General features: G+C 40.3%; 1 protein-coding gene across 3 annotated transcripts; it reads left to right on the plus strand.

Annotated features, from left to right (window-relative positions):
- The first annotated feature begins 833 nt into the window (after positions 1 to 833).
- zmym2 (zinc finger, MYM-type 2) lies at positions 834 to 41,372 on the plus strand. 3 transcript variants are annotated; one of them, XM_085435259.1, is made up of 25 exons: positions 834 to 913; positions 16,322 to 17,011; positions 17,450 to 17,618; positions 18,947 to 19,101; positions 19,430 to 19,578; positions 19,821 to 19,983; positions 21,025 to 21,237; positions 28,353 to 28,503; positions 28,951 to 29,066; positions 29,665 to 29,790; positions 30,216 to 30,366; positions 30,565 to 30,737; positions 30,832 to 30,997; positions 31,202 to 31,230; positions 31,690 to 31,831; positions 32,840 to 32,961; positions 33,126 to 33,276; positions 33,454 to 33,585; positions 34,464 to 34,642; positions 34,724 to 34,916; positions 35,085 to 35,227; positions 36,149 to 36,263; positions 37,076 to 37,318; positions 37,708 to 37,849; positions 38,208 to 41,372. In XM_085435259.1, the coding sequence occupies exons 2-25, from the start codon at positions 16,337 to 16,339 to the stop codon at positions 38,440 to 38,442; spliced, it is 4,233 nt and encodes a 1,410-aa protein (XP_085291385.1). In that variant the 5' UTR covers positions 834 to 913; positions 16,322 to 16,336; the 3' UTR covers positions 38,443 to 41,372. The 3 variants fall into 3 exon arrangements, with proteins under 3 accessions (XP_085291385.1, XP_085291386.1, XP_085291384.1); XM_085435260.1 differs by lacking the exon at positions 834 to 913 and adding an exon at positions 1,588 to 1,923; XM_085435258.1 differs by lacking the exon at positions 834 to 913 and adding an exon at positions 8,455 to 8,546.
- Positions 41,373 to 57,605: the final 16,233 nt, after the last annotated feature.

Genomic DNA, 57,605 nt, shown 5'->3' on the forward strand with positions numbered 1-57,605 from the left:
GCAGGCGCAAGAGGAAAAGAAAAGAGGGTGAATCGTAGAGGAGCTCTCACTCCGTAGTTACTTCCGGTTACAATAAAAATAAGAGGAAGTAGTTGTTTTGTTTTGTTTTTTAGGAAATTTGAGCTCCTCGTGGTGTATCATTTTTATTTCAGTCGTTAATTTCTATCAGCTGTGTTTTAGATATCGGAGAGTAACCTCAATATAAAACGTAATAACTGTTAATAATGAAAATTACAGATTCAGACCGATTGAATATAAAATTTATAATTACATAAACGGCTAGCTGTGAAGGTTAGCAGCGGGGCAAAAACTAAGGGGTGATTTGCGCGGGACAAATTATGCAATTTGTACTCTTATTTGAGGTTTTACCAGCAACTGTTTACCTGTAGTTTCAGTTTATGTCCATTTTCAGTGTTGAAAATGTGCCAAACAAAAAAATCGTTTGGCCTTTTTAAAATGTATGTTAACATTACATTTCAGAGCAGCTTACATATTCTGTCCAAAATTGAAGGATGCCCCAACAACCTACTTGCTACATCACAATGGACTATGATGGAAGGACATTGTGTAATAAAGTACAAAAAACAAAAATCAACAGCATTATAATAGACAACATTCGGCCTCCCTCACATTTATCATGAGTCCACAGAGTAACAATTACTGACTTAATAAAATCACTCCTCCGAATCCCGTCTCACTGAGAACTGTGAATAGATATGTTGCAGGTAAACACAAACCATAAATGAGTTCTCAGAAATTCATATCTGTTTTTGTACGCGAGTGAACGTGCTGTTGACGCGTAGTGAGTGCTCTGCTCAGTAGATGATCTTGGATATAAACTTGTGCGCACGCGCTTCCGCGGATTAATGTCAAGGCACAAAAGTGGCGCTACACCGTTTTGAGCTCTACTCCGGTAAGCGAATTTCACAGACGTTTTTCGTATTCTACTTTTACGCCTAATTGGCCAAAGTTTGGGGAACTTGTGCGGGGGGGTTAGCCGGATGCCCGGAGAGTTTCACAGTACTCACACTGGGGCGTGAAGACTCATTAAGGGATGAATAAACAGTTAATTTTAACAGATTTGGTCCTCTCCGTCTCTGCGTGCTGTAGCTACTGCCGCCTCTAGTCTTCAGTATTGTTCAGTTGGCTAATGGCGGACGGCAGGCAGTGCTGTTTTCCGCTGGGGGAGGAGGGAGGTGTGTGGTGGGGGGGTGGGGACAAAATTACTCTGGTTGTTATAGTAATGGGTTCATACCTAGTTACAGTTTAGGTAACTCACAGGATGCTCACGTAAAACACGATAAGAGAATTTCTCCGGGTCTTGTTTACCACCGCATGACACAAATGAAGCCAGTTCATGTGATATATGAGAGTAGGGCGCCCCTTGCGGTTGCCGAGTATATTTTGCCAGTGATTGCGCCAGGGTGGACTCCGCGTAGGGTAACTTTCCAATTAAAACCCCCATCGTCACAGGTATCGCAGAAATCGGGCTTTTTATTCGAAACCCGGGTCTGTTTCGCTGGCACCGGCATGTGTGCGCCTATAGAGCAGATAATCTGGACAAGAACAGGGGTTGTGGAAGGGGGGAAACACGTTTTCTTTTTCCTTTTTTTAGGTGTTGGGGACTGTGCTTGTCAGTGGCACACTGCATTAGCCCATCTTGATAAACATTTGCTTCTATTTTAATCTGTTATATGCGAGCAAGTTGCAATGATTTTTGTTGGTATTTTAACAATGGCGCAGTCTGTGTCTGCTCTCCTCCCCTCGATCTGCCGCTAATCCAATGGCTGTTTGCGGCAGGAAGGGGCAGGGGAGGGAGCGGAACGGAACACCCTGAACCACGTTTCTCCTGGACCCCAACTTGGAAGCCAGTCTAGCCTCTCCTTTTTCCCAGGTTATTTATGGAAGAGCTGCGCAGCTCAGGTAGTGCTGGTTCCGTTTATTCTCACTGATCAAAGTTTTGGATCTGCTTTTTATTGCCAAGTTTGTTAAATATAAATGCCGGGGAAGAGAAATGGAAGCTATTTCGGGGTCGAGTGATAGTCGCCGCTGTAGCCGGGGGCACGGGCCGGATTTTGTGCTGTGGTGGTCCTTCCAAGCGGTGTTGATAATCAAGGGCACGACCAGTGGGACTCCGGCGGCCCCCGAAGGCTTCGTACAGCCTGTCCTTCATTGGGTGTTTTCTAATAATTCACAGGAGGTCTCTACAGCTGTGTATAGCAGGGTTTAGTTTTGCATTCAGGTAAACGGAATGGACCATTTGATTTTGTGTTGTGTATTTTTTTTAGCCCATCAGCTGGCTTGGGGATGCTCTGATGGCTGCGCATTACGCATCACTTCTCAGTGACATAAGTCTTATATAATAATCCCAGGCGTTTAATTTGAATATTTTATTAATCGGCTGTTGTCTGCGCAAATACTGGCGCAAACAGCTATCACATCTCCACCTTGTGACCTGCTTGGGGGGAGAGACGGGGAAAAATGTCAACTTCTGTGGCTTCATGCGCAAACTGATGCAGTTGGAAAGGTAGACGAGCACCTCTGTGGGGTGGTGATGTGGCGCAGGCGTTGCTTTAAACTGCTAGTCTTGTTGAGGTGTGTGTGTGTTGCATGGAGGCAGGCTCGGCCACAGCGCCATCCCACCTCTCCGTTCACCTGGTGTTGACGTTGGGAGTCAAGGTTGCATGTCAGAGCTCATTAATGCTGGGTCCTCGTTTTCATCTCATCCACGTGAATGCAGGCTGTCTCGTAGCTCTGCATTGCAGTCTGAACTGAGTCTAGACCAGGCTATCCCCCCCCCCTATTGAGTTGCTTTGCACATAGATTTCTCTGTTGGTGGAATATCAGGCCAGAAAAGCATGAAGCATCTATCTGCAGCTCAGCTTTGCTTTGCTTTTGGGAGGTCTTGCAAATGGGGGAGTGGGTTCCTTTGGGTCTCCTGGCTAGTATTTGGACTCCAGTTAACACCATGGTTACGGACATGTTATTGCCTTAGCGCAGGTTGTGTTTATATACATTAGCTTGGGTTGTCGCTTCTAAAGGAAGAACCTAATTATAGTAAGTCAGTGACTTGGAATTCAATCCTTCTTTTGAACAGTCAAGCATATTGTATTGATCTTGAATGTCATTCTGTTTTGCCTTGTACTTCCTGTCACATGGTCACAGCAAGTAAGTGTTCCTTATTCGGCACTAGTGCTCTACAGTGGAGCAGCTCTTTATTAGCAGCAAACATATACACCTCTGATATAATGACTGCTGAGTTTGCAGCCGTGGCATTTAACAATGTGAACTCCTATATTTCTCTACCAAGCATACAGTTATCAGAGAGTCTTTGTACTTTGATAAAAAGTATAGGACAGATATGCAGCCCATTTTTGCATATTGAAATTTTTCTTCGTCTTCTCTCTGCTTGGAAAATACCTGCAATGAAGAAGTACAGTTTAAATAAGCATGAAATCGCTTTAGTCATTTGTAACGCAAAATAGCAGTCTGGCTGGAAAAAAACGGGTATTTGAAAGCATCAGAGCAGACTGAGAATTTGTAGCGGGAATGTTTTAACTTTTTTTATTATTCATTTTGTCACTTTTTAGTTATGAAGAAATTTGGCAAAAGAAAATGATTTTTTGTTTTTTGTTTTTTTGCTAGTAATCTGCTTAAAAATCTTGGGAAGACATGGGATGGGGTCAGTCTTTGTTAATTATCCTGCAGCCGATTTCCTGACTTAGTTGGAAACTTGACGTGAGCGCACTGCTTGACTCCACATCACGACCATGTGTCTCACGTGCTGGATATGGTGCTAAGAGAATTGAAAACGATAGTTAAATTAACTTTATTTGAAAATCAGGTCAAACATTTTTTTTAATTTCAGCACCAATATACTGTTGAGGCCCTTAATATTTGACCAAATTTAATAATTCAACTTTCATAGAGATGTGTTGTCAATGTAAAATGTGGTAGAGGCAGGATATTCTATGAGCATGCATGGCTCCCAGTAGCAATGGATGACTAGTCTTTCCTTACAATGTGACAGAAGCCCAACACATTTTCTCTGGCTCAAATGTAAGTGGAAAATTAAAGGAAACCCCGGCTATTAAGACATGTTTGCACTAAAATATGTACTGTGCTTTCAATAAAACATATGTGGTATTAAAATACACCAAATGTTTTCCTTTTAAGCACATTTTATATAAAACCGATTTACCAGTAGGTTGCCATTGTTATTTATTTCTCAATGCACTCTGGGTAGTGAGGTCATACGGTTGCACCGCATCCAGTTCACAGTTAGCAGCGCACTGGAAATGGCTTCTGTTCAGCCTTTCCAGTTTGAACCAGAGCAAACCGAGAGAGAGCATGAAAATAGTCAACCACCACTTAGTTTAGGTGAAGATGAAAACAATCCGTCAGACGAGGACGAGAGAGTGAGGGAAAACTACTGGTGTCTATGTGGCTACTGCTTGCCAATGGCAACGGCGACTGAGAGCGTTTGTTGTAAAGTACCAAAACCTTTTGAAGCCGTATGTCTTAATCCAGATGTTCTTTGGGCAGCACTTGTCAGCCTCCATGACCGGTATCCGGTCTTTAAGTGATAACATTGTGAATCCTGCTTGCGGGCCCAAAGTAGTCTGCATTTAATAAGACTGTGTTTTTAACATGTTTTAATGCCTTGTTGAGATTAAATCGAACAAGATACAATCTCCTAAAAACAGTCAGTGATCACTGCCGGCTTCTCACGGTTTTTATTACTGCTAATCATTTTAAAGCTCAGTTTTTAAACCCTTACGATGTAACTAGCCCAGCCCTTATATTGTGGATGGATTATCTCAGTGGTTCTCCTGACTGACGTTTGGTCCATTTACAGGATCTTGCCATTTACCCCTAACCATTGGGAACCCTCATATTAACTTTTATCGAGTGGAAAAAAGTCTTCCATTCGTTAGCGTTCGTCCTCCAGCTTTACTGTTTATGTTATGCTAACATAGCTTGTCGTGCTAGCGATCACGTAGCACATCATTATATACAAGCTAGCCCAACTTCAGTAACTCTACAAACGTCACTGCTGTTTACTTTCCTGTCATTATTTATGTTGGAAGTGATAGCAGAGCTGTACGTTTTAATTTGATAAAAAAATCTCTCAGTCAGAACATGGTAAATTATATTTAGATGGAAGCTAGCAAGCTAACTCCCTGCTAGCTTCTAACTCAGTTAAATGTCATAAATCCCATTTTCATGGATGCCACGTAATTGTTACACCTGGCAGAGCAGCCACACTGATCATTTTATTACAGATGAACAAATTTAGACAGTTTTTCAACTCTTAGTAATGCTGCAGTGATCCTTTGACTTTTGCAGCGGAGTTTGGGCTCAGATATGGCTAATAACGCCAGACCAAAAGACCGGATAGTGCTGGTCTACCAAGTCGTAACCAGGTCACTAATAGGCAAGTTAATTAATACGGTTGCTACACTTTAAAAACCAAAACAGGTTAGCTGAACGAAAGCACCTATACTACCGACAACCAATACACGTCATCGTCCCAGAATGCATTGTGTGCGAAAAAACATGGCTACTCCCATGGCTCCAAAATAGTTTTAAACACCAAAGATTTAATGAATAACAAAAATAATTTGTAACATATTTAGAGTAACTTGTCATAATAGTCGGGGTTCCCTTTAAACATAACCCCACAGATGGGTTTCATGTTTGATACTTTGAGTATCCTTTGCAGAGAGAAACCACCTGAATTCTGGAGCCATCACCAAACAAGAAGTTTCCTCCTCCTCTATCGTGGCCTTTGCTGCAGCTGTCTTCAGTTCCTGTTTGTTCGTAGAGCTTTCCACCTTTAGTTTTGTCTACAGCAAGTTGAAGTACAGCTTGCTTGGGTTGACATCAGGTGAATGAATTGGTTATTACAGAATATTCCACATCCATAACTCCAGCTTTCTTAGTATGTCTTGGGTCATTGGAGAGTGTTACTGTGAAGCACTATCCATCAACTTTACTGAATTTGGCTGAATCTGAGCAGCACTGTATCCCAGTAAACGTCATCTGGCTGCTTCTGTGTTCTGTCACATCTTCAGGGAAGACTGGTCACACATTGCTACTGAAAGCCGTGCATGCTCTTACATTACACTGCCTCCACCATTTTTCACTTCAGATTGTCATCTGTTCCGTGGCTTCTCACTACTTTTATCTGCCATCATTCTAGTACAGGTTGATCTTAATTTCATCGATGTGTTCTTGAGTCTGGTCACTGGTTTGGTGACCCTTGTGATATGTCCCTGATCAGAAATCACATTGTGTCTTCCAGCCAATGCTACCCTTGCATTTGTGCATCTATTAGTGGGCTTCTTATTGATAAGAAGCTTTTCTGGGCCTAAACTACAACCACCTTCAGTAGCTTCTGTTATTTTGGCCTTCCTCAAATAATTTTCATCTTCAGTATGTTAACAGCCGGCTGAGATGGGTAAAGGTCAGAGGACTAACTCATTTGAGAAAATTTTACATCTTTGTCTTATGCAGCTTTTGGATCCTTCTTGTATATTTTGTGTCATCGTACTTCTTTATCGTGATTCTTTGTCCAATCAGTTTTGGAGCATTTGATCAATTGTTTAACTCAATGACACGTCTGCTAATTGGGCCTCTTGAAGCAGCAGCCAATTTTTGGGGGAGGGGGGCTTCTGGTGTAGCCAGCTAATACCCAGTACCAGGGGTTCCTACGTTCACTACAAATGGATATCAGAAAGCTTCAAACACCCAGTAGTCCTCTTCCCTTTTCCTACTTTTTCTGCACATGAATTCAACCAAATGCAAATCTTATTACAGAGATTAGCATTTGGTTGAAACGGAGCAGGCTTATAGCATTGTACACTGTTACTTCTATCAGTAGTCACATCATCAGTAAGAACTGGTGACCCGGTTCCATTCGTGACATGCATGCCCAAACGCTATAATTGGAATTCTACAAATTTACACTGCTGAACAGCCTCTTGTGCAACGCCAGCTAACCAGATAGCAAGTAGGCCTGCAGTGATTTGTCGGCATAATTGCTGACTTTTATTGTCAACCCGTCGTATACTAATACCACGTAAATGCGTTTTTGTAACTGCAGTCAACTACAGGAACATATGGGGGCAGTAACGCCTCTATTGTCTGTCGAGACTGGAGTCAGAACTAATGGAGAAGAAGAACGTAGTGCGACCCACAAAACGGGAGGATGGAAGAAAATGGAAACTGATTTTATTAAAAAATGTGAAAGCATTTCAAAGAAAACAAAGTTGAATGCAGACTGTGGAAAGCAGAGCATTCCTTCCACGACAGCATTAATGCAACGCAAAAGCATTTAAAACGCCGGCACCCTAGAGCTGTGACGTCAGCTCTGGATGGGTCAGTTTTAGAGAGTTAAGTCAGGGCGCGCATTGATACCATGTTTATGATAATGTCTGAATAGTAATATTTATGTTTGTAAAGTAATTTTTATGTTAGCTTGCCTGTTGAAAACCTCTCAGGATGATACTTGCTAAGCAAACACCTTTTTAGTTTTGTTAACTAATGAGTCAAATGCAATATCAAACCATTAATCAGGAGTAGCTACACTGCCTCCTAGTTTTTATATATTTCTATATAAAATATAAAACCAAATTTGTGATTAGTAACTGTCTTTTCTCATTCTGTTTTGTTCTGTTTTACTAGTATTAAGCACAGGTGTATAGATGAGTTTGTCCTGTAAAGAGGCAAATGCACCTTTCAAATGGCTAAAGTCATGACAGAGTCATCTTTAGCATGGTTATCAGCAGCTGGGAACATCATCTCAAGGATAAGAGAAAGCCTTACTCCAGAGGATGTTCACTGCAATCATGAATTCATGAACTGAATCATCTGTAAACTTTGGAAACTTGTTATTTTGGAATGGAAAATAAAATATTTTTGATTTCATTTGAAGCTTTACTTCAACTTATGGACAGAAGCCTTTTTTAGTTTCCTATTTGAAATTTTCTTTATTTTAAGTACTACTAACACTTGTGTGACTTAATATTTCTTATTTATTTAATTTTTATTCTGATGGTTTGAGTATTATTAAACAGACATTTGATTATTTTCAAATTCATGTTTCCTGGGTCATTATTTTAATTTCCTATGGGATGAGACTACATGGTGATATTCACAGGTGGGCAGACTTGAGCAGATGTGGCACTGGAGCCTAGAATAGGAGGTTTGCCCACAGGAAGCAGAGAGGAGTTATTGAAGTAGTTATTGACTAATGGAGGAAAAATTGGCAGAGTAGTTACCTACCAAAATAATCTTTAGTTGCAGCCAACAACAGCCTTTTAATGGCTGGGATAAGCTCATCACTGCAATAGATATATGAACAAATAAAGCACCAGAAGCACTTTTGCCAACCAGAAGTCTGCAGTTTGGAAGTTGTTTAGTTTTGCTTTTGTCTGTCTCTTGGGCAGGACATAACTGCAGCCACAAACTTTGGAAGATATGTCCAAATGGAGTGCTTTACTTCACAGCTGTCCTGTGGGAACATTAAAGCCAAGGAGCTGGTATGTTGACTGAAAAACTGTGTGAAAAGTGACACAACCTGAAAACATAACATGTTAAAGTGTTAATGACTCCACCGCTGTGCCAAACACTTATTTAAAAGGTGTTTTTTCTTAACAAGGCCACAGAGTTTGAGTTTTGTTGTTTTATTTATCTAATTATATTTTTTCTTCCTAATGTTCTGTCCACTTCCGAACATACACACATGTTTTCTGCGGTGGCCTCTTAGGTCTCAGGTCTTCGCTTAAGTGTCTTACTGTTTGTAAGAATGAACCATGCCTTTTGTTGAATCTACACCTGTTGCTATCCAAGTTGAGAGCACCCGTGAATCGTTGTTAAAAACTAATTCAACATTTGCGGTATATTTATGACCTTTTGTCACCTTAAGCTGACATCAAATAACAAGGAAAAAAGCCACACATTGCAGTGAAAGAGTTTTCAGTGCCAATATTTAAAAATTGGATATTGGTGATTTATCAATACATCTGTACTGGTATTTATAACTGTGGATAAAACCACTCTTTAACCATGTCATGAGTGTTCATGTTGCATAGTTTGTCCATCAGAGAGGTATACAATGAAGCAAGTTTAACTCTCATAACAAATGTTTATGTTTCATGTGTCTGAAAGAAAACTCTTGACTGATAAATCAGATTTTAAAATCTGTATTGGTGTTGGTGTTAAAAGGCCTATATTGATCTGGATCCATTCAAACAGTTAAAGCGGTAATTATGAGCACGTTTTCTATACAAAGCTGTGAGATGTCACTGGTTTTTAGGTGCATGTTTGGAGGTCAGGGTGACCTTGACACACAGCTAAGCACCTTTGCTATTTCTGATACTGGGCTTAAAATCTGGAAAACCAGGGTAAATATATATGGGCCGAATCTGCTCATGCTGAAGTCTTGCTAAACCAGTTTGTTCATTAAGCTAACGAGGCAACAGCTAAAGTTCTCTTCATATGTACTGTAATAACCCAGTCATTTACCTGCATCCTTAAAGATGCTTGTGTACTGCTGCGAGTTTTATTTGATGCGCCCCACAATGCTGAGACCAAAATGGCCACCACAGTGATGTCTGGCTTCCTCTGTAGCTCTTTTACAACTCAGATCGTGTGTTCAGGTGCTTTCAGGCGCTTTCAGGCGCTTCCTCTTCTGGGCAACTGTTGGCGTAATTAGCAGAGCTACAAAGATCATTGTCACCATAGAAGTGTGTCTATGAGCGAGCATCTGTTAGTGTCGTGTGTGTGTGTGTGTGCTGCAGCTGTCAGCAGTGATGTGATATGTGGCTTACAGCCACCCTCACTGCTGTGTTACATGAAAAGGAGATTTTGACAGAGAGGGATCAACAGACTGCTGACTTCCCCAAAAGTGCCTTGAATATTATTTGATTCAGAATGTGGCACTCATTCAGATCACTCCATTTTCTGTCCTATTTCTTCTCTTTTGGATCGGGTAAGATGGTTAACAAATTAACTTGTTTGTATGTTTTTACACTACGTGCACGTACATCACTGCCGTTTAGTTTACGAGACACACACATGAACCGCACAACCATTTAAACGTTGTGTTGGTCAACTCAAGAGCACCCAGATGTAGTGCACAAAACAAGTCCCTGTGGTGGTGGTGGGCTTTACCATCACCACGGCAACCAAGGTGTAGCTTCGCTGGTTGCCAAGGACAACAAGAGAGTAGCTGTGTTGAGTGATACACAGGCGTAAGAAGCAGGGAGGGCGGAAGAGACGTTGATTTTGATTTGATTTATTGATTAGCATTCAAATTCAAATCTCAGTGAAAACAGTGAAAAAACAAACAAACAAACAGTGAAAACAGAACAAAAATCTACCATAAAGAAAGAAAGCATGAGACAAGGCTAATCAAAAGGTATTGGCTGAAGCATTTGCTTATTACGCCAACCCTTTTCACAAAATATCTTTTTGTATGCAGCTCCTGTACACAGGGCTTGAAGAAAATAATAAAACAAAGCAAAAACCAAACAAACAAACAAACAAACAAAAAAAAAACAAAGAAAAAAAAAACTTTCCACCTTAGATAAGTAACTACATCAAAGCAAAAGAATCAAGAGGTTGTTTTTTTTTTTTTCTTTCTCCTTTTTGCTCTTTTCATTCTTGATTTATATATTTTTCTAATACTCTATTTTTAAACATATTTTTAAACAAGGAAAATGAACTACACCTTTTTAAATCACTGTCATAACTATTCCACAGGTTAACTCCTCTAACAGAAACACATCTCTGCTTTATATTTGTCCTTATCTTGTTTTTTTTAAAGAAATCTGTTCCCCTTAAGTCATATTGACTCTCTCTGACTTTGAACAGCTTCTGAGTACTGGGGCAAAGCAAGTTATTTTGTGCTTTATACATTATCTGTGCCATTTTATATTCAACTAAATCATAAAATTTCAGGGTATTCAGATTAATAAACAAAATGTTAGTTGGTTCTATATAGTTTGATTGGTTTATAATTCTTATAGCTCTTTTTTGTAACTTGAAAATAGGAAGAGTGTTCGTTTTATATGCATTACCCCATATCTCCAGACAGTAAGTCATATATGGAAGCAACAGAGTACAATAAAGTGTGTATAATGTTTTTTTGTTCAGGACATGCTTTGTTTTATAGAGAATAGCAATGGTTTTTGACATTTTTGTTTTCACGTGGTTTATATGAGACTTCCAACTCAGCTTATCATCAATTATCACTCCAAGAAATTTATTTTCGTACACTCTTTCAATTTCAATTCCATTAACCCTTATTTTAGATACATTTTTCATTGGTCTAGTGCCAAAAATAATCAATTTTGTTTTCTTTATATTTAATGATAACTTATTTACATCAAACCAGTTTTTTAATATATTTAACTCCTTTTCCGCTGTAGTCAGAAGCTGTTCTAAGTTTTTACCTGAGCAGTACAGAGTGGTATCATCAGCAAACAATACACATTTTAACAGTTTGGAAACACTACATATATCATTTATATATAATATAAATAATTTAGGGCCCAGCACAGAGCCCTGAGGAACACCACAAGTTACCTTCAACTGCTTAGATTTTACATTATTGAATTCGACATATTGATATCTTTCATCCAGGTAACTTTTCATCCACTTGTATGCTATCCCTCTTATGCCATATCTCTCTAGTTTATTCATTAATATAGAATGATCAATTGTATCAAACGCCTTTTTTAAGTCTATAAAAACACCAACAGTATATTCCTTATTATCTATAGCATTAGATATCCCTTCAACAAGTTCCATCACTGCCATTGAAGTGGACCTTTTCACTCTAAAGCCATATTGGTTATCACTTAGGAGATTATGCTTCTCAATATATTTATCAAGTCTATTAACAAATAACTTTTCTAAAATTTTTGAGAACTGTGGGAGTAGTGATATTGGCCTATAATTGGTAAACTGACATCTCTCTCCGTTTTTATGGATTGGAATAACTTTTGCTATTTTCATTTGTGAGGGAAACACACCAGTTTGAAAGGACAGATTACAAATGTATGCGAAAGGTTGCACTATATATTCTATAATACTTTTAACTAATATCATGTCAATACCAAAACAGTCAGTGGACTTTTTATTTTTAAATGTCTTCACAATGTTAATTATTTCTCTATGAGTTACAGCACCAATAAACATGGAGGACACATTCTGAGTAATATGTTTATTTAGGTCGTTATTATTTCTTGACTCTGGAATTTCTTTTGCTAAATTAAAGCCAACATTTACAAAGAAATCATTAAATTCATTTGCAATGTCTTTAGTTTTATCAAGCACAATATCTTTATCTTTTTTAAAATAATCTGGATAATTCTTATTTTTTGAGCCCTTTTTGATTATACTGTTTAATATCCTCCATGTTTCTTGTGTGTTACTTCTACTTTGCTCCAATAATTTGTGGTAATATTCTTTCTTACTTGTTCTTATAATATTTACTAATCTATTTTTATATAACTTGTACTTTATTTCAGCATCTTTTGTCCTCTGTTTTATGAATCTCTTATATAGATTATTTTTCTTTTTACATGCATCTTCTATCCCCTTTGTGATCCATGGCTTATTTGATCTGTGATGCTTTCTAGTGATTTTCATTAAAGGACAATGTTTTTCATATAGTGAAATTACAGTTGATAAGAATGCATCATACGCACTATTTGAATCTTCATTTGCAAAAACCTCATTCCAATTGTGTTCCTTTAAGTCCACCTGGAGGGCAGCAATGGCTCTTGTTGTTCTATGTCGTATCATATCAAATGTTTGATTCTTTTGTTTAGTTTTAATCCCAAAATAATTTTGAAAAATTGCAAAAACAGGAAGATGATCGCTTATATCAGTTATAAGAAGTCCACCTACTATTTCATGGTCAATTTTATTTGTGAATATATTATCTATCAATGTAGCTGTATCAATTGTTATTCTACTTGGTTTTATAATTACAGGGAAAAGGGAGTTACTATACATTGTATCTATGAAATCTGTTGTTTTCTGATGTCCATTTGGGTTTAGCAAATCTATATTAAAATCACCACAAATTATTTGCACTTTTTTATCATTTAGGTTGCTAAACATAGCAGCAAGTTTTTCATTGAATATCTCAAGGCATGAACCTGGTGTCCTATAGATGCAACTTATAATTATATTGTTAGCTTTTTCAACATGAATTTCAATAGTGACACATTCCAATATGTTATCTATGGTGCTTGACATGCATTCAATCAGACTACATTTCAAAACTTTATCTACATATAAAGCAACACCGCCTCCTTTTTTATTCACCCTGTTCATTGTAAATAATTCGTATCCTTCCAGTCCCATTTCACTAACTTTCTCATTATCGAGCCATGTTTCTGATATTGCAATTATGTTAAACTTTTTTAACTTACTTAAGCATTCTGTAATTTTAGAAAAATTTTTATACAGGCTTCTACTATTGAAATGTATGACCGACAATGCATTTGCCATTTTAATATTCACATTGAATTGGTCATCTGTATAGTACTCACAAGTATTATTGGTGTTATTGTAGAAGTGGGTATCTGGGTCAATGTTACTTTCAGGGTCATTCATGTTGTGCTCTGCATAGTTAAACATTTTGAAGTTCGTTTTCTCAGCGTGTGTGGCAAAATAACCACCTTGACAGTCCTTTTCATAATCAAAGTCTTCCTCTTCAATATCTCCGAATGGAAACCTATAATCTGTGTCCAAACTTGTCATTTATGTGTTTTTGTTGTTGTTGTTTCCATTGTTTTTGAGCCGTAAGGCCAGAAACACTTTCCATACCCATTGTTCATTATCCAATCGTCACTTTTCCAATAGATTCCATAGCAGATTCCTGATTATTTATATTGCTCTAAGTCTTTGAGTTCTCTTATCATCACAACTTTCGCTTCTTCGGGATTGCCATTTAGTCTTATCATTACTTTGCAGTTCCTCGTCCATGTCGCTTGTATCTTATTTTGTTTTCTCAGGCTGCGTGCCTGTCTTGCAATTTCAGCAGTCTTTTTCGTTAAATGTTCATTTAAATACACACCAGTCCCTTTTAGCTTCTTACCCTGTTTCAGTAACTCAATCTTTGTTTTGCGACTCACAAACCGAAGAATGATTGCTGGCTTTGTTTTACTGTCTTTTCTGGGAAGCGTGTGGCATGCTGCAATATGATGGCTCTGAATACTTACATTCTTCGTTTGAAGGAATTTTATCACTTGCTGTTCAAGCGTTTGCAGCTCCTCTACCGGGGCATCTTCACCGTCTTTACCTCCGCCAGCTGTTACTCTGGCGTAGGTTCGGTGTTGCGTCTCCAGACCACTTATGACTAAATCATCCATTCTTGTGTATTGTTCAAGGTCCTCGATTCGCCGTTCCAAGTCGTCTATTTTCTTGTCCTTGTCCTTTATGAGGTTTTTTAGTTGTTTTATTTCATCCATTAGGTCATGTAGCATACCTTGTTGTTTAGCCACTTTGCTCAGTTCATCAGACATGAAATTAAGCGATTTCCTAATCTCCTCCAACTCCTCTTCAACTCCTGGGTTAGCTTTTTTAGGTGGCATTTTGAAAATGGTGAGATTAGTATTTCCTTGTGATGGCCCGTTGAAGTCACTGTTGATTTACTTGTTGGTGCCTTGCTAGAGGAGCCTGGGCCCAGTGGCTGCTGGAGGATCCTGGGCCTGGTGGAGCAGGAGGATCCTGGGCCTAGTGACTGCTGGAAGAGCCTGGGCCTGGTGGCTGCTGGAGGAGCCTGGGCCTGGTGGCTGCTGGAAGAGCCTGGGCCTGGTGGCTGCTGGAAGAGCCTGGGCCTGGTGGCTGCTGGAGGATCCTGGGCCTGGTGGCTGCTGGAAGAGCCTGGGCCTGGTGGCTGCTGGAGGATCCTGGGCCTGGTGGCTGCTGGAAGAGCCTGGGCCTGGTGGCTGCTGGAGGATCCTGGGCCTGGTGGCTGCTGGAAGAGCCTGGGCCTGGTGGCTGCTGCAGGATCCTGGGCCTGGTGGCTGCTGCAGGATCCTGGGCCTGGTGGCTGCTGGAAGAGCCTGGGCCTGGTGGCTGCTGGATGAGCCTGGGCCTGGTGGCTGCTGGAAGAGCCTGGAGGAGAACACCGTGAAAGGCAGCAGGTGAAAACGAGGAGTAGAGTTGCCTGTAGTTGGGTAAGGAGCTTAAGGGAACGGGAAGAGAGAAGAAGAGGATGAAAGGAAGAGGCGTGATGGTGAGGAGGAGGGGCCCCCGTTGCTGGGCAGGCACATATGCTCACCCATGGAGACGTCACCTCTGCCGTTGCATGTGTTGAACATTAGATTCCCGCTTTCTTGTGGTAAATGCAACCAGAGAGGTTTATCTGTAGAGAACAAAGCCCTTCACCGGCCTACATCCCTATCATTTAAATACTCTTCTGACAGTATTAGAATCATTAGGAAAAAATGTAGTAGATTAAGACCAAGAAAGACTGCTCTGTTTACATGCTTTGTTAAACTATGAACAGATTTTTAATGAATCTGAGTGGAGAGAAAAGTCATGGGAGTTATCATATTGTTAGACTGATCGATAAATTTGAACCTCTGTGTTTAGTACAGCTGAAGAGCTCTGAAATGAACTCCTTGACCTGTTCTTTCAGGAGCAATGTGAGTCATTGTTGAGGAAAACCCAGTTAACGGAAAGTCTTAACCAGGTCCATTATTGATTGAAATGTTTTTGTCATTAATTTTTGTGTTCTTGCAGTTATTTTATTCTATTTTATGTTTTCTTGGAGTAGCAGTTTTTCCATCTTGATGGCAAATGTGCTCACAGACATTCTTGACCTAAATGAAGTAACACAGCGGAAACATTCACATCACTGCCCCAGCATCAGCAAGGCATCCAATTTTGCTGTGGATGTAAGCAGAGCATCAAAGTTATGGCTGTATTTGTGAAATGAAGGCCTCACATCTGGAAGTGGTTGACATTTAGGCGGGCATTTCAAAGAGTGAGCTCACCTAAAATGCCCCACAGAAGGGAAAATCTGGTCGGACTTTTTTCTTTTTATTAGATGATGTGAATGGTGAAGTAGCCATTAAATATAACTGCCAAAAGCAAGCCAGTAAAGACAGGCAGGGTGGTGATTGTAACAATGACTATTACAGCTGTAGGGCATCAGTTGGCTGTGTGGGGGAAGCTTGCGTCTAGGGACACCTGAACTACCTGTAATGCTGTCAGACGTCATTAAACTAATTAGTAACGCCAACTTTGCATAGCTGTTTCCTAACTGGCTTTTTGTGTGCATTGTCAGGTGGTTGCCTTTGTGATGGACGGGGAGTCGGAACCAAACCCTGTCGTGGCAGAAGATGTAGGGGAGCGGGTGGAGCCCATGGATGCCACTCCCTCTCCCCAGCAAAACCCCACGCCTCCTTCCGAAGAGTCTAGTGAGGCAGTTTCCATGGTAACGGAAGATGGAGCCACAAAGGAGGGTGGCACAGAGGACAATGATGATGATGTGGTTCTTGTAGGGGAGGAAGCTCCCCAGCCTTCTGCCACAACCCTCTCCCAAGACACGCCCAGCACAGACTGCCCAGAGCTGGCAGCTGCTGTGGCAACTGTAGACACGTCCACAGCAGCAAAGACCCCCGGCTCTCCTGCATCTTCCAACGCATCTACAGCAGCAGCACCGCCGAAGCCTCCAACCACAACAACCGAGCCTATTGTCATTGACGACGAGGAGGACTCTGAACAGAGAGACACATCCTCGTCCACTCCGGTGCCTCCTGAAGGCACATCTGCATCCCACTCCCCAGGTGCACTCAGTAGCACTGAGCCAGATTCTGAGATCAGGATAGCCAGTGTCACTACATTAGGGTCTGCTAGCCAGAAAGGAGGCTCCACAGTAAATTCCCCTCCACATCCAGAGGATGCTCAGCCAGACATGAACCTGATGATAACCTCTGTGACATCACTGCAAGGAGGAGCAGCAGCTGTCGCAGCAGTAAGAACACCCACAACTTTTTTTTTTTTTTTTGTTGCTGTCGAAGTTTTCATTATGTTTTCATGTTTTGTTTTTTAAATATTTAGTATAATTCAGTTTTATTTATTTTTTTGCTTCCACCTAATTTTTAGTGCCGACTTTTTATGATGTCTACTAGTAAATGTTGGTGAAGGCAGGTGTTTGTTTTTTTTCCTTTTTGGCACAGCGGTTTTATTCTTGGCAAAGAAAATAATGATTTCTTTGTAATGACACCTGAGCGAGCTGCTATGCCAGTATCTACTTATCAGATGCATCAGCAGTTACTCTAGTTGATGTAGTTGGATTCAGTTTTGGTTTTGTGTATCGCAGTGAATATGACACCCGCGTGTGTTAAGTTTTCCCTCCTCATCACCTTGTTTCTAATATTTTGACACTAACATAACTAACTTGTGTTTTTAGGCAGGTGAGGGCCAGGTGGAAGAAAATGGCCTACAGATCCACAATACGTTCAGCCTGAATCCTGACACCCCATCTGGTCGACCAACTGCCTCCTTTAACCCTGGGCGGGGCTCAGGTCCCATGGGCCAACTGGTACAGAATGGGGACATGGGCACACACAATAGAGCAGGTAGGAACATAACATTTTTCTCATGTTAAAATGCTGAAATTGGCATAAAAGGAATGTGATGTTTGGATTTGGTTACGACATGGTGTGTGTGTGTGTGTGTGTGTGTGTGGGTGTGGGTGGTTTGGAGAAGTTGTTGTGTTTCAATACTTTGCCTTGAAATCGCTCTTTAGCTCTGTTCTTAATGACCAACTCATTTTGAATGGAGGGTTGCTCATACTAATTCAAATAAAAAAAGAAAATGGGTGCTGGATGTCTCGTTGACAATTAATATAATCACAATCCTAGAGTCAGTCAGGTGCAGATTAATATCTTTGGCCAGAAACTTTAGACAACTTTTGTGTTCAGGTGGATTTTATTCAGATTGGTGATGCTGTTTTCTGTTTCTGTAGTCATTTTAACTCCTAACTTAAGAGATCGTCGATCTCTTAACTAATGATGGAATTAAATAATACATAGGTGGGAGAAAAATGTCCTTATCTGTTTAGACGGGTCACAGGATAATGTCAGGTCAACAGCCACAACGAATCTTTCTAATTAAATGGTTCCATGAATGTCATGGTGTGGATTTTGTGTTTAAGTTTTGCAGACACCAGCACATGCGGCAGACAGTAGTCATACCCATACAACAGCTTGATAACCTGGATAACAGTGTCCATGTGAACACACTCACTGTGTTTTCATATGTAAACCTTATGTAAATTAGCATCAAACCTTTCTCAGTTGGAATTACCAGAAAGACAGTTAGATTGTTGGTCAGCCTGCATTTCTTTATGTATTGTCTAATATGATTTCCTCAAACTCAGATCCGTCTGACTGAAAGTTTAACACAGCTCGACTTCTGTAACAGCACAGTGTGTCATTCAGCAAAGCATTGATTTGACCAATCAAAAGCATGCTTTTGATGGAATCTTTGTTTAGGCTGTGATTGTAAGAATTGATTAAATTAGTTTTAAAATCCTTGACTAACAGCTCCCCCTCCACTCTTTTACTTTTTGAAAAATTTGGTGCTTAAACAAAATGTGCGATATTGCAGATCTACAGGAAGTTTGGTGTTTGCTCATCATACACTTTCTGGACTTGAGTTTATATGCCAGCCTTTTGGCAGTTCCTGTCAACCTCCATGTAGACTCTAGATGGTGCTGTTGTCAGGAGCTAGTCCTCTAAATATGACTTCTGGAGGTTTATTTCTTTATTTACTTAAAATTATTGTTGTCATTGTTTCATGTCTGTATAGCAGATCAATGTTTAGTGCAGACATAGCATTATATATATTTATATACAATTTTAAAAAACATTCCAGGTAACTTTCTTTCCATCTTTCCCTGCAGATTCTTGGATTTCTCAGTCAGCTTCAGTCCCCCGCAACCAAAAACAGACAGGGGTGGACTCTCCATCACCAGCCACTTCGCTGCCCAAACCTCCAGGCCAGTCTTCCTCAACTACTTCCTCCTCAGGCTCCCAGCCACAGCCCAGGACAGTCAAGGTGATCCACTGTGGTCATTCAAGTCCTGTGTAATTGCGTTAGTTATAGTGCAAACGATCTGGAAAATTTTACATTTCAGAATTTAAATCCAGGGTTGAAGCAGAGTGTTTACTTTTTGTGTCTACCCTTTTTATATTTTTAGTAAAAGTATGATTTAAGTATAAACATATTTAAGTATGTTAATCTAATCTGCTACCCACTTCCTACTACATGCTGTACATAATTTATGCAAACAGTGCACTGAAACTTTCTTTAGAAATTTTTAAGACCCTTTCCCTGTATTCATTACTTCCTGCAGCTCAATCATTACTATGTTTGCTCGTTCCAGGTGACCTGTGCAAACTGTAAAAAGCCTCTGAAAAAAGGCCAAACAGCCTACCAGCGTAAAGGCTCCACACACCTTTTCTGCTCCACCACCTGTCTGTCTGCCTTCTCACACAAACCTGCCCCCAAGAAGAGCTGCACCATGTGCAAAAAGTAAGTCTGACGTTGAAGGAGATATTTTATATTTAGGATTTACGATTATACAGTGCATTTGGAGTTCATTAAAAAAGAGTAAAGTTGCAACAACAGAGTTTATTGAAAGCGAAGGTTTAAAAAAAAAAAAAAATCTTATTTCCAGTTGTCATAAACATGAATGAGCACAGCTTTTATTATGCTATCTAATCCACATTCTCTGGAGATGTTTTCCTCACAAAGCCTCTGTGTTTGTTTTCCAGGGACATCACAAACATGAAGGGTACCATTGTGGCCCAGGTCGACTCCAGCGAGTCTTTCCAGGAGTTCTGCAGCACTGGCTGCTTAGGCGCATATGAGAACAAGCAAAATCCTCCCAAATCAAACCTCAAAACCAAATGCACCGTCTGCGGCAAGCACACGGAGGTCAGTCTGTCTAACTTTCTTAGCACTGGGTTCTGATGACAACAATGGAATAAATAATTCAGTGGCAATGAGTAAAACCAAAGTAACACTGGGGTTAAACACATGAATTTTACACTGACTCAGCAGTGTTAGGTACACCTGCACAGTGGAAAGGTTCAGGTCTGTGTGTGTGTTTTGTAGTATCCATGGTCTGTAAATTTCATCATCATTTACCTAAATAGATGATGGACTCTCAACTCCACAAGCAAGCTCCTGCAGCATGCAAAAGGGGAAAAAAAGCATCAGAAAACCAAACGCCTTTGACCGTAATGTGGTGCTAACACACACACGGAGCCTCAGGGCTCGGCTCTTGTTGTGCTGGGCTTCAACATCCCTTCATTATTTACATCCTTGGCTTGGGTGTTTGTTTTGAATAAATAAATATTTCATGCTTGAATCCTGTTGCACTTTATCAGCCCCCCCTCTTCCTCGACTCTTAATAAACATAGTCAGAAATGGTGGTATGACAATTTCGCTCTCCCTCGTTATCTGATTTATTATGTTTCTCCTAACCACACTTTCATTAAGTATTTTTCTCTTGCCTGGCTTCGCTGTTTGTGAGCTTAGCCTTTCACATCTTGCTTTCTTTTCTGCACCCCTCTCTTAGTCTCGTAACGATCACATCCAAAAAACAAACTTTTCGGTTAAAAATATTTTTAAAAATGTCTTTCTGGATTGTTTTTGAACGCTCTACCATCATTGTCTGTTCTTAGTTTAACAGTAGTCCACTAGATTTTATAGTCTGCATTCAGGATTTATCATATCTTTTTGTTGATTATTTCAACAACACAAGTTGGAGATCTTAGTTGTGTATTTTTTTTAAATTTTATTTATTTTATTTTTATTTTATTTTATTTATTTTTTTACTGTTGGATGTTTTCAGCAAAGCTAGAACTCCATTAGAATTAGTTGAAACAAAGTATGACCCACACCAACCAGGAGAAATGTCATTTAAAATGTGAACATCTCTTCTTGATCCTTCTGATGTTTTGCTGTCTGCAGATCCGGCATGAGGTTAGCTTTAAGACTGTGACCCATAAGATCTGCAGCGACGCATGTTTCAACGTTTACCGCAGGGCCAATGGTCTGATCATGAACTGCTGTGAGCAATGTGGTGACTACCTTCCCAGCCGGGCATCAGCCAATCACTCGCTTCTGGTCGACGGTCAGCAGAAACGCTTCTGCTGCCAGAACTGCATCAGGGAGTACAAGCAGGTGAGCCAGTGGGAAAGCTGTGATCCTTTTATTTTATTCAGTGGATTTTAGGACATCATGGTGCTGCTTTGATGGCCAGAACTTTGAGGAATTTTAATTTATCTGTGGTGAAACTCTTACTTGTACAACACACACATGCACACAGATAAACAGGAAGCTGTTCTCTTTTTGAGTTGATCCATTCTCTTCTTGGAGATTTTAAAAAATGGCACCAAGAGAAGTATAACTGTAAATGTAAAAATGGCAGAGAATACTTTGAGTCATTGCAGGCTGATTCAGTGTGCTGTATGTGTGCTACATTTCTAGGATGGTGCACGTAAAGTCACGGTGTTGGGTTTCAGAAGCGTTTTCAGTCATGACGTACATCTGTCGCAGATTCCATGTAAAAGTATAAATCCTGCATTACTCATCCACCTTTTTTAAAGAAGAAGTTGGTATTTAAGTAACACTGCTGTGCTGTCAGCAATACATATTCAAGTGAGGCACAAAATGAATGAAAGCTGGAGTGAGTCAGTCCTACAAATTTTGTACAGAAAGCAAAATGGCTGCTTGAATGATCAAATGTTTCACATATGGCTTGAAGGAGGAGTGCAGACAGAAGCAACGCTGGTGCTTTTAGTTTGTCTTACACCACCAGCCCTTTTAGAGATTTCTGAATTTTATGAAGTCATGTCACAATTATTTCTAGAGTACATTTCAAAAGTTCTACTATATTTATTTTACATACTTAGGAGGATATTTTTTGAGTTTCTGTCTTTGTGTTGTTTTGTAGAGTTAGAAAATTCAGCTGTCATTGTTTGCCTGTCACCCGTTAACCAAATGGCAGGTCAGAGATGTAGGTCTGTCCTTCTTGCAGTTGTGTTGTATGTTAGTATCCAAGCAGAGCATGCCAGTGCTCGGCCCACCTGTTTTTTTTCTCCTCAAGCTTTCAAAATTATTAATACATTTTTCCTGAACATTGTACAGCTGAATTATGTTGGAGAGAAATGTTTGTGAAAAATTGCAGGTTGAAATTTAATTTGTTGCTTGGCAACGGCAACCTATTGGACGTTCCTCTAGTAATTGCAGGAAACCACTTGGACACTGTCAGTGTTAGAAAGCATGCAGATAACAGGCCTGTGTGTCCAATTCTGGGCTGTACTGTTTCTTTATCAGACAGATTGTGAATTTTCTTATGCAACTAAGAAGTCTGTTTTAGAGTAAGAATTGAAGTCCATATTTTCAGTTCTTTGAAACTGTGGAATATAATCCACTAAAGCTTTGTTTACACATGCAGGTAGGGATGGGTATTGATAAGATTTTCACGATTCCGATTCAATTTTCGATTCTGTTTAACGATTCGATTCTTTATCGATTCTTTTTAAAAAAAGGAGAACACTAAGGTCGATTAGCTTAGAACTTTGTTTTATCTTCTCTTTGAACAAGATAGAAATTTAGGAGTAACATGGCCTTACAAACCCAACAGTGAGATCTTAAGAGATCCAGCCTACGGCTCTTCAATGGGGTGTCACAGGGTCCCCAGGGAAAAAAATTGTAAATGTAAAATAATAAAATCAATATTCTTCTGTAGCAATAACAAAGTGTAATATAAAATATTCTATAGCAATGACACAAGAATATCCAGTAATGTCCCTGCCTACAATTAAACACATTCACTTACTGAAAATCATCTGCTGTGGCAAATGGGTGCAAGCCTTTTACCACAAACTTAGGCAAGGCAAGTTTATTTGTATAGCACAATTCAACAACAAGGTGATTCAAAGTGCTTTACAGAGACATTAGAAACAAAAACAAATAAAAAGCATGATTTAAAATTGATTAAAGCAAACAAACAAACTAACTAACTAATAAACAAACAAACAAAACAGTATATAAAATCAGTAGTTAAATGCAAGTTTTGAAATTTAAGCTTAAGTGTGGATTTGAATAGAATAGAATTCAACTTTATTGTCATTGCACATGTCACAGGGCAACGAAATGCAGTTTGCATCCATCCAGAAGTGCTTTAGTGATATAGATATATTACAATATATATTAGCAATAATATAGATATGTGAGTATATTACAGAAATGGGTCTATTATGGTATGTTATAATGTACACGGTATGAAGTATGTTGTGAATATTCTATAACTATAGGTATGTACAGGCTGTAGTCAGTACAAGCTATGTACAGGCTATGAACAGGATATAAATATGAAAAACTATACAGAATATGAAATAAATAACTTTACAGAATCTGAGATATACAGTTATACAGAAATATGAACTATGCAAGTTATAAACAGTTGTAGAATTAAAATTATCGTATTGTACAGAATGATTATTTATACAGAACTATACAGTAGTGCAGGTAAGATAAGTGAGATGTGTGGATAATTTCTACAGAGGCTATATAAAGTGCTAGTGGTTGTGAGTGGTGGTTCAGTCCATGTTATTGTGTGTTTGAGGGTACAGTTGTCCATTGTGGGTGTGTGTATGTTCAGTCCATGAGTTTAACGTGGGTCAGATGTCAGGAGGCAGAGTTCAGGAGTCTGACAGCTGTGGGGAAGAAGCTGTTCCGGTACCTGGTGGTCTTAGTCCGGAGGCTCCTGTAGCGCCTCCCAGAGGGCAGGAGGGTGAAGAGTCCATGTGATGGGTGACTGGGGTCTTTGATGATTTTCCCAGCCCTTTTCAGACACCGCTTCCTGTAGATGTCTTTTATGGCAGGAAGTGGTGCTCCGGCGATGCGCTGGGCAGTTTTCACGACCCTCTGCAACGCCTTCCGGTCCGAGGCAGAGCAGTTCCCGTACCAGACTGTTATACAGTTGGTCAGGATGCTCTCGATGGTGCAGCGATAGAAGTTCACCAGGATGTCTGAGGACAGGTGGTTCTTCCTCAGAGTCCTCAAGAAGAAGAGGCGCTGGTGAGCCTTCTTGACCAGCTTGGAGCAGTTGGTCGTCCAGATGAGATCCTCGGAGATGTGGACTCCCAGGAACTTGAAGCTGCTCACACGCTCCACAGCCGTCCCCTTAATGTGGATGAGTGGATGTGGGTCAGCATTCCTCCTGTAGTCCACGATGAGCTCCTTGGTCTTCTCGGTGTTAAGCAGCAGGTTGCTTGTGTCGCACCACTCAGCCAGACGATCCACCTCCTCCCTGTAGGCGGCCTCATCGTTGTCACTGATGAGGCCAATCACCGTGGTGTCATCTGCAAACTTAATGATGGTGTTGGAACCATCAGCAGGTCTGCAGTCGTGGGTAGGGCTGAACGATATATCGCATTTGCGATAATATCGCGACATGATCAAGTGCAATTTTCTAACCGCAAAGGCTGCGATTATACTCTGGACATGTCCAAATTCATGGGCTGCATCCTCCTGAGGCCGCATTTGTAGACCGATTACGTCACAGCGACGCGCCGAAGGCTGTCCAAATTACTACCATATCCCAGAATTCATAGCGCGGCCCAGCCAAACTCCAGTTTCCAGCAATGGCGGCCGCTACTAAGTTTTAAAATTACTCATACTAATCTTTCTGGGTCACAAAATAAACTTTTAACATATTTTCAGGCGAGAAAGTAGTTGTGTAAACATCAAATATCTGCTCGGTTTATCAAGATATCCCATATTTGCAAAAGTGCTTCGACGTTTTCAGAGGCGTCTGCTACCCACCAGCTCGACAGCTAGCCGGGAGCTCGAGGGTTACTGATGCGGCCGAGAACGGCACAACTCCCGGCACATCATTTTCAGATCACCGCGGAGTTTCGCTGCTCGGGTTAAACGTAATATATAAGTCACTTAGACAACCTAAAAATGTTATTGTTGGGCTTTTTTCAGTGTTTTGTTTGTTCGTGAGTAAATCGGTTTGGCTGAGATTAAAGTTATTAGATTAGATAAAATAAAACTTTATTAATCCCCCGGGTGGGTTCCTCCTTGGTTTTCACACAGCTGACTAAACGTCAAACAGAAAACTTATTAAACAGAAGTATGAGACAGTCGAGAATTTACACCAGTGTCTGGTTATATTTTAGATAGCAAGAAGCAGACGGCCGAGTTTATTAAACTCCACCGAGACAGCGGTGACGCTAATCAGAACTAGACCGTCCAATTTCACGCCTTTAAACTTTAAAGGCGTGTTTGTGTGTGTGTTTATACAATTGCTATTATGTTTGCACTTTATGTGTAATGTTACTGACTGCAGAGATCAGTAAGATGTGTGTATTTTTTATTTATTAGTTTTATTTATTTAATATTATTTTTTAATTGAATGACTGTCTAGTAGTTCACAGATGTCGAAAAACTGAGTGTGGTAAAGCCACTGATTTTGTTTTTTATGTATATTTCTGCAATCTGCACATTGTACTGACTTTCATTTTAATGTTTACACCAGGGTTCCTTGTCAGCACTTTATGCTCAGATGTTTGTAAGCTAAAAATAAACTATTGTGTATGTTCAAATATACTGTTGTGATTGAAGAAGTTAAATAAAAATGTCAGTCATCAATTCATGCATCACCTCATGTCATCATAACAGAGGTCTGTCTTCCAGGAAAGAACAGTTTAAAATTAATGTAATATAGTATTGGCCCTACTATATGATGTATTGCTTGTCTTTGTTTAATAATACAGAAGACAAAGACCTTAAAAAATAATCGCATATCGCATCGCAATCGCAATATTGGGGCAAAAAATCGCAATTAGATTATTTTCCATAATCGTTCAGCCCTAGTCGTGGGTGAAGAGGGAGTAGAGGAAAGGGCTCATCACACAGCCTTGTGGTACACCGGTGTTCATCGTGATTGTAGATGAACAGTGGTTTGGTGCTTTATTCAAATGCAGCTGAGAATAGGTGAGTCTTCAACCTGGATTTAAATAAACTGAGTGTTTCAGCTGATCTGAGGCTTTCTGGGAGTTTGTTCCAGATATAAGGAGCATAAAAGCTGAATGCAGCTTCTCCGTGTCTGGTTCTGACTCTGGGAACTGATAAAAGACCGGATCCAGATGACCTGAGGGATCTGGAAGGTTCATACTGGGTCAGGAGGTCACTGATGTATTTTGGTCCTAAACCATTCAGAGCTTTATAGACCAGCATCAGAACTTTAAAGTCTATCCTCTGACGGACAGGCAGCCAGTGTAAAGACCTCAGAGCTGGACTGATGTGGTCCACTTTTTTTGGTCTTAGTGAGGACTCGAGCAGCAGAGTTCTGAATGAGCTGTAGTTGTCTGACTAATTTTTTAGGTAGACCTGTAAAGATGCTGTTACAGTAATCACTAAAGATGAATGCATGGACTAGTTTTTTCCAGGTCCTGTTGAGACATCAGATCTTTTATCCTTGAAATATTCTTGAGGTGATTAGTCACTGATCGGTGACTTTCGTCTATCCTGGCCTGAAAGGAGACGCTACCAGTAGACTGCAGCAAGAACTGCCAGCATGTGAGCCAGACTCTGTCTCTCTCATCATGGTCACCTAAACGCACAGTAATGGCAGGTTTTGTAATAAGGCAGATCGCGCTAACATAATATGCACTGTTAGTTGATTATTTACCTGCCGAGTTAACGGGAGAGGACGTACAAACGTTACCGCTGCTGCTGGGTTGAGATTCACGAACCCGGAGCGGAATTAAAAACACGACATTCATTTAAGGTCATCGTGTGTTTTGTGAGCAAATGCTTTTGCATATTCGTAGTGTTTCCTCCCTTAAATGAAATATCTACTTTGCAAGTATTGCAAGTTGTCCTGTTGTTATCCGTTCTCGTAAAGTATAACCAAACTTTTGAGTGTTTGAGCCGCTTAGGTACCATGTTTCCTGCCAGGTAAATGACGCTCCGCAACGTGGTGACGTCATTTGGGGCGACTGGAATCGATAAGGGAATAGTTTGCAAAAATGGCAAACAATTCCAAGGAATTGAAACAGTGGGAACCCATCCCTACATGCAGGGGATTCCTGAACCAGCTGAGCTGTGTATATAGCAAATATTTAAACAGATTTTAATTTTCCAACTCCTTAATACAAAGTGTGTGATGTCCAGTTAATCTTGCAGAAGATTTGTGCGTCCTGCCTCCTACATGCCTTTACTCAGGCAGCATCCCCACCTGAGGCCTGATTTAGACTCCTTTGGGGAATCTTTGTGAGTCTATGATTTAACCCACGTAAGTGGTGGACGTTTATTTATGCTTGTGCTGGTGCATTATGTGTTAATTACCATATGATTGTGTCCCAGTGTTTTTACATGCGGTGCCACACAATAGAAACAAATAAAATGCCCGGTCTTCTTTCCCCCCTGGATCCTTGCTCCTTGTTTTCCATCATTTTTTTGGGTCCTAAAGTTTTTTGGGTTTTTTTTCACTTCTTTTTTCCCTCATGTTCATTCTGAGTTTCTGATTTTGTTGACATTTGTGAGTGTATATTAATGCTATGATTAGCATGAGATGATTGTGATATTCTCTTATTGATAAAATCAAAAACTGTGGCAAAAAAGTAGCTGGAAAAGCACCCAAGGACTCAACAGTACTGAACCAACCAGTCACAATCGTTGCAGGCTGCGTCAACGCCGTGCGTAGTTATTGTTCTAGGGAGGTGCAAGTCAGATTACACTATAGATTACATTGTAGGGGTTCAGTGTTGGTGTCCCACTGAAGGATAAATCCACAACAAATGAGTGAATGAGAATGACCCTGAGATCTGCCAAACCTTACTATTCTGCCATTGTGTTAATGTTTGTTTTTGTTTGTTTTTTCAAAAAATGTCAAACTTTTCTTACAAATGAATAACAAGGCAAATGGCATAGTCTCAAGTATTCAGTTCCATTTTCACAACATTTGTGAACATATTGTTCTTTTTGTCTTTCAAAGGTTAAACATTCATTTTATTAAGAAAACCAGTGAGTAGTTTTACAGCCTGAGGTCATCACTGCAAGTTTCAGTAATAGTTCTAATCTCTGGGCCAAACGGTGGGAAATGGATCTCAAAACAAACATGTGGACTGTTGAAAGCGTTCATCAGAAGTCTAAGATGCTAGCTTCCCAGAAGGTTTACAAACATTCAAAACATTTTGTTGTTGCCACATTTTGTATCTGTTAGCATGATCAGTTAGCGATGTCTTGTTAAGTTGTGGTGCTTTCCCTGTCTCTCTCAGGCTCACAGTAAACTTGAGAGCTGCCTGTCTTGCAAAACACTGATTAAGACGGGAGAGGTACTCCATAGCGTCGGGGCAGGTGGCACCATGGTCTCCTACTGCTCTGTTAATTGTATGAACAAGGGCAAGCTGACAACAACATCCATCATCAGTGAGTAACCACAATACACAAGCAGCAACTTTGAAACAGCTCTCTCATAATTTAGCTTTCACTTTCAGCCTTTTTTTAGTCCAGAGACTTAACCTAGAGATCCATATTTCTGCACAGGTACCATAAGATGTTGAGCTGGCATTAGGATAATTAACACTGCAAGTGGGGAGCAACATAATAGGCATTTAGTTTGAAAAGTGCTGGGTTGCTTATTGTTTGTGTTCACAATCAAATGATCTCCCTGTGTGAGTGCATTTAGGTTGACTGGTTTGCCGGAAGCAGAAAATGGCTCCTTTGAACTAGTATATCCACACCTGCTCATTAGTTTTTAGAAAACCGAATCACTTTACCAACAAAATGAATTGAGTATGAGAGTTACTTAGAAAGACCTGCGTTTCAGATTTGCTTTTATTTCTGTGTTTTAATGCCTAACACCTGTGTGTGCAGGCACAGAGCCCACCTGTCATTTCTGTAAGAGGAATTCTTTACCACAGTATCAGGCCACGCTACCAGAGGGAAATGTCCTTAACTTCTGCAGCTCACAGTGTGTAACCAAGTTCCAGGTGAGACTCATTTCAAACAAATCTGGGCTCTTTAAAAGACATGTTGGCACAGTAGCTGTTTGATGTATCTGAATGAAACCCCTTATTGTTATGTGTTTGATGATGAAGCAGGATGCTGCTGAAATGAGGTAAACGGGTATATTAATACCATTCTGTAAATATTTCAATAACCTGATTAAATTCTGCTCTGATGCCTGTGATACTTATGCCTGTGTTCATACTTATCTATAGGAAGATTGAATACATGTGGGATCTTAATCATAACAGTGGAGATGAGAATCATCAAAGTTGCAGAAAATAAAACCAAGATTATTTTTTCATTGAGCTCAGCAGCTCAAATACTGCAGGTTTCCTCTGTGGCGTCTATGGCCTGATTAGTTTTTAAGACTCATGTTGCATTCATTTACATATCAACGAGGAAACAGATTTTGTAAAAACTACTGTGACTTCATGTATTTTTATAATATAAAATTTTCTGTAATACCAAACACGTGTAGAGATGAGCTTGTGGATCTAGCTGAAGCTGGTGATGTGTTTGGATATACCATCAGGATGTTTGTGAAAGCATGCATGTTTAAAACTTTTTGTTTTTAAACAGAATGCTACTCTTCAGACAGCCACCAATGGACAGGCACCTTTGTCCACCACAAACAGCACAGTCAAGCTGAAATGTAACTACTGTCGAGGAGTGTTCAGCTTAAAGCCTGAAATACTGGAGTGGGAGGTGAGACCATCCTTGAAGTGAACCAACGTTCATAAAGATGGAACACGGAGTGCCTCTTGTTTTCTACAAATATCACTCTAAAGCAGTGTAAACTATTTTAAAATCTGCTAAGCTTGTCTGAGAACTGAACTTTTCTTTGCCTGTTGTGCTGCACAATTCCTTTTAAAGGTCTGCACAAGAGGAATGTACGGTTTACGTTAAATTTTGTGCAAATTCACGTCTATATTTTGCATTAGAAAGCATGATGTAGAAAGATAAGTTCCTAATACTGCCTCCTGTGATACAGTGAGTGATGTCATGTGCAGTGAAAAAAGATGGAGAGGTGCAGAAGCCATGGGAGCATTTCTACTGTGTGAAGATGTAATTTTGATGTATCTTAAAACAGAATGGCTGCAGTACGTTTCTCTGAATGTGTGTGCCTTCAGGATAAGGTCTACCAGTTCTGTAGCAAAACGTGTTGTGAAGACTACAAGAAGCTTCACTGTATTGTGACATTTTGCGAGTACTGCCAAGAGGAGAAGACACTACATGAGATGGTCAAGTTCTCGGGGGTCAAGAGACCATTCTGCAGCGAAGGTACTCATCGCCTGTCCTCTTCTCTGCTTGAAGTAGAATTGGCAATTTGATGTCATCCCATGCTGGCTGTTGGCCCATTTAGACATTCATAGTTGTCATTTGAACCCTGTCTCATTTATCTGAAGTCATATATATCCTGTTTGTAAGCTTTAATTCATTTTCTGTTTGTTTTGTTTGTTTGTTTTCTTCCCTCCTTAGGTTGCAAGTTGTTATTCAAGCAGGATTTTATTAAGCGTTTGGGTCTGAAATGTGTGAGCTGTAACCACTGCAACCAACTCTGTAAGAGAGGTGTAACCCGACCGCTCGGAGGTATGACCCGGGACTTCTGCAGCGAGGCGTGTGCCAAGAAGTTCAACGACTGGTACTATAAGGTCTGCTGACACGCACTCCATGAAATACATGTTTTTTCTATGTGGAAAAACAGTGCGAGAACATTAACGAGAGCTATGTCGTCATGTCCACTAGGCGGCGAGGTGTGACTGTTGTAAGGTGCAGGGTAACCTGACAGAGTCTGTGATGTGGAGGTCAGAGGTGAAGCAGTTCTGTGATCAAGAGTGCCTGTTAAGGTTCTACTGCCAGCAGAATGAGCCCATCATGGTCACACAGAAGGGCCCTGAGAATACGACCCTAGGTAAAAACTGTGTGTGTGTCTCTTTGTGTCCCTGAAAGAACCAGGTTTTTGCTTCAAAGTGTCGCTCTTGGACATATCTACATCCTTGTAACAGAAGTTGGTTTTGTCAAATATCAGGAAATGTTATCCAGTGCCAAAAAATGGAAATAAAGTCATGCTTATATGTGAATGTTAGTTGACATATATTCCATTTCTGTCTTACAGGGATTGATGTGCCAGGGGCCAAACTTGGGGTAAGTAAGAATATTTAAAAGGTGACTTGATCAAAGCACTTGTTTTTAAATCATGTAGCACTAGTTGCCTTTTGAAAGCGTTTTTAGCTCATGTAGCAAAAAGGACCTGTGAGTTTTTGTCATGGCGAGATATCCATCTGTCCACGACAACTGATACTCCTCCTAGGGTATTGGTCAAAGTTTAATCAAACCTATACTCACTGACCACCTATTAGGTCTTAACCCAAACTGTGGTCAAGCTCATGTTTGCTGCTTTATGGGCAATAACCTGCGAAATGGGATGAATTGTAAGCTTGATGAGCAGCTACGTTATTAATGTTCTGGCTCATGTATTTACTACCTAATAGTTTTGAAATGTAGCCTGTGGAACTGATTTACTTCCTGGAAAAACACAGATCTTATTAGTTCATCTAAAATCAATTATTCTTCTGTTGATTTATTTTGTCTTCTATGTTGCAGCTGGTAAACCAGAGCACTGCGGCATACACTGGCGGAGGTTTGGTGAGAGATGTAAAGAACAAGGCGGTGCTCTGCAAACCACTCACACTGACCAAGGCTACCTACTGCAAGCCACACATGCAGAGCAAACTCTTACAGACAGGTAAAAACACAATCGTTAACAAATTCCTGGCACTCATAATTTTAAAATCATTTCTTTGTGTCCCATTAATACAGTCGACCCCATGAAATTTGCAGGGTTTACGATTCTAGAGCATTCAAAAAATGAATATAAATGCCTGTTGTTATAATATAATAAATATGCATTTGGGTGGCACCCTTAGGGCTTTAAGAAGAACAAAACAGGAGAGACAAGAACACTCAGCAAAGCATGCCGGGAATGCAGAAAGGAGAGACGAATAATGTTCTTGGATTGGCTACTTTCAAACCTCCTACCTCTCGGTACAGGGATATTTTGCCATCCCAAGCCGTGGTTTCCTCTTTGAAACAATTGGAGGATATTTGTGCTTTATGCAAAATTGTGGTGGAACAAATATTTGTTAGATTTTAAGGAAAATACGTGAACGACCGAGGACGTGAACTGTGAAACGCAACTTCAGAGGTACGCTGTACGAGTTTGCTTATGGCAGATATGTATAGCTCATTTTAGTTCTAAGATCTTATACAGTCCAGTTTGATCTCAGGCTGATAATAAAAACATTGGATTCAATTGAATTTTGTCTTCCAATAATTTTTACCCCTCCGTCATAAAAGGCTGATGGGATTTTGTAGTCACGCCACCAGGATGGTGGGTGGCGCAGACACCCAAGTTTGTAAATGTGATAATTGAAAAACGTGGTGACGTAGGATGTTCAGGTTGATAACACTGCTGCATCTACTAAAAAAATCCGATTAGTGTGAATGCCGGTGTCCTTGACCTTAAGGTCAGACAGAGCAAGTTGTTTTGTGGTTTTGTTTTGTTTTTAAATCTTGTGAATGCAATAACTTGAGAACAAGGTGATTTAGGATTTTGGAAATTGGTGTGTCTGCTTGGAGGCTGAGAGGAATCACTGGTTGAAGATTAGACCCTCTGGGTGCCCAGCTCTGGTCCACAAGCCATATGTTTGAAACACCCGGCTTACATAATGATTTGACGTGTGTGTTCCCACAGATGTAGATGATGGTGTGAAGAGGGAGTACGTGCCTGTACCTATACCTGTGCCCGTGTTCATTCCCATGCCTATGAATATGTATTCACAGGTCACTCCCACTCCTCTCTCTCTGCCTGTACCGGTAAGACTTGAGCATACTGCATATGATTTATCCTTGCTTAAAATTAAACGTATAAAATTTTAGAAGGAAAAAAATAATTAAACACAAATTTGCGCAAGCTATAAAGATAAACTTGCAAGTCGGTGATCTGATTACTAATTAATTTGATACCCTGTCCCCTCCAGGTTCCTGTGCCTGTGTTCTTGCCCACTACCCTGCAGGGGGCAGAAGAGATCGTCCAGACCATCAACGAACTGAAAACCAAGGTGCCCTCTGATCCTCTGGAGGACGACCTGATCACCATGGCTGAGGTGATAACAGAGGATCGGAAGCCAGGTGAGCCCACGCCAGGATTGAATATACGGGTTAAAAGATTGCTTATCAGAGAGGTGCCGAACACAGCCCTTATACTAGCTTCTGACGGTTTCTTTATATATGCTGATAAAAAGAGAGAAGTGGAAGAAAGCTGCAGCAAACCATGACAGTGAGGATCTACCCTTCTTTATGATTCAGATGTAAAACCTGTGAAGGTGAAGAGGGAGCCTGAAGGCCAGGAGTCTTCCAGCAGCACCAGCAGCAGCTCTGAGGAAGAAGAGGAGGAGAAGTATGAGCCCGACCTGGACTTGGAGGCAGACTTTCCTCAAGGTAAACGTCTTCTGAGCATGTAGCTGTAAACCTGAGAATACTGGATAAGAGGCACAGAGTCAGGAGCAAGCTGTTTTAAAAGCAGTTTTATAGTATTTTGTGCATTAACAATAACTCCAGTTTTTTTTCTTAACTGTAGTTTTCATCGCTTGCTAAGAATTACTGATCCCCAAAAAAAATAAAATCATACAATTCCTAAGGATAATTTCTAATAATGGCTGTTCATAGCTTGAGCAAACTATTTTTATTAGATCAATTGTTAAGAGCCACCTCTAGTCCTCTAATGAACCTTATTTCAGGTGTTCAGATTACCGATTTTAAGACTTCGTATATTTAATACTGTGCCTTTGTTGCCCACTCTGACCTGCTCACTCGTCCTCTGTGTTCATCTTCCCATTTGATTTCTTGTCTTATGTAACAACATCTGACTGCATGGGGTTTTTAATGGATCAGTAGAGTAATTGAGATTAAAATTCTTCCCTCTGGTTATTTCTGGAGCTGCTGTCATCACGCCTATCGGTGTAGAGGTTTTAAGCTTTGGCTTACTGTTCAAAGGAGTATGAAGTCATCAACTGGCCCTGCAATCCAAGTTTTATTTTCCTTCTTTCTTCCTTTTTCTGTGCCTCATTGACATCGATGGTTTTAATGTAAGGATTTTAAAGAGTGTTAATAAGTCGTTACACCATTTTCTGGACACAGTTTGGATCGATGAATCTGTCCGATTTATGTAAACCTGCGTATTGGGTGAATTCCACGTTTTCCAGCTTTAGTTTGCTTGATTGGTTGATTTGCTTTGATTTCCTGGATGTACTTTTTTTTTTTTTTTTTTTTAAAAACCATATTACATGAAGGCGTGTTATTTCCTCTCTCAACCTCAGACCCCGCTCGTGTTCCAGAGGGAAATGATGAGGATATGGGCTTTGCTTTACCTCCAGTTCTGGCAGAAGAGAAGGAGGAACTGAAGGAAGAACCAAAGGAGGAACTGAAGGAGGAACCGAAGGAAGAACCAAAGGAGGAACCGAAGGAGTCAGCACCTCGACCGCAATCCAGGAGAAAAGTAATAACACGTGTGTGCCAGAATATTTTCAATGGCAAACTTAGTTTGATTGTGTTAGTAATGGGTTTGTTTGCCTTGAAGGGGAACAAGAAGCTGGCAGTGGAGGAGAAGCCAGATGTAGCGTCGTCCTCTTCTTCAAATGTAACAAACAGAACCTCAGAAGGACGATCACTGCCTCTCAAAGCTCGCTACGGTATCAATGCCTGGAAACGCTGGGCACTGTCTCCTCCTGATCAGTCGGATGACACCAAAGCACAGGAAAGCTCCAAAGCAGGTACACTGAACCCCTTCATTTCCCACCTGCCCTGTTCAGTAGTTACACTAAGAGAGTCCAGGTGCATTCCTTTGCTGGAAAAGAAAAATTGATTGTCCTGTTGGGAAACATAAAAAAAACACTGCATGTTTGCTAACATCAGTTGGTGATTGTTCCTGTCTCCTGCAGCCCGGCCAAAAAGGAACCTCTTGTCAGTGAGTTCAGAGGAGCTGAACGTGGCTCTGTCCCGTTTTGTCAGGGAGGTCTGCAGGCCCAGTGGGGAGCGCTACTCTCCAGACAGCATCCTCTACCTCTGTTTGGGGATCCAGCAGGTTAGTATGAAACGGCTGCCCCTCTCGAGAAGGCAGCAAATCATCAACTGTAAAATTCAACTGAGCATTTTATTTTAATTTTTTTTTAATGTTCATGTCTTGTAGATGTTAGCAGTAGGTTTGTCACAGTAATAGTTTTAACTTGTCTGTCATTACCACATTTCATTAAAAAAATGTGGCCAAACAGAATTCAAAAGCAGGTTTAAAAAAAAAAAATCTAAATACTTAAATTATATACACAAAATAAGAATCGGCTTATTAACCTTTTTAAATTCTAGTGTCATTCCATCTGTAGTAATTTTTTTAGTAGGAACTAATTTTCGAGTGAGGGTTTCCAGTAGGACCCTTAGTACTGGTGCACATTCTTTTCCCCCCTCCTCTCACATGCGAGTAGTCATCGAGCATGGCTGCTGCGTGGAGAGCGGGGTCATTCAGAGAGCTCTGGAGTGTGATTTTTCTGCCACAGAAGTGTAAGGCTGACTTTATCTGTTTGTGGAAACGGATTAATCGGGTTACTTATCGTTGTGTTGGGATATTTGGCTTCAAAAGGTTGAAAATGTCTGCCCCTCTTTCCAGGCCTCTTCTTTGTCGATGTTCCTCCCTCCTTTAAAATCGTCACTGTTCAAAAAGGGAATTTAAGGATTTTCTGTGCTCACTACATCTTTGCGGTCATTTTCTTTCGTTTTTTTTATATTTATTATATTATTCCTTTTCCTTTCCCTCAGTCTGACTTTATAGATTAGTGTGTCCATTGATTATAACCATTTGCTGTTCACATCCTGAAAAGCAGTGATGAGCTTTTGAATATGAGGACACGGTTTTAAACTATGTGAGCAACCACAGACTGAAGCTCTGTGATCCTTTCATTTTCTTCATTTTTTTTTTTTTAACTGATAGTTTTGTTTTGTTTTTTGTTTAAAGCATCTTCACTCCAAAGGCCGGAAGGATGACCTGTTCAGTGATCCATGCTACCAGCAGTTTGGAGAGGAGCTTAACAAGGTCCTGAAGGACTGGCAGCCCAGTGTACTTCCTGATGGTGAGTGTAATCCTTAGTAAGACCCTCCTTGTGTGCCTGCTCCACTTGGAATTAGCACAGTTTTGAGTACTTTGTCAGATTTTAATATTTCTTTCTGGAAACAATTTGATTAACACGATATTGCTTTATCATGAAACTGTACAGATTTGAGTACTGAATAAAGACTGCAAATCCCAACTTTATCCTCATCATGCAGTCTTTCTCATTCTTTATGTATTCATGAAGTTTCTATAACTCTTTCATGGACATGACCATGGTCAGAAAGCTCATTAATTTTGCCACTTTCACAGCAAGATGGTCTTAGTTTTTCAGGTGACTTTACATACTGTATTTTGACATAAACTCATGTCCTAAATTCCTCATTTTTCAGCAGCAACAATGTGGATGAAAAAGGCAAAAACAGATCGTCTCAGATGTGAGACAGTATCTCATTGCAGTGTGGAATGTGGAAGCTATGATACTTGCTAAGAAACTCATCCCACACTGATAACGATGACACTGGAAAGTGTGTTTGAATATATTCTTGTTATCACCAGCTAGTGGCACGGTGCTGTTAAACAACCTGTTGTGTTTCTCGATATTCTGAGCCGTGTCCAGTGATTATAACTCTTCTGCTGTTCACATCCTGACACGTTGTGATTGCACTATGATATAATATGAGGACACCGCTCCAACACGAACAGGTTCCATGTCTGCACAAGTAGTACCCAGGTAGAAAATTATATTTGGCAGATGTAAATGGTGGATAAAGACAAGAAAGAACTGATGAGTGTTGTAGATGTTGACTGTGGAATTGGATCGTCTCTCTTTAGGCTCGCTGTGGGGTCGAGTGGAGGAGCAGAGCTTGTGGAGCAGTCGTCATCTCGGGGAGCAGAGTCCCGCCGCTCTGCTGCGCTCGCTCGTTTACCTGAACACCAAATACTTTGGCCTGCGCACCGTGGAGCAGCACCTGCGCCTCTCCTTCTCTAACGTCTACGGCCCAGACACACTCCATCCTGTTACCAAGGAGACCACAATCTGCATCCGCGTGCCTTCCATCTCTCAGGATCACCATGGTGAGGCTGGAAAATGCATCATGTTGATATGCTTCGTATATATTGGCCATAGAAATTCTCATCTAGCTGTGATGGACGATTGAACTTCCTGTTTGTGAAATTCACACATGCACATTATCACAAGATGTATAATTTAGCATTCAGTGATTCATAGTTTTTATGTCCACATTAGATGCTGAAACATTTCTGATTTCATATCCAGTTTGTTAACATTCAGAGCCAAACAATTCAAAACCATAAATGCCCGTGGACCTCTGTGTCTTTCAACTTGATTTTCCATCATCTACAGTTCAAAACAAGTGTTAGTGGTTTCTGCATATGTTAGTTTTAGACGCAGAACCTTGAGGAAAATTTTACAAAAATTTCCTTTCTGTCTGTTGGACGATCAGTGCAAACAGAGTCGAGGAAGAGAAAACGAAAGGTCGAGGACGACGAGCAGGAGGAACGCGACAGCAACTCTGGCGGCTCCGCCCAACGCTGCCCGGCTAAGAAGCACGAGTGTCACCTCTATGAACTCTACAGATCCAAGTGGTGGGTTCAGTGTTTTTACTGGAATAAATCTTAAGAGTGGCTGTAAAGTAAAGGCTTGAGTCCTGTGATTAGAACTCATTGCTGTTCACATCCTGAACTTCAGTGCTGACTCTTTAAAGATGAGGACTTGCTATAAATTAATGTCATCAAAATTTTCTCCTAACTGTTCAAGAGGAAACTGAAACCAATACATGCATTCATTTTCTCCCTCCCCTGTGCTCTTTTCCCTGTACTTTTCTCCCTTTTTCTACAATACCTCCTTTTTGCTTGTTTCTAATACTTTTCTTTTTTTGTTCCTTCCGCTTGCCTTTTTTTTTTTTTTTTTTTTTCCCCCTCCTCCTTACCTACCTCCCTGCAGTCCTCTCCCGTTGCAGAAAAGCCTAGATGTGTTTTATGTTCAGCCGGATCCGGACTGCAGCCCAGATGACCCGCTGTGGTTCAGCTCCACACCGCTGGACCGACGAATCCTGGAGAGCCTCCTCATCAGAATCCTCCTCGTCAGGGACATTTACTCAGACAAACAACTTCTGGAGGAAAACACGGAAGAAAACACGGAGGAAGAGGGTGGGGGTGAAACAGTTGGAGGGGAGTAGCAGTTGCTTGGACTTCTGTTCGTAGAGTCTGCAAAGACAGGAGAGGAGGGGGACACGTAGGGTATATAGTAGAATGTCCTCTTCACCTGTCTTATCTTGTAGTCCTCGTTTCCCTCTTCACTGACTTGCTGTTTCCTCCAGGTGAGGAACATTTACAACAGAAAAAGCAGAGGCTGATTAAAAGTAGTGGTCAACAAGCAGCCCAAACTTTTACTTCTGCCTCAGAGAAGAAGCTTGAGGAGGACAGGCATAGAGATGAACTCCGATAAATATGAGGATGAGAGGGGATGAAGAGCTTACTGTCACAATTAAATCAGGTAGAAAACGTGTATTGACAGTTATATTTTCATGACAGAATTTTCTGTTGTGCATTTCCATGGAGTCTGAGTGTGTCCATTATGCTCAAGCAGCGTAAAAACATTAAAGATTCGACAGAATCCCACTTTTTAAGAAGTTATAGCAGCCACTGGGAGACCACAGGGCAGTACCAAGCATCACAGAGGCAAAGGGACACAGTTGAAACCAAAATTACCACCCAGAATGGGAAGACAGCAGGAAGAAGTGCTCCCCAGCTGTGCTGTTCAGAATCCCATCGTTGAAGCAATTGGCAGTTCAGCTTTAAAACAAACAAACAATAAACACTCCTGGTTCCAGTTTAGCATGTCCATGTCTGACAGAAAGATCGCAGCTTTGGCCGCAGACATCTTTTCAGTGAACGTAAGGGTGTCATTTTTGTGTTCAAGTAACATTTGGTTTAGACCTGAGATTCATGCTTAAGTAGAAATTTGGTGTTAAAGTGCAGTCAGACTGCTTTTAGCCTTGTGACATTTTCACTCATTCAGTCACATCGCTAATGGCAGCAGTTGGGTGGAGAGCGCTGACGTTTATCCCCACTGCTGCTCGAGCTGTTTACACACACAAGTTGTAAAACAAGAAGACACAGAATCGCCAACAACCTTGAGATTTTGTGCAAAACACAAACACCGGGTAAAAATTGGAAGTTGGTGCAAATGTCTCTCGATTCATTCTGAAAATGAACATTGACTAATTAGTGTCTGACTGCACTTCTGTGTCAGTTTCCTTTCTTGTATTTAAGTTGGCATCACACAAGAATCACTTTCCTGCTTTCCACCTCTGGTCAGACTTAACCTTTGACAGGGCAGATGTGTTTGAGTGTGTTTTTTTTTATTTTATTTGTTTTTGTCGGTATTGTAAATGTGTGCCACCAATGATGTCAAAGTCAAACTTTAGGTGTGAGAAATTTTCCCTGCATTAAAGTGGAATTTTAGAATTTCCAGTACATGTGAGAATGCAGCACAAGATCAGCACCCTTTTTGTCCCATTAACTGCGACCTGTTGTATCCCACATGTTCATTATGGGCCGCTTTCATTCTCCCATGAACCCACACGCTGCTCTTCCTTTGTCAGTACTGCTCTCAGGCTAAAACCGCTGCACCACAGGGGGACTTCAGCTCACAAGGGAAAGGAGTCAGGACTGATCCCAGGACAGGAAAGGGTCTGACTCACTGCGGTGCGGTGGAAAGGCTCCCTGCCAACATGCTGCGTTTCTTTATTGGACATTAGGGAAACCTCCATTCATGCAATGTAGCATTACATGCTTACTAAGCCCAAATTGGGTTGCTTTGACGTGTAAATATCTCAAAGGCGAGGCGCTTGTTTGAGATGGAGACGACACAGAGGAACACTGTAGTTTAGGATAAAGAAAACGAATTTGAAAACCCGCCTCCTGAGAAGCCTTGTTCTGTTTTTTGTTTTTTTTTTAATACAGCTGATTATTTATTTCTCATTTTATTAGTTTGACTGTATCCTCTTTACACATGGGTTTGATTTTCTTGTTTTTAAGTGGGGATCATTTCCTCCTCTTGCCGTTCATTGAAAATTTGCTGCAGACCTGCACCCTCCCTGCTCCTTCTCGCCCGTTAAAAGAATTCTGGTGAATGATGAAGGCCGTGGATTATACAAAGTTTAGCAACCCACTGTTTGCCCCTGTGTTTGTATTTGTAGTTTACTTTCAATTTAACTTAGTTTAAGTACTGAGCATGTGTTAAGTGTCCTGTTCTTTGCTTTTGTAGAGCGGTAACACTGCAATGCAAAAGCTTGCTTCATGACATGTAATTGGTTAATTTTTTTCTTTGGTGAACTGAACTTGTTTTTTAAGTTACACTATTTTTTTTTTTTTCTTTTTTTTTTTTTAAACTTGTTCTCCCTTTTTACGATTTAAAGTTTGATTAAATTTCATCAAGTAAAAATTACATTTAAAATTCCAGGTAATATAAGATTTGGAGTTGAAAATGAGATCGTGTAAAAGCTTCCACAGCCATTCCTCAAAATATAAGGAATGTCCTTTTAATGCTGAGTTTGACGTTTCCATGAATGCAATCAACATCTCAAATATATCGCTAACCTAAAACTTGTCCTCGTGCACAATCCACATCACACCCACCTGACTGAAGAGGATTTAACTGGTGAACAAAGTCAGGGAATACACTTCCAGAGTTTTATTTTCCCAAAAGAGTAGGTGCTCCTGTTCATTTGTACAACTGTTTGCATTTATTGGGCTGAAACTGCAGCATGACATTTCAGGAAGAACCGTTTGTATTTGGATGGAGAACACTGGTCACAATTTCTGACTCCAGATCAGTGTGCTTAGAACATTAATTTCGTCTGTGAAAGTTTGAAACAGACCTTGGATCAGAGGACCCCAATTAAGATGGCTGACTCATAGGCAGCAGCCAAATATGCCACAGGTTTGGACCTACAGAAGATGCTGTGGCTGGCTTTAATGCCTAATGTGAATGTGCCTATCTGTATATACTGAAAGTGAGTGACTGTGACTTGAGTCTGATGCTATGTGTGTGGGCTGATATGCTGATACGGTCATGTTAAATAAAGAAGTCATTTTCTAACCAGCTTCTTGATTGTGTTTGGATTTATACACACAGATGCTAAATGTAGAAAGCTTATTATACTGTTTTTATAAACTGTATTTAAAATTGTTATGCAAAGTCCTTTTACTAGAGGTGAGTAAAACATTTGTTCTTTTCTAAGTATAAATAACTAGCATCTTTATTCTAAACTAGAAAGGTCAAGTGTTTAATTTAATACACTTTGCAGTATACCACAAAGTCTGGAGCTGTGGCTTCAAGGCACTTGGTGCCTGTCGCGGTGCTAACCCCAAACCAGATCATGGACACCAGAGGGGGAGGGGGCTGTGAAGCTCATGGAGTCCTATTAGGCATAGTTAGCTTGTGGGACTCTAGAGGCAGCTGACAGGTAAGGTCAAGGAAAAAGTGCTTTGGTCAACACTGATTCTGTTGATAACTTTAATGGGTAAAATGTCTAGACGAAGCCAAGTGGCAGAGGATTTCCAGTTTGCTGACCTCAGAATCCCATCTCTGCTCTTCACAGACGATGTGGTTCTTCTGGCCTCCTCAGGCAGTTGACTTCCAACAGGCTTTAGGGCAGTTTGCAGCTGAGATAAAAATCCGTACCAGTCTGAAGCCATGGTCCTCAGCCGGAAAAGGGTGGAGTGCTCATTTAGGGTAAGTTGTTGCCCAAAGTGAAGTATTTTAAGTATCTCGGGGTCTTGTTCACTACTGAGAAAAGAGGGCAGGAGATTTACAGATTAGTGCAGCATCTGCAGTTACCCTGTTGTGGTAAAGAAAGAACTGAGTGTAAAAGAAAAGCTGTGGACTTTTACCAGTCAATCTACCTTTACTTATCTCCACAAGGTTTGGGTAGTCACTGAAAAAGAATGAGACTGAGTATGCAAGCAGCGGAAATGACTTTCCTCTGAAGGAAGTTTCCTGGGCTGGGCTGGCCTCTCCCTTAGAGATAAGATGAGTTCAGTCATTCAGGAGGGGCTCAGAGCAGAGCCACTGCTCTTCCACATTGAAAGGAGCCAGTTGAGATGGTTCAGGGATCTGACCAACGATGCCTCGTGGAAACATCCTAGATAAGGTTTTTCAATTCAATTTTATTTATATAGCGCCAAATCACAACAGCAGTCGCCTCAAGGCGCTTTATATTGTACAGTAGCTCGTACAATAATACATACAGAGAAAAACCCAACAATCATATGACCCCCTATGAGCAAGCACTTTGGCGACAGTGGGAAGGAAAAACTCCCTTTTAACAGGAAGAAACCTCCGGCAGAGCCAGGATGTATCTGCTGCTGTCCCCACAGTCCAAATCTAGATAAGCAGGAGAAAATAGATCTGATGTGTGATTAAAGTTATCCTTTAATGTCTTTGAGAAGTGTATATCATATTATATTTTAACTTGATGAACTGACCTATTAAAGAATCAGGGTTACCTGCGAAATCTGCAAAATGGAAGCAAGTAGTGAGCAAAGGGGAGTGAAAATCAGACAAACCTTTTGACTATACACACTACAGGGTCACAAATATGTGGGTATCTTGAATCTTGTATGCAGGATGTTACTCTTTCGTAACATAATCCTTTAAATATCTATCATGGTCACCTAAACCTGAAGTCTGTTGAAAGGAACTACTGTTTCCAGTTTGAAAAAGTTAGACATTTTTACTTTTAAGACTTCTTTAACAGTTTCGACAGAGCTAATCTGAGAGCTACTCCAACAGTTGTTGAGAGGTCTTCTGATTTGGTTCGTTCTCCTAAAAATCCGTCTCTTTTCAGTTTCTTCCGCAGCTGGATGACTTTTCCATCCAGAAAATCTTGATATTCAGGGGGTTGGGAAGCGTATCTGTAACCGCAAGGTCGCCGGTTCGATCCCCGGGCTTTCTGTCCTGGTCGTTGTGTCCTTGGGCAAGACACTTTACCCTACCGCCTACTGGTGTTGGCCAGAGGGGCCGATGGCGCGATATGGCAGCCTCGCTTCTGTCAGTCTGCCCCAGGGCAGCTGTGGCTACAACCAGTGTGTGAATGCGAGAGTGAATGAATAGTGGCATTGTAAAGCGCTTTGGGTGCCTTGAAAAGCGCTATATAAATCCAATCCATTATTATTATTATTAATTCATTCTCACTTTCTCCTGTGCCGCTAGCCGGCACTCAAACCAAATATTACCAACATACCTTTGGTTTGTGGTTAAAGAGCAGAATATATCCACAGCATTTGTTTCCAAATAACTTTAGCCTGCCTGTATGTTGCTTCGAACATTCTCAGGTTTGATATCTTTGTATAATCATCAGTCACCTACAAACCATAGTTAGTTTGATTTTTACCCACAGTTTAGAGAGTTGTGCTCTGGAAATGTCAGCCAAACAATTACTGACCTGCATTACAAATCCTAATGAGCTATTAAGGCCTAAGAAATGAAAGCACTTGGACATTTTTGTGGAGGAGCCACACAAAAATGTAACACACTGCATGTCGACCGAGAGACCCTCTTCCTCCATAAACAAGTGTAACGCTGCCTCCACACACTCCCTAGAAATGCTATTATCTAGAGCCGTAGTTTGTGCTCAACAGACAGCTCTACACGGGGGCCTCTTCACCGTGTTCTGACCTTTTTCGCTATCATGTCCCATTTTTACAAGGTGCCAGGTGGACATGACACTGAGGCAGGGAGAGTTATCTGCAAGATGACAGACAGCAGAGGAGGAGGAGGTGTGGCTTGTCAGCACCCGGGGTCAGCGTAGGGGCCGGGGAGATGAGCCTCAGGGTCATAAGACAAACTGGCCAGCACTCTGTGCGCAGCTTTTTAGGGTACTTGAAAGGTCGGATGTACCAAGCATGCTGGATAACCTGCCTGGAGATTTAGGCTGTCCCAGTGTCTCCTGTCTCAGGTCTGACTTTGATGTTAAAGTCTGTCTCTGTGGGAACTTGTTATTCCTTGTTTACTTACTTTGTTTTGAATAAGACCACCCATTAAAAATAAGACAGGATTTTATGACTCAGGGTGTATGTTTGAGCCTATTTTTACTAGTGTAGAATATAACTGCGACTGTCCATATGATATAAAACTATACTAAAATGTAATAGAACAGTCATATGCCAACAGATCATGCATTAATCTAAAATAAAATAATTTTAATAGAAAAATGCAGGAACATACACCTTGAGAAACTCTTGGGTTGCTTTTCCAGTTTCCTTTGGATCATTAACCATGCGTACTGTGACTCGCTGAGCACAGAATATAGTCGTGTACACTTCAGATTACATCCTGCGACTTCTATCAGCAGTGATATCACAAATAAACAGAGGTGACCCAGCTCCGGTCGCTGTAGCTATACATATCCATGCCACAACATAGTCTCCACCATGTTTGATAGATAACATGTGCTTCAGATCATGACCTGTTTCTCTTCTTCTACATACTGTTCTCTTCTTATCATGCTATTTTTTCAGACCCATCCAGATTTTTTTTTAGCTCTTTTCTCCAAAGTCTAATCCAGAGGTGTGAAACATAAGGTTTGTGGGGCCAGAATCGGCCAAAGATTCCAGTGTGCTCACTGGATTAGTTTATAAAATGTAAAGGAGGGTTTACATTTTTGGACTGTTAAATGTGTTTTAATACGTTTTACAGCATTTTCTGCTGATTAAGACAGCCCTCGTTATGAGGGATCAAAACTTCTGGAGTGTAACCAGTGGTTTGCACTTTGTTCTAAAGGCTCTATATTTCCATTCATGAAGGCGTCCTTGTTATTAGACGGTGACAACGACACGCCGACCTCCTCGAGAATTTTCTTGACTAGTTTAGATATTTTGAAGCTGATTTTCTTAACCATGAAAACTTTAGTTGTCATCTGTGGTGTCGCTAAGCTGACCAATGCATTCCTTCTTTTTAAGAATGAACCCGATTATTAATTTGGCCACTGTTAAAGGTTTTTGCAGCCTAACCTTGGCCTTGTTCGCTTGCACTGACATCACTTTGGATGTCATATTGAGAATTTCAAAACACAGCTATCAAATACAAGTTTAACACATGAATCAACTTCAGATCTTTTATCTACTTATTTTGTCAGGGAACAATCAGGGAACCAGCCATTAAACTGTTTATTGGTCATCTGTCCAATCCCTTTTAAGCCTCTGAAAATGGAGGACTGTGTACAAAAACATCAGGTTGAACCCTTTTTCATTAAAGTTCAAATTCTGCACTTCATTCTTGATTTTAAATCAATAAATTGGTTCAAAATGCACTGTGGTTGTGTAACTGTCCAAATACTTATGGAAATGATTGCATATGAATATAATAAAAGTGCCAAATGTACTACTAGTTTAATTTTGTGCAGTTCAGTAATTTCCAATATCACCCACATAGTGTACTAAATTATCAGCAGCACTCTGAAGTCTGAGCAGAAAAGAGCAATGCGTTTTCTACTCCAATGGGGGGCACTGCGCTCTCGTTGTGAACCCGTCCCCAGAGACTGCTGCGTATCCCATGGCTCCTGGTTCATCAGCAGACCCATAATCACCAGACTTTTGTTAAATTATAACACCCATCATTAGCTGTGGGACGAGCTGCTGCTTTGTCCAGCTTCCATGTCAGGAACCCACGTCCGACAAGAGGTTCATCTGCTGTGGATGACGCAAAGCAGCCTTCCCTCTGCCCACCTCTTCCTCTTGTTCCTCCACCCACAGCCTCGCCTTCTCACCCTCCGCACAGAAAACTCTAATCTTTAAGGGAAAATAAAAGAAGCATTCCCTCATTTCACCTTGCATTTTTCTTCTTCTTTTTTTTTTTTTTTGAAGTGAGGATGGGTGGAGGTACAAAACACAGTGACAAAAAACCAAAATTTTTGAAGAGGCATGCTTTTTTCTTTCTGTGCTATCTGTCAGAGTTGGCCAGACTCCAGTAACTTGCCCCATTGATCGAAAGCTAAAAGGGTTCGGTGAGCCCACACAGCCAGGCCTGCGAGGGAGCGTGGTGGGTGTAAAAACATTTTTTCACCCTCGTGTTTTTTTTTTGTTTGGGCTCAATCCCCAGCTCTGTCAGGGGGCATAAAGAAAACGCTGTGCTCAGCAGGGTCATGTAGGCGAGGCCCGGGGGGTAGACTATAGGCGGCGATTAGGGCCTCTAATGTGCAACGAATCCTCTTCGAATCACATGATATGAACTAATGTCGCCATTTATTGATAAAACAACAGTGCCTGGGAGGCAAGAGCTGCTGCTCTGTGTGTGTGCGTGTGTGTATGTGTGTGTAGTATACAGCTGCAAAGAGGACAAGAGAGAAGGAATGGATGACAACTGCATTTCTCAGGTTGTGTGCCTCAACACATGGCACAGGACTGGCTGAGGGATGGGCAAGAGTTTAGCTGCGAACGCTTGGATGTGGGTTAAAGGGCAGCACAAATATTTTACTCACACACCTACAAAAGACGTCTACTGATTCTTTTTTTACTTAAATGTTATACAAATTTCCAAACTATGGCTGGGAATGTTTGGAGTACATTTGATAGACAACAGCTTCAGACATACACACAGACACAGGTTAGTGTAATTATGGCTCCGACTGCTGCTGTGGGTGAGTCGGAGGCTCGGATGAGGTTAAAATTCAGATGGCTCAATCCTATTTGGTAAGTCATGGTGGGCATTGACTGCACAATCCCCTCAGTGCAGTCACCAAACTCCTCTTTTTCCAAATGCCCACTGGATGACACAGTCAGTGTAGGGTTTAGCCTTAAAACCGCCTCCCAACAGCCCCAGAATGTCCTGACTGTACATATGAACAGTTTTGCGTCTTTTTCTTCAAAAATTACTAAACTTATTTGTGTCCACCTTCTAGAACCCACCTTGGAAGTGCCAATAACTGCAGTTCTTTGAATGGCGGCTTGAGGCTGACTTCAAAACGAAATCATTCCCTGTCCCTGTGTTAAAATGTCCAACTTTAGAGAAGAAATAAACATGTTTACAGCCCTGTACAAGAAATGGTTTTTGCTTTTATGGTGAAGTTCTCTCTTCTCTTTAGGTATTCAAGCTTAAAGTTATCATTATTAGAATCATGACTACTTTGACTGCCTAGTCTGCTTCTAATAATGCAGCGTAGGCAGCTGTCCACAAGGCTTCTCCACAATTCAGCCCACAGATAATATATATTACTGTGTAAAAGTCTTTAGGCACCACTTATTTCTTCGTATTTAACTAGGAAAATGTGAGGATAGGTGTAGCCATTCATTGAAACAGGTGCAAATATTCATGGAAATACAGGATGTAAGGCAAAAATGGAGTTTGAAAACTCTAACTCTGGTTTGAGCTCCTTTATTTTTCAGCACTGTCTCAACTTAGGGAGCTTTCCTGTAATTTATTTAAGTAATCTTCAGAAATATTCAGATTTTCTGAAAGATACATGGATGTTGGCTGCCTTTTGTCTCATTTACTTCGTCAATATTGTTGAGGTCTCTGGGGAGGCCAGTTAAGGACTGATTTGTCACTTGTGTGTTTTTCTATCCAGGTGTTTTTGGAATCATTATCATGCTGAAAAATGAAGCCGCGGCCAATCAGATGCTTTCCAGATGGTTTTGTACGGTGGATCAAAAATCATCTGGATTCGTAATGTAATCAACTTTACATTTCATGATCACCAACACCACGTGGGTGAAATGCAGCCCCAAACTATGACAGAGCCTCCACCATATTTATGGATGGTTTCAGACACTCACTGTTGTACCTCTCTTTTGACCTCCCTCATACATAGTGATTTCACATTTAGATTCATTACTCCACAAGACCTGTTGACCTGATTTGTTTCTATTTTATGTTCATGAAACTATGTTAGCTCTAGCATTTTTTGTTGAATCACCTAAAGAAATAGAAACAAATGACATGTTTTTACGACAGGCTGTTAGTGACAAAGTGTTTAAAGATACAAAGTAAAATTAGCTCTTTGCTAAGTTGTCTGTTATGTGTTGAAACAACACTTGCTCATCCTTTGAGTTAGCTATCTTTTCACCCTTGATTGATTTACTGGCCATTGTTGTTGGTTTAACAACCAAAAAACATTCCTCTGAAAATGTTAATATAGAAGACTGGACTGAAAATGAGTGAAAAAGCAGCAAATGCCCAACTTAAAACTTAAAAAGACCTTTGGAAAATTCCTGGGTTGCTAAATATACCAGCAGCTCATCGGTGGTGAACTTCAGATTTGATTTTGTACATTAGTTCAGGTATCAGACACATGTATTCTTTGAAAACACCTCGTCTGCTACATTTATTGGACACTTTCTCTCGCAACCCTCTCATCTCTAAAGTCATTTGTGGAACAACAAAAAGAAGAAGAAGAAGATTTATTTTATGGGGACTTGCTTTTTGTCCACAAAAGGTAGCCCAGTCTCCACTATGTCACTGTGTAAACAGATTTAAGTTCTCATAACATGAGTAATGCAGTACGCCACTGTCCTTTGAAGCCAAGATCACTTTCACCTCTCCCATATCGTCACCAGGAGCAACTCTCCTTTTCCTCACAGTAAAAGTTGATATGAAACAGGTCTGTTGATCATGTAAATTGTTCTTGTGACTTTAGTGTAGTTTGATGCTAGCTGAAAGTCTAAATGCATAAGTATCCTGGACAATATTCAATTCAATTCAATTCAATTTTATTTATATAGCGCCAAATCACAACAAAAGTCGCCTCAAGGCGCTTCATAGATACAGAGAAAAACCCAACAATCATATGACCCCCTATGAGCAAGCACTTTGGCGACAGTGGGAAGGAAAAACTCCCTTTTAACAGGAAGAAACCTCCGGCAGAACCAGGCTCAGGGAGGGGCGGGGCCATCTGCTGTGACCGGTTGGGGTAAGAGAAGGAAGACAGGATAGAAGACATGCTGTGGAATCACCTTTCTTTCCAATTTTAATACTGGGTTTAAATATCTGCACAACTTTTTATTATTCTTGACACACCAACGGGGCAAATCTTCCACAAAACAAATGATAAATTCATGACAGAAAATATTTTTATAGTTGAAAATCCTCAGGACACGCCATATAAATAATCTGCTGTGGTCTCAAATGACGCCACTCAGTCACTGAAGGTTAAACATTTGACTTTTTGTCAAAAATGGGAGTCTATGTAGCCATTTGAGGGAAACTTTAATGTTGATTATTTAAAGAAGAGGGACAGACAAATGTTTTTAGTATCAGTCACTGGGTGATTAGAGCAACCTGCTGCATTCAGGAGCCAGGTGGAGTCACCGAGTTGCATTGTGGGTATCATGTCCATGCCCTTGCCTGGCCTGTAGGTGTCCCCGCAGAGCTGAACCCCCCCTCCCGCTGCTTTCCCTTCACATAACTGTCATAATAGTTTTTCTCCCTGTGGAGCCCCTCCCTTCATTGTATGGACAGTCAAAACAAGCCACCCGACATGACTACAAAGAGTAAGTGCTGCAACATTACATCATATATGGTATCAGGAGGCACTGAGTTTATGGAAAAGCGCTGTGTTTAGGTGAACTGTATGTTTAAAATGTGTCAGCAATGTTTGCATCAGATTTTACTAAATTCTTTGTTTTGTCAAGTCATAGTTAAACAGTTGGTTATCAAAAGGAGTTTTGAAAAGTTATTGAATTCATTTAACCAATTATGGCTTTCAAGTTTCAATGTTGTTATCTGACCACTTTAGTTTTAACAGAAGTCTGATACACACTGAGTCCAAGACAGGACCGAACACAAAGGTCATCACATCTCTACTTGGTTTCTAAATGACCCGAGATCATGTGTACATTTTTATTGACACAAAATCCACCTAATGTGCTGATTCAGACACTATTATTTGTTCATCACTTTTAGATTGATGTTTTAGAGCAGACAAAAGAAAAAAAAGTATTAAAACTAGAGCAACCAGGATACACAGAGGACATTTGGATTCTTAACTCTGAAATCACTGATGTGTCTTTAGTAATGAAACATTAAAATGAGAGACTGTGGCGGACTGAATTTGATAGTATATACAAATATAAATAAATAAATAAATATATATATATATATATATATATATATATATATATATATATATATATATATATATATATGTGTTGTGTGTGTGTGTGTATATATATATATGTGTGTGTGTGTATATATATATATGTGTGTGTATATATATATATGTGTGTGTATATATATATATGTGTGTGTATATATATGTGTATATATATATATATATAAACCAACACCCAGCACGCCCCTGCGGGCGGTTTATCCTTCAAGCTCGGGTCCTCTACCAGAGGCCTGGGAGCTTGAGGGTCCTGCGCAGTATCTTAGCTGTTCCCAGGACTGCGCTCTTCTGGACAGAGATCTCCGATGTTTTTCCCGGGATCTGCTGGAGCCACTCGCCTAGCTTGGGAGTCACCGCACCTAGTGCTCCGATTACCACGGGGACCACCGTTACCTTCACCCTCCACATCCTCTCGAGCTCTTCTCTGAGCCCTTGGTATTTCTCCAGCTTCTCGTGTTCCTTCTTCCTGATATTGCTGTCATTCGGAACCGCTACATCGATCACTACGGCCGTCTTCTTCTGTTTGTCTACCACCACTATGTCCGGTTGGTTAGCCACCACCATTTTGTCCGTCTGTATCTGGAAGTCCCACAGGATCTTAGCTCGGTCATTCTCCACCACCCTTGGGGGCATCTCCCATTTTGACCTCGGGACTTCCAGGTTATACTCGGCACAGATGTTCCTGTACACTATGCCGGCCACTTGGTTATGGCGTTCCATGTATGCCTTGCCTGCTAGCATCTTGCACCCTGCTGTTATGTGCTGGATTGTCTCTGGGGCATCTTTACACAGCCTGCACCTGGGGTCTTGCCTGGTGTGATAGACCCCAGCCTATATATATATATATATATCTATATATATATATATATATATATATATATATAATTACTTAATTACGTAGTGTAGATAATGTGTGTGACTGAAGCGGCATCATAGAAAGCGGCATAACTTTAAGTATGTGGGGGTTGCACTGATGAAATTTTAACCACAAGATCACTTATTCCTTTTATTTTGTAATTCTTTGTTAAAAATAACCGAGGATTCGTGATCTAGACTTTAAAGAATGCAGTCAGACCAATAAGTCTGGTACCAAACTAGAAAAGCTTCTGTCAAACAAACCAACATCTTTCCATGAGCCAGCGGTCAGGCCTCCTAGAAACAAATTCATCACACTCCTGAAATACATAAAGAGGGCCTGAGGTATTTGTGCTGTGGACTGAGTGTGAATTTGTTAGGTGATTAAAGGCTAAATATAGCCTCCTGTCTGCCCTGAACTGCAGACTGGTGACTCAGTGACAGACGTTCTTGTTCTCAAGAAGTCACTTTTCCATCACAGGGGCAAAGTGGGGCTTCAGAGTGGATTAAAACCATTATCGTGACCACAGGTCTGAACGTATTTACTTTCTGGATGTATCGTTATTATTTATTATTTTGTTAAATTCTACAAATGTTTTACATTAACAGGCGATTTGTAATAAATCAGTGTGAGGCGTTTTAGGTTTGAGTCAAAGTCTGTGCAAAATCTCAAAGCTGCTGTCTAAGCAAATAAAGATATTTCTCAAAATAATTTATGTAGCCTTTTCAAAATAAAAAAAATAGGAAAATCATAACAAAAAAACAAACAAGAACATATAATTTAAATTTACAGGCTAGCCTTTGGTCGCCCTGAAAAAGATTTCAGCTGAAAAGCACAGGACTGTTATTGTTGCCTAGTTACCAGTTAACAAAGAACCAATGTAGTTTGCAATAAGTCAAAAAATCTTGTGTTTTCTGCTGATGAGCTTAATATGATTTGTAAGACAAAAGTAACAAATTCAATCAGCTTTTTAAAAAAGGTGTAATAAAAATAGAATAGAATAGAATCCCTTTATTGTCACTGTACAGTTGTACAATGAGATACATCTGTATGTATAGTGACAATAAAGTCATTCTATTCCATTTTTATTAAGCATAAAAAAACATTTATTTCTAACAAAATTTCTAAAAACATTTCTTTAAACTGTTGGGGATCAGAAACACAAAATGGCAAAGACATGGTCGAGAGAACTAAAACTGTAATTAAGTATCTTCCTTCCATTTGTGCATTATTAACTTGATCTACAGAAGAACAGACACAAAAACAGGAACAACGTGAATCAAATGAATCCTGCTACGAATGTTTGGCCCTGAAGTGGAAACAAAGCCACTGGTGAGTGATGGGTTGAGGCCTCCTGTTAGTCGTGCCAAAAGATCATCTATCTCCCATCACTCTTCAGCCACTGGACCCAAGAGCGCAGCACTCATGTACTGCACTCCCCTGTTAGACACACTGCCAGATTTCTGCACTAAGTAACCCAGTGCTCATTTTCTTACTTATTGAGGTTTTTGGAGTCCTTTCACAGCTAAAGAAAAGAGACTAGTAAACTATGTCTGCAACATAACTGACCTTGCAGAGCTTGTGTTTACAATGAAAAAAAAAGATGCTTTGGATTTGCATCTTACAGATATGCATATGAAGAAATATGCTGCGCCAAGAAAACATTGGGGCTTAGAAAATGTAGTCTAATCTCTTATAGTCTCATTAGTGTTGACCTCGCTCATCATGAAAAAACTAACTTTTCTCTATGCTAGTGTGCTTTTGCATATTTGAAACCTCCATTACTTAAAAGTTCATAACAAAATAAAAAGCACTGTTTTGATTGCAGATAGAAGTGTCGCATCAACTACTTTACAGACATCTCTGTTACAGCAGTCTGTGGGCAAAACGCTTGTTTGACATGCAACCACCTAGGAGATTGTTACCAAGGTGATATCACCTGTTGGTTTTGGCCTCTCCATCATGATGAAACGTAGCTTTTTTGGCTTCTGTGTTTGTGGAGCTAGAAGTGACCATATTTAGACAACAGATTAGAAAGAATGTTATCAGCTAACACTAGCAAGATTTGTTAGAAAGCTGCATCACTGTACAGTAGGGGTGCATTGCACTCTTACATATCTGCTGATTAATCCTAATTATTAATGTTATTAAGATGAATGCTTAAGTAAAAGTCTAAGAAATTACTACAATTTCACTCACCCAAACTGAAATACACACCACACACAGTCAGGTGGGGCACTGGCCACCATTCAAAATTTCCTGGCCACCCTAACCGGCAAGACAGTCCTATGTTGGTAGTAATTTAATAAAATTGCAGAAAACCTGGTTCAAATCCCTGACCGGGATGACCGCTCACACTCTTGCATGTTCTAATATTTATTTGTCTTTCCTGGCCAAGTTTTGCTCTTAAAGTTGACTCCATTCTGGGAGAGTGACTCTCAAGATGCTTCTGCTCACCTCTGCTGAGAATCATTAAAGCAGTGGTTGGGACCTCCAGTCAATCAATCATTCAGCCAATTAAAGCAGATTATTCTAGATTTCCAAATCTTATTTGGTTTTTATATGTACCTATTTTCAGTGATATCAACGTTAATAGCAGGAAATAAACTATTTATATCATTATTCTCTTTCTGTCTTTTTTGTCATATTTTTCATGTAACCTAAATTTGAAAACAGCAATTCTGTTTTTGGTGTTCCACCCCTGTGAAAAGATTCTGGGGGCACTCCTGCTCTCAGCAGGTTGTATCAATAAAATGCTTCAAAAGGCACAAACATGATGGAGAGATCCAGTTCAGTCTATAGATGCCTGCATCTGGACACCTGTCAGTTAACTCGAGCGTTCAGGTAGCAAACTTCACCCCCCGCAGAGTTGTTATGCAAAAGGAAACATGAACTATAAAGCTCTTTGGCACTTTAATTTGTCAGCCTGAGGTTGCTGCTTGGTTTGGCATCAGAACAGACTGATTGTAGCCTGCAACACGACTGCACTTGTGGAAGGAGGAAGAGGACATGTAAGCAAAATATACAGCTGATTTGGCAACATTTAGCTGCAATGCTTCAGCAACACTAGTTTCAATCCAGTTTGATATTATTACAGACATTGACTAATATTTATTAAATAATACATAAAACACTGTAGCATTAAGAATATGAATCATGTGTGTATATAATAACTACCAAAGGTCCAGTCTGAGCCCAGCGAGCAGAGGTAATGCTAACTGAGCCAGCCACAGTGATGAAATAGCGAAATAGCTGAAAATACTAACATCAGTATCGAAAATAACTTCAAATCGAGCTGTAAAACTTTACATTTACAGTTTGAATTCATAGTGAGCCCGAGTAAGACAATGAGCTGCTGCACAAAGCTGGAGTGGGGCCCCTTTAGAAAGGTTTCCTACTCAGCAGTCACTGCAAATTATCCATCAGCTGTTTAAGGTGGGGTGGTTGCAATCAGAATGACCTCCTATAGGAGAAAACGTTTCACCATTGTCACAGTTTTAGTTTGGTTGATGGTTCTGAGTTTCACAGACCCGATCAAAGATGTTGACACTGAACAAACAGACCTTTAACGTCAAGGAAGTTTTATTACAACAACTCTACTAGACTGCATCCTCTGTTTGCCAGTTAGAAGACAATAAGAAAAAGGTTAAGCGTAAGAGACACACAAAGCACCATCCAACAATCTAATACGGTCTCCACCAAAGGATTTTACTGATTACATGGTTTACAGATAAGTACACACAATGAAACAGGAATATCATTTACATTTCCATATAATGTAGATAGATTCATATTAATATTAAAAGACATGTTTATATGTAGGTAAAGCTGTACGTTAAAGAAATTTGTGTGGGTGTCAGACCTTTTTATAACCTTAAATGTTCAAATGTTTTTAAAAATTTTAAAAGACATGTGAATTTGCTTATTTTATTACAATAGATTGATCAAATATAAAGATTTTTATCCAAAATTCTCACTGGACAACTGCTGTGTGGCAAAACCACCCCATTAGGCAGATTTTTGCTAATGTCACAGGCAGATTTGAGGATGTCTCTTGTTGTTTTTTTAGTTGACACGAGTCCCAAATAAACAATTCAGCTTTTATTCTATGACTAAAGCTTTTAAATATCATCAATATATCATTATTTAATATAATTATGCCTTAGGCTAAGCTTTTAGAAACTGACATGTGTACTCAGTGTTGGGAAGGTTACTTTTAAAATGTATTCCACTACAGATTACAGATTACATGCCCCAAAATGTATTTTGTAATGTATTCCGTTACGTTACTCAATGAGAGTAACGTATTCTGAATACTTTGGATTACTTAACATATTATCATGCTGTTTACAACTACGTGAATGTACTATTGCTGTGTGATTTATTACTATTACTGAAGGTCCGCGGCTCCGAACTGTAGTAAAGGACCTCTGACTAATATGGCAGGGTCCCTGTCGGCTCGTAGCCGAAAACTAGCTTTACTTTGTTGTGTGGGTCAAGTTTGCTTGCGAGAGACAGAGAGAGGCGTTGAAAGGCTGCTCCAACGGAACTTATTGTTTCGGAGGAAAACACGAACACAGCATACAGTCGAGTCTTAATAGCTTATTTACAACTGGGCTCGTCAGGCACTCTTCTTGACTGCAGTGGTTATTATTATATTTACATGCTTCCAGCTCCCGTTTTTGCTCGATGACAACTCGTGCTTTCCCTTTTTCTCCCTTTTCGCGCTCACAGACACATAACGAGTATGGCAGTCCATTCTCCCTGCAACACGGACTACACTGCCCATGAGGCTACATTCTGCATTCTGCCTATTAGCTTAGCACAACAACAACAACAACAACAAAAAGGTGCTCTCTCACCCAGGAAACACGCAGAGAGAGAGCGTCACCCTGTAACCATGGCAACCGCAACGCTGCCGCCTGGAACAACAGAACGTAGCTGTCAAACAAAACCAAACAGTCCTGACCCGCCACAATATGAAACAGGGAAGTACTGCTGTGTAATCCATTTATTTCAACAAAGTAACTGTATTCTAAATACCACCTTTTTAAACGGTAACTGTAACGGAATACAGTTACTCATATTTTGTATTTTAAATACGTAATGGCGGTACATGTATTCCGTTACTCCCCAACACTGTGTGTACTATGGCTCTCATTGGGTACTAGACATCACTATTAATCCTTCAGAAATTATTCAGGACCACTAAAATTTAGCACTGAGATTAAAGGAGTTTCTTTGTAAAATAATTATCATTTGAGTAATATTATGTAAAAAGGTCTATATAAGGCCATTAATTACAACCTCCATTTACCCAAATGTGCATCCCTTCACATTTACTTAAAAGTATTTGAAGTACACATTTCGTTAAGTCCGCATTTTTCTCTTTGTATGTTTGCTCACTGTGCTCAAAGGAAGTTCACACTGAGCTGTAAATTCCACCCATCAATATCATGCATCGCACAGTGTTGTAAATCCTCAGTTCTTGTAATTGTGCAGAAAGTGTTTGCGGTAGATGTTTGACTCCCAGGTGCAAGACTAACACAGCCGTGTCATTTTAATTATTTCTTGATGTGGTTATGAAGTAACTCTGAGTCAGCGCCACTTTTTAATATTTGCTGTCGGAAGGCAGCGTGAGGGAGTGAACTGCGGAGGGTTGAATGTCAAAGAGCAACAAACAGGAAGCCGGCAGTATGGGAAATGACAAAGGAGGAGGAAAAAAAACATACATACATAAAACTGAGGATAGCCTAAAAAGGAAAACACTTGAGAATGATCCTTATGATCTTTATAACTGAGCCAACTACAAGCACTCACGACGGCGGATTAAAATATCTGAAAAAAAGCAAGTTCTGGACTTCATGCATATTTTGTTTTTGTCATTCTACTTTTATTAGAAGATATATGAATTCCATCTGACCATGACTTTTAAAAATGTCAGCCTAATGAGTCTATTTGATGAGTAATGTGTGACAACTGAATGTAGTGCTGTTGAGGTTAAGTGGCAGATCAAACCCAGACTGTGCTTCTGATAAAATTCTGATTAAACTGAGTTTAAAGTTTGTAGAATTTGCATTTGTTAAAAAAACAAAGTGTCTTACTTTTTATTGTGTTTACACCATAAAACCAGTTCAATTAAGGGAGGGCTGGGGGGAGGGGGTGTATTTATCCTACTTTTTGTCATCTTATGACTTTTGTGTTGTTCAGGTTTAAATTTAAAAAAGGGGGTGGATGGAAGGGCAAAAATCCTGGAAGTTTACCTAGCAAGTAAACATCTCGTGAAATCTTTCCCCCAAAATTCAAACCTCGAAGTCTAACATTGGGTTCCAGTTTTGCTGTCTGTCCCATTATGACAAGACATTTCTGTCCAAGT

Source organism: Copadichromis virginalis, linkage group LG16 (genome assembly GCF_057382275.1).
Source record: "Copadichromis virginalis isolate Kocher_CV1m ecotype Utaka linkage group LG16, C_Virginalis_male_GT1.1, whole genome shotgun sequence".
Lineage (NCBI taxonomy): Eukaryota > Metazoa > Chordata > Actinopteri > Cichliformes > Cichlidae > Copadichromis > Copadichromis virginalis.

Bases quoted from the DNA above. Each gene is read 5' to 3' on its own strand.
- zmym2 (XM_085435258.1), top strand. From the start codon at position 8,493: ATGGAGTGCTTTACTTCACAGCTGTCCTGTGGGAACATTAAAGCCAAG. The intron at 19,102-19,429 runs GTGATCCACTGT...TGCTCGTTCCAG, and splicing joins CACAGCCCAGGACAGTCAAG to GTGACCTGTGCAAACTGTAA. The intron at 19,984-21,024 runs GTCAGTCTGTCT...TGCTGTCTGCAG, and splicing joins TCTGCGGCAAGCACACGGAG to ATCCGGCATGAGGTTAGCTT.